The sequence below is a fragment of the Polypterus senegalus genome, chromosome 2 (genome assembly GCF_016835505.1).
Source record: "Polypterus senegalus isolate Bchr_013 chromosome 2, ASM1683550v1, whole genome shotgun sequence".
Taxonomy (NCBI): domain Eukaryota; kingdom Metazoa; phylum Chordata; class Cladistia; order Polypteriformes; family Polypteridae; genus Polypterus; species Polypterus senegalus.
In genome coordinates, this window is record NC_053155.1 from 268,266,049 (window position 1) to 268,338,137 (window position 72,089).

A 72,089-nucleotide genomic window follows, 5' to 3' on the forward strand; every position below is an offset into this window, starting at 1 on the left:
GAGAAGTTGGGGTACCGCATTCGTGACCATGTTTTAAATCAAATATTAGGCTGTATTTTTGCACAATGGTGTCATGTTTCGCAATTCTGCCTCACAGCATCAGAGTCCTGGATTGTAATTCTGTCCTGCGCACTGAGAGTGAAGGGTGCATATTCACACTTGTCTTACTGTATTTGACTGGGAACTCCATTTTTCATTCATCATTCCAAACATATACAGGTAAAGATTTGGTTTGGATAGATAGATAGATACTTACTTTATTAATCCCAAGGGGAAATTCACATACTCCAGCAGCAGCATACTGATAAAGAACATTACTAAATTAAAGAGTGATAAAAATGCAAGTAAAACAGACAATAACTTTATATAATGTTAACGTTTACTTGCATAGTGTGGGGGAGGAACGATCTCCTCAGTCTGTCAATGGAGCAGGACTGTGACAGCAGTCTGTCGCTGAACCTGCTCTTCTGTCTGGAGATGATCCTGTTCAGTGGATGCAGTGGATTCTCCATGATTGACAGGAGCCTGCTCAGTGCCCATTGCCCTGCCACGGATGTCAAACTGTCCAGCTCCATGAAGCCGGTTATAAAAAGCAGCCAACCAAACAGTGTGGAGTTTCTGCTTCTTGCCTTACACCAGTTACTGCTATGATGATGAGTGGCTCCCTGTGATGCTAGAGCCTTTTTTATATTAATTGCTGTAGTGGCTGGTAACCAAATGTGACAATGGATGGCGAGTGTAATGTTCTTGTGAGTGAGTAACCTTCTTTATTAGGACATGCTGGGTCTATGAAATAAGTAATGAAATAAAAGTCTGTCTATCAATGTTATTTGGTTTCTTACCATGAATATACCTCCATTCCTATGTAAATTGAAGAAAAGTATACTGTCCAAACACATCAGAGCTCAGTAATGTGCTTTGTAATGCAGAGTTTGCTGTTCTCTTTTAACAGGTGTGTGGCTCTTCCAAGGAGGGTGTGAAAAGCACTTTTGGACTGATTGCACAAACAGTGGACATCAAAATGAAGATCCTTTTCTTGCTGTTTATAGTTAATTTTGTGTCAGGTATGACTAAATACACATAAATGAATATACATGTTGGATTTAAGTGAAGCATGTAATTTAGAAAAGAAAAAAAACTGTTTAGATAGATAGGTTAAATTCACAGGAAGCACAATTGAAACAATTAAATGTATATTAACATGCAATCATGGACACATAAAGATGTATGAAAATCTTTTCAACATGCAAACTGCTGATGTTAGTCAATTAACAGGATGGAGACCACTGCCTTGAAACCCTGAGAGCAAAATGTGAAAAACATCTCGTCTGTCATTGTTGCTGTACTGTGAAGCAAAAACAGTTAGACTGTACTTCCCATACTGTATGTAATTCTAAAATTGTGTTTTACCAGTATTAACTACAAACACATATATTTTTCCATTCTTTTTATTGCTATTTCTTGCCCAGCATTTCTTAATACTTTCCAGTGGGGAAAGCAAAATCTGTCAACCATGTTTAGCACATTTTACTTTTATTACTTTCCTTCCCCTTCTGCAGTACTAGGGTGTTGTACCGTGTTAGTCATTATGGATGAAGTGAGAAGTCAAGCAAAATAACACCTTTTATTGGCTAACTAAAAAGATTACAATATATAAGCTTTCAAGGCAACAGCCCCCTTCTTCAGGCAAGATGTAACAAGTTGTCTTGAAAACTTGACTATTGTCTTTTTAGTTAGCCAATGTAAGGCTTCATTTTGCTTGACTTCTCACTACTTGCCCTACTGTAGTAAAATGTGATAGGGCAACACAAAATAACAGAACATCAGTGCACCATTAACAATAAGCACTTTTTGTTCCCAGGATTATGCCTAATCTCTGAACAAGACTAACGACCAATTTATACATGCTTTGAACTGGCTTCAGTGCTTCAGTGATAGTCTCCTAAATGATACTACAAAAAGATGTAAAGAAACTGAGCTGTTTACTAGAAAATTGATGCACTCTTTGCTGATCTTTTCAAGTATAATTTTAGAGTAATGTATTAACTGAAATTAAACTTGACCTATTCATTTTTTGACTGTCTTTTTACCTATTCAGAGACACAGGGCCAGAGTCTACCCAGTATCAAAAAGCATGAACCAGTTAGAAAATATTGATCCACTTTGACTTTCTCTAACATAAATCAAAGTACAGTGCATTGTGATGCCTGATGTAATCAGGTCAATAAGGTAGAATTGCTAGGGTCTGGGATTTCTGGGATTTTTTAAATAAGTATTTAATCCCGACCTTCACTAGTGCTATTCAGTTGTCATTTGTAATGGTGTCTCGATTTGTGCATTGCTGTAACCAGTTTCTCTTTAAGATATTCTGCTTTTATTTTAATGCAGTCCACTTTGGCAGTGCTTGTATAGCTATCCTCTTTAATAAAAGCCCTGTGTGCGTCCAGGTGTCCGTGTGTGTGTGTCTTCTGGTGAAGTGCGCATGAGCGGGGCCGGCACATCGCACCGTGCCCCGCCCATGTGTACGGCACCTTGGTCGCACACACACTCGAATCTGGGAACACAGTGAATGGCCTATCCGCGGCAGCGCATAATAAGCAAATAAAGCACACACACTGGAAGCTGGGCACACAGTGAATGGCCTTGCCACGGCAGCGCATGATAAGCAAATAAAAGACATAATTGCTGGGAGAGTGCTAATTAGGTAGTCGCCGCCACGCACATAAAATCCGTTGCTGGGGAGACGCTACACATACAATAATCTGCTACACGCCAGCACAGATTAAAATACTTGCTGGGGAGACGACACAGTCACGATTATCAACTGCACTCCACACATTACATCAGTTGCTGGGGACACTGTTGTGACAGAAAATTAAAGTCATTTTACGGACATCAAAGCCAGTATTACTGTCAGAGAAAATTACAGGCATTTTACGGAAATACAAACCAGTATTACTGCAAGAGAAAATTAAAGACATATTAAAGGATGCATATTACAGCCACATACAAGCCAGTATTACTGTAGGAGAAAATATTACGGACGTATCTACTAACAACATGCCACTAAAAAAAAAAAGGACACGTCAAATAGGACAAAAGACACAGATAATCAAATCCTATATAAGTAACATCTCCTGGAAGAACGGTCAGCTCAACAAATAAACATCAACAAAAGACAAAAAAAAAAATACGAACAAAAACTGATTGATTGAAGAAAAAGAAAATGAGCATCAGAAAAATGCTAAAAGAGAGAGACTCAGAAGAGCAAACCTTACAAAAAGTTGCCATTTACTTGCCAGAACCAGTATTCAGCCATGGTCAGTTATATGTCAGTTATATGTTGCATTATCAAGAGTTAGAAGTTTTCCAGATGTTGTTGTCAACGTTGTAGATGGTCCTGAACAAGGCAAACTCTTGCCAAACTCAGACAGAATATTTACAAGAAATGTTGTCTATAATTAAATTTTATAGAAAAATTTCATGAGGTAAAAAAATATCTTTTTCAGATATCGTGTATTACAGATTGTTACAAAGGTTTACACTAAGGCAATATTAATTATGCTTACTGTATTGTCATACGTTTCTATTTTATTTTTATTATTATTTTACTTTAGGCTTCTTGCAAAAATATTTTTGACAAAAAAAAATTAAGACAAGCAACAGAATGAGGCCAAGGTCCTTGCCATTTAATATAGACTGTTCCTACTAATGTTTATGCACTACTGTTCTAGCGCCCGTTATTGTAACAGGCTTAATGTCTAGTACAAATATAAATATCCAAAAGAGCTGTGCAAGGTGAATGTGCTGTTTTACCATGTAACAGTCCTAATGTGACCCTATTCTCACCTGTAGACTCTTTTACCGAATGTTCCAAACCTTTATCTCTTGTTCGAATATGTTTACACTCAACCATCCTGTTGCAGAGATGCAGCTACAGTCTACAGTTACTCTTATAGTCACCACCAGGGTTGACCACTGCTGCAGCTAAATACTTCTCTTATCTCCAGACCCCAGGCAACAAAACAGAGCACCAAGACAAACAGAAAAGAAGGTTTACACTATTACTCATGCTTTATAGATTAACATTCTTTAATTTAAGATTATTAATGTGCCTAAAGCTGAATCAACACCATTACAGCCCGGATGAATAGCAACTTGTTAAGCCTTACAGTAAAGGCTATTAAGGATTAAAGAGATGACTGAGAGAGGAAATGTAACATCAGCAGAAAATCAAACCCAGAAAAGTCTTATCACCCAGCTAAGCTATATCATTGATCATGAAATTGTAGCAAAGAAAATTAAAGCAAAAGTCGACAACTGGCTTGTCAAAACAACAAATGTAATGTGCACAAGGAAGAGGAGGAGGAGGAGGTTTGGAGCATACACTGATACAGCACATTACCCACCAGACCACAAACCATCTCAGGATGACAGATTAGGACCTTAGTGCAGGCGTGCAATGGGTGACACCCCAGCACCACACTAGTTGAGATGGGATGGAACTGTGTGAAGTTTTTTAACAGTGGCTAGAGTGCCAATCCTGCCATCAACATGTGGACCTACTTGCAGGGCTGGATGCAAGCTAACTTCATACCCAGGACATGCGTAAAATGGATTTTATTTTATTGAAGATTCAACAAACCTGGTTATATTTCACTATGTCTAAAGCATTAATTAAGGTATTTTAAAAGATATTCTGTAGCAACTGATACTGAGTCATAACAACAACAACAACTCAACCTGGCAGTGGCTATAAAAAAAAGAAAAAGAAAAAAACTTTGACAGAAGTGGCAGAATCATTTTTTTTATTATCCATCCATCCATCCTCTTCCGCTTATCCGAGATCGGGTTGCGGGGGCAGCAGCTTGAGCAGAGATGCCCAGACTTCCCTCTCCCTGACCACTTCTACTAGCTCTTCTGGGGGAATCTCGAGGCGTTCCCAGGCCAGCCGAGAGACATAGTCCCTCCAGCATGTCCTGGGTCTTCCACGGGGCTTCCTCCCGGTTAGACGCGCCCAGAACACATCACCAGGGAGGCGTTCAGGAGGCATCCTGATCAGATGCCCAAGCCACCTCATCTGACTCCTCTCAATGCCGAGGAGCAGCGGCTCTACTCTGAGCTCCTCCCAGATGACTGAGCTTCTCACCCTATCTTTAAGGGAAAGCCCAGACACCCTACGTTATTTTATTTAATTAACCAACAGACGGCTGGAGAAAAAAAAAATAAAATCTGTAGGGATTCTAGACCATTAGACTGCCCAGTCCCCTCTGGGCATTCTACCTAACATAAATGAAACAGTCCTCTTTGGATTTAGGGTTCTCACGGAAGGGCTTGATGAAGATGGTCACGTAGAATTCTGCCTTTTAATCTATCCATCATTGTTGGAGCATCATGAAGCTTTGAGTAGGTGGAGGTGGCGCAGGCCACCACCACAAAGAAACCGGAAAAAGAAACAGAAAAGAGAGTAGGGGTTAGTACAGATTTTAGAGCCACCATGAATAGTTGTTATGATGAATTGAACATACAGAGTATCAGGATTAAGTTAAATTAAGTTAAATTGAAGTTATAGAAAGGCCATGTTAAAGTAATGTGTTTTCAGCAGTGTTTTAAAGTGCTCTACTGTATCAGCCTGGCGAATTCCTATTGGCAGGCTATTCCAGATTTTAGGTGCATAGCAGCAGAAGGCCACCTCACCACTTCTTTTAAGTTTTGTTCTTGGAATTCTAAGGAGACACTCATTTGAGGATCTGAGGTTACGATTTGGAATATAAGGTGTCAGACATTCCGATATATAAGATGGGGCGAGATTATTTAAGGCTTTATAAACCATAAGCAGAATTTTAAAGTCAATCCTGAATGACACAGGTAACCAGTGTAGTGACATTAAAACTGGAGAAATGTGTTCGGATTTTCTTTTCCTAGTTAGGATTCCAGCAGCTGCATTCTGCACTAGTTGCAAACGATTTATGTCTTTTTTGGGTAGTCCTGAGAGGAGTGCTTTACAGTAATCTAGTCGACTGAAAACAAACGCGTGAACTAACTTCTCAGTATCTTTCAGTGATATAAGAGGTCTAACTTTACTTATGTTTCTTAAGTGAAAAAATGCTGTCCTAATGATCTGATTAATATGCGATTTAAAATTCAGATTACAGTCAAAAATCACCCCTAAGCTTTTTACCTCCGTCTTGACTTTTAATCCTAATGTATCCAGTTTATTTCTAATAGCCTCATTGTATCCATTATTGCTAATCACTAATATTTCAGTTTTCTCTTTATTTAACTTGAGAAAGTTACTATTCATCCATTCTGAGATACAAGTCAGACATTGTGTTAGTGAATCAAGAGAATCAGGGTCATCAGGAGCTATTGATAAGTACAGCTGTGTGTCATCAGCATAGCTGTGGTAGCTCACGTTGTTCCCTGAGATAATCTGACCTAACGGAAGCTAGTAGATAACACAATATATCATTGTGACCATGTTGTTATATTACAGCTAGGGTTTATTCCCTGGCTTGAATTTATTTTTTGTTTTCCTGTTGTTTTTGTTAACTTTGAATCATTATTTTTCACTTTTCTTTGATTTTTTTCGGTTTTATTAATTATTCATTAATTATATACTGTCCTTTAACTGTAATATATAATAATAGTTTATTATTTACTATTTATATATAACTCATTATTTGACTATGTTTTTTGTACTTTATGGGTGGATTCCCAAGAGACAGGGCCACCCTGATGTCATCACTGAAGGAATGGCCTCAGCCTTTATGTGCTGAAACTGAGAGAAGATCTTTCAGTGAGTAAGTTATTCAGTAATTTGGAAGACAAGTATGGATATTTTGTACAAATTTATAATAATGGATCAAAAGATCCTTTAATGTAATAGACTATCCCCTGCATTTTATGTTAAAAATATGGGTATAAAAAGGCCATTAGAATATCAGATGATTTATCAGTTTTTTCAGCAGAAATAATGGCTATTATTGTTGATTTAACATGGAAAAACAGATACAAAAAAATATTGTTTTTGAAGGCCATCGATTTGAAAAAAACTTCATATACTAATGAACTTTTATTAGAAGTAAGACATGCCATAATTAGCTTGATTTTGAATAATATATTTGTGAAATTTGTGTGGATTCCTGCTAATAAAGGAGTGTGTGGAAATTAAAGAGGTCATAAGTTAGCTAAGCAAAATTTGCACAAAATTGACTTTATGGCTCCTTTAGGCAAATGCGAACTTAAATTTATAATTAAAAAGGCAGTTTCTAAGGAAAAGCAAAACATTTGGAAGAGCAGTGATAAAAGAAGGCATTTGTTGTTAAAATTTCTAGTAAGGCATATGAATAAATGGTGTCTTCGAGTTAAAAAGGAAGTAATTATTTTTAATCGATTAAGGCTTGGGCATGTTGTTCTAAATCAAAAATATAATTACAATATATATTAGCAACCATAAAACAGAAATATGTGGGCAATGTTGTATTAAAGAAAAATTAGAATACTGCATGGTCTGGTATTTGAAATATAGTAGATTAAGTTAAAAGCATTATAGAACATTATAGATCTTTGGATATTGCAAGAGCTTGTATGAGTCACTTCCTTATTATGGCCGTAAGCCGGCCGAGTCCCCCTTTGCAGTCAGGAGGTCAGACAGTCACACCCTGATTGCTATAGCTTTGTGTTAAAATCACCATTCTTACACCTCTTTGGATGTTGCAGAAATAGTTTCTAACTGGAAGCCCTCTGGTTCCTAGAAATTGTATTTAAGCAGATTCAAAAGAATAAAGGATGGATAATGAGAATATCTAATCTGGTGACACAGAGGTGCAATGGATGGCTTTGATACCTTACAACTCCATGGACACAGGTTTGATTCTCAGGTTGGGAAATGTTCACACTCACTCTTACACATACATTGAATTAATTTGTGAATTTGTGTGATTGTAGTCTATGACCAGGTGTTCTTTGTCTATACAGTATTTAGTTCCTGCCTTTCACCGAATGTTCCAGACTTAGTTGGCTATGGAAACCCAATCTCTTACCCTGAACCTGAATTAGAATAGTGGGTAAAACAAATGGATGGAGTACTAAGTTTTATTCCAGTGTCGGTTAAGAAAGGAAAGATTTCCCTTAGTTGTAAGTACTATAGTATTAATTACTAACGTTTACAGTAACAATGCAAATTTAGTAACATTTTGTAATTGATGGTTGACCTGCTTTGATTGATAATAGCTGTTAATCATTGAAATGAAACAAACAGAACATTTTATGCATTTTTATTTATCAATAAATATATATTAAGTGTTCTGGACTCAGGAGCATGTAAAACTTGTTAATCGTCAGGTGTGAAGTCAAAAACGGTGATTTTCTTAGAGCAATATTCTAGGTAGACACATGGCTGTGAGCTGCAATGTAAAAGAAAAAGATAATACTGAGACTGTTCCAGGGTGGTGGGTACGTTCCAGACTATGAATAGAGATAACCACATTCTGTGTGAGTTCCCAAGTCTGCACGGAAGTAGGCTGTTAGCTGTATGCCTGACTTGAAACTTTTGTGTCTCTAAAAGTGGTATTTCACCTTTAAGGGCCAGAGTGGTGCAGCTTCACAAAATGTGTAAAATAAGTACATTATAGTATGCATTCCCCAGTAATTTACTTTATGGATCAATTGGTCCCACAGTGTGTTTTAGTCATGTGTTTGTACTTTCAGTTTGAACTTTTACTAGCTCAAGCAATGCAGTATACATACGTGTAGAGGTATGAAACATTTAGCACCATTTGCTCCTTTAAAGGTAGCCACAGTATTTAAAAAATAAAGAGATCAATGATAGGAATGCAACATTCACAGAACATTATTCTGCCTCCTGATCTTCAACCATCACTGAAGAGGACTGAAATAAATTTGAAAAAGCCACCACAGAAGCCTAAGCGTTCTCCTTTCAGCAGTATGCCGCTGCTACTGTTTCAGAGAAGCACAGATTCTTGGTGCATAAAAAAGAGGTATTATGCAGAAAAGCATTTTTAGAGAACCAGAATGTCAGAACAACAAAAATAATAGTTAGATATGTGCAGTGTGTATAATCTGTGTATTCTGTCAATATTATCGTGGCTTATCCTTTCTTATATTGGAGCCATTCAGTTCTAAAGTCTTAGTTCAGACAGTTTACAGTCTTATTCTCTACGATAGATCGTCAGCTAAACCCAGGTAACTCAAAGGAATGCCTCCTGAGTACTTCCAGTAAAACCTGTCAGGCTATCGCTGTATTTTTCAATCAAAAAATTAATGATATTAGAAATAATATAGTATATCCCTCCAACACTAAGGATCCTCCTAAACCCCAGCTTTCTGTTATAAACAAATTAAACTCTTTCACTAGGATAGATTTACCCGATTTACAAAAAATAATATCTTAATTAAAACCCTCCACCTGTGTCCTTGATCCAATACCAACAAATTATTTCAAAGAAGTATCTGGCATGCTAATTGATAATGTTCTTGACATAGTAAATTCGTCATTAGATGCGGGGGTCTTCCCAGACTGTCTTAAGACTGCTGTAGTTAAACCCCTTCTTAAGAAACATAATCTTGACCCCTCGGCTCTTGAAAATTTTAGACCAATTTCTAACCTGCCTTTCTTAAGTAAAGTTCTAGAGAAGGCAGTCATTATGCAGTTAAATGACCACCTCAATAAACATGCTATTCTTGATAAATTTCAGTTGAGTTTTAGAACAAATCACAGCACAGAAACTGCGCTCGTTAAAGTAGTAAATGATTTGCGAGTGAATGCAGACAGAGGCCATTTATCTGTTCTCATCCTCTTAGATCTGAGCGCTGCATTTGACACCATTGATCACAATATTCTTAGAAATCGCCTTAGTCAATGGGTGGGCTTCTCTGGCAGTGTCTTAAATTGGTTTGAATCCTACCTGACAGGTAGAAAATTCTTTGTTAGTTGTGGTAATCACAACTCAAAGACACATGATATCCAATATGGTGTTCCACAAGGCTCTATCCTGGGTCCGCTGTTATTCTCAATCTATATGCTTCTGTTAGGTCAGATTATCTCAGGGCACAACGTGAGCTACCACAGCTATGCTGATGACACACAGCTGTACTTATCAATAGCACCTGATGACCCCGATTCTCTTGATTCACTAACACAATGTCTGACTTGGATGAATAGTAACTTTCTCAAGTTAAATTAAAGAGAAAACTGAAATCTTAGTGATTGGCAATAATGGATACAATGAGGCTATTAGAAATAAACTGGATACATTAGGATTAAAAGTCAAGACGGAGGTAAAAAGCTTAGGGGTAATTGTTGACTGCAATCTGAATTTTAAATCGCATATTAATCAGATCACTAGGACAGCATTTTTTCACTTAAGAAACATAGCTAAAGTTAGACCTCTTATATCACAGAAAGATGCTGAGAAATTAGTTCACGCATTTGTTTTCAGTCAACTAGATTACTGTAACGCACTCCTCTCAGGACTACCCAAAAAAGACATAAATCGTTTGCAATGAGTGCAGAATGCAGCTGCTAGAATCCTAACTAGGAAAAGAAAATCCGAACACATCACACCAGTTTTGATATCACTACACTGGTTACCTGTGTCATTCAGGATTGACTTTAAAATTCTGCTTATGGTTTATAAAGCCTTAAATAATCTCGCCCCATCTTATATATAGGAATGTCTGACACCTTATATTCCAAATCATAACCTCAGATCCTCAAATGAGTGTCTCCTTAGAATTCCAAAAGCTAAACTTAAAAGAAGTGGTGAGGCGGCCTTCTGCTGCTATGCACCTAAAATCTGGAATAGCCTGCCAATAGGAATTCGCTAGGCTAATACAGTAGAGCACTTTAAAACACTGCTGAATACACATTACTTTAACATGGCCTTTTTATAACTTCAATTTAACTTAATCCCGATACTCTGTATGTTCAATTCATCATAATAACTATTCATGGTGGCTCTAAAATCCGTACTGACCCTACTCTCTCTTCTGTTTCTTTTTCCGGTTTCTTTGTGGTGTTGGCTGTCGTGGCGAAAAACTCATCATCAGAAGGCTTTTTACCTAAAAATAAAGGCTATTAGGACTCGAGAAAGACAGACAGAGTTTTAAGGCTTTATTGCAATAAATCAACAACAAGGACTCAACCAAATTCGGCCGAATGAGATCGAGCCCTGATCATTACAACAATTGAAGTTTTTATAACAATTTCTTATCATTTTGGCTCATTCAATTAGCTCATTCTGCACCTGGTTTACTGTTCATTATTCCTCTTGGTGTCAGCTCGGCTTGTTTTGATTGGTCTAAGACTGGGTGGATGGTTTCCTCCCAACCTCTTCTTTGACTCCCTTTTTTACTCCTGTCTGACCAGACCTTGAGTTTCCATGGGAACCCTTATTATCTCCTTACTTTTCCTATTACCGGCCCCCTTATGGAATTTGTAATCTTTCTATGCTGTTTCATTTTCACTAACTGGCCAAGGCTCCAATTCCATATATGGGTTTTTCTCTCTTAAGCCTTCCAAACTTTTTACAATAGTGACCTGAAGCTTAAGCTTTAATTAAAAAGAAGTATAGTATGTGCTTTCAATTGATCATTGCTTGGCATGCTTGATTTGTCTTAATTTCTACACTAAAGTTAATTGCTAATATATTCTTATAATATTTTTGCTAATGCCTGCATTTACTAAGATTTTCTCTTCATGCATTAGGTCAGCGTGACCCTGCTTATAGTAAAAGCTTTTTGTTGCCTTTCTGCTGATTCATCAATCCAGCTGCTTTTAGAGGCCTCTTCTCTATGTTATCTCTTCCTAGCCTTGAATCACAGGTGTTCTCAAACTCTTATCCTGTCCAAAACTGGTCTTGGTGTATCAATTAGCTGTTCTTTTCTTTACTTTAGAAATTTTAATGTAAGCCTATAAAATAATGCAATATGACTGATTTTTAGTTAAATATTTGCTAGACCTATCGTATTTGCTTCAATATTCTAATTTATGCATAATCTAATGTTTTAGAAGCTTTTAATTACTATTTATGGCTCTATATGCTAATTTTCTATTTTCTTATGCTAATAAAAAATTTTCCTTCGACACGGCCTGCGCCACCACCACCTACTCAAAGCATCATGATGCTCCAACAATGATTAATGGATTAAAAGGCAGAAGTCTACGTGACCATCATTTTCAAGTCCTTCTGTGAGAACCCTAAATCCAAAGAGGACTGTTTCATTTATGTTAGGTAGAATGCCCAGAGTGGACTGGACGGTCTCATGGTCTGGAATCCCTACAGATTTTATTTTTTTCTCCATCCGTCTGGAGTTTTTTTTTTTTGTTTTTTCTGTCCACCCTGACCATTGGAACTTACTCAATTTCTATGTTAATTAATGTTGACTTATTTTATTTTTCTTACTGTGTCTTTTATTTTTCTATTCTTTATTATGTAAAGCACTTTGAGCTACTGTTTTTATGAAAATGTGCTATATAAATAAATGTTGTTGTTGTTGTAAACATAAGGTGCTTTCAATTCACTTCAGGGAGTTCACAGCCAATAGATTTTCTTTAACAACATGTGGGGCTCACACTTTACTTAACATTTAAGATACAACATATGGCTATATTTTGTCACATGATGATGGTGTCAGAAGATATCACAATGATCTGAAGTCAATCGAGGCAGACAAGACATCAACATTTCATTGTGTGATTGATTTATTGTGACTTTAATGGTGTATGAACTTACATGTTTTATTAGTTATCAATTACAGAGGAATACAATTTATTATTTAGGTAAATTAATTTTATGTTGGAGAAGTCTGAATGCACATTGCAACATTCTGGTCTGATCCCACCAGAATTTTCATGCCACAAACATCACTCTTCACTAGAACTACTGATTTTTTAGCTCTTGCACCTTCAGTATAAAGTATTTATTTGTACGGCTTATGGCGGAGCCACTAGGTGGAATGTACTACTCTTGTTGAAGAAAACTGATCAGCTGTTGAGAACCTTTGCTTTGATCCATATTGACTGTTAACACGCCATGTTTTATTGTTGTACCTGCCTTCTGTGTGACCTCTGTGACCTCTTTATCAGTTTTTAATTTCTAATGTTGCTAGTATGGCAAGTGCTACATTCCGACTTCATAAGCTGCATACTTGCTATGTATATCATACAATAAAGACGTATTGCTTTTGCACAGGATTATGTAGTCTACAGCAAAAATCAGTTCCCATTCACTCAGATGTCTCCCTATCACGATAACGGTAGAGCATGTCGACATTTGTTTATTTTAAACTTTGCATTTTTATTGGTATTTTTTGTTGTTATTTTTTAGGATCTCATATAACAACTTTTTAGTTCAACTGTCTCATTTTTGGATTATTATTTTTATTGTTACACGTTTTCATTGAAATTTTTATGGATAGCTGACAGTAACGAAAAGCATAATGCCTGCTTTACAGTGCATTGGTATGAACATACTTGTATCCAAATATCAAGTCAGTTCTAACAGGATGTGATATTAACACTTGCAGAGTGAATAATACCATAATACCTACTGTATCTGGAGCATGTTATCTCAACCTTTTTGTTTATTATTTAGAGTATAACTCTGTGTTTCCTTTCTGTCTTTAGAATCAGTCTTTGGACAATTGAAGATTGTAACAGGTTCATCCTTAGAAGACTATTCTGATGAAGAAATCAATCTGCCTTGTGATGCCAGTCTTAACAGGAATGACATTAATCTGATGTGGATAACATGGATTCAGAATGCTGAGAAGGTTTACGAATATGATGGATCCAGTGCAAAACGTATTGTAGAAATACCAGGATATGATGTTGATCTTAAGCAAGTACAGCAAGGGGACATAGCCTTGACAATAGCAAGGAATACTTTAACACCTGGAGTATTTAGATTTAAATGTGAAGTAACAGAAGGCTCAGCTGAAGGCAGAGGAGAAACTACACTAACAGTAAGAGGTAAGTTAATTGTAAATCAGTCTGAATCAAAGTCTGAGGTTTATACATCCCTGTTGTAAGGATACCAATAAGACACAAGAAAGTATTTCTCAATAAAAACAAATTTTACTTAAAACAATAGGCTACAAAATATTTCTTTATAAAACACAATAGTAGTTTCCATTTTTTATATTCTTCAATACTCATTGCCACTTTTGTCTTTAAATAATGAATCTAAAAATCATCTTGCAGTCTTTGTTCACTATTAGAATTCCATTAAACTCCATGGAGATGGTTGTTTAAATCTTGAATATCGACCAGCGGCTTTTACCAGTTCATTCCCTTCCATTATCTATCCCCACACCTAAATATAATATAATTGTGGAGCTTTTGCATTAAAGAAGAAAAAGAAACTGATAACCATGAAATCTGTTCTCTGGAGTCCCACGTCGCCTAATACAAGTCTCACATAAACATACTCTACAATCCTTGTGGATCAATAGGATAAGGCTCATTGGGATAACCTAAGAAGTTCGGGAGTCAAGGATGGAGTGGAGTGTGATAATATGAGTTCTGTTCTTGTTTTTTTTTTTGTCATTTAACAAAGGCCTGTGTTACGGCCAAGAAAGGGTAAAGTTTGTTCTCATGTTATAAACAAAAGAAGGTAAGAGACCTATGCCAGTATTTACCAAGCATCTCAGAATTATTGTTAGAAATTGCAATGTCTGACTAGGGTAAGAACTTGATAAGGACATGAGAAGTAGTTATGTAGTGTCCTACACTCACTCCCAGAAAGACGTAGGAGTTCACATTCGAGAAAGATGTCTCCCCAAGCCACAAAATAGCACTCATGATAACATTTTGTAGGTTACTTAGAAATCATCATGATGCTTTGTAGTTTGCATCCATGATCGTCTGTGTGTTGATACTGTGTTATCATTTGTGATTCACATATGGGTGCTTATCCACAGTTAAACAAATGATCTTTATATACATGCATGGTGTTAATCACACCAGCTCCAGAAAACCAGTGAATTTCATAAATGCAGCTTGATTTAACATTACTCAAGTGAATTGTTAGGGAATGTATAAATCTGTGTATTACCTCATGCATTGTCAGAGTGTTCAAAGTTTGGTTGATAATTTGAGAAATTGTTGGTTGTGACATACGCAAATCATCATTCTGGCAAAGCTGCATTTTCCCTGTGGTCAAAATAAGTAATGTTACCATCACCGTCATTTTAGCTAATGATGCATGGTTTCTCCATGTAGATGGAGTGATCACAAGATGTAGGAGATTTGGTGCAAATATTATTCCATCTCTATTAAATCTATATCTTTTTATGAGTTCTTTGTTGCTCAACATTTCCAAAATCTTTAGCCTTTCTCAGGAAGAGCTTGCTGATATCTGCTTGAACACCATCTTTTGGCAGCTTCTAGAGAGTTGGTACATCTCATAAGCTCTCTCAGTTCTGGTGACATTAAGAGTAGTTTCCTAAATTAGAAAAAATGATAAAATGCTTTTATTCCTACTCTTAAGAGTAGCAACAAAGTTGTGTCACTCTGAGATTATTGAGCTAGTTAAAACCATTTTCCTACTCTGAGACATTTGATAAATAAGGGCACTGATGAATGCTGTACAGCCAAAATATTTAATATCTAACTTTTTTTTCCAGCGTAGGCATAACCTTTTTATCCTCTATATCACTATTTCATTTTCCTTACTCATTATTCTCACTATGACCACTCTCAGTATTACTTCAAGGAAAATCAAGCCTATGATATACTTTTTTTATCATTGCATAGATGTAATTATCAAACAGCCTTCAACCTTACTGGCTGTTAATGTCAGTTAATATGAATGCAAGTGCTATTTCTGCTCCCCATGGTTCGATTTGATATATACACAGTGATAAACTTGTTAGCACACTCACCTTTTCACAGATTTTTTTTTTTTAATTTTATTAATTTTATTGTAATCGTTCCATACAAATCAATCAATTTTTACAAAAAATAGGATTGAAAAACAAGTCGACCCCCACCCCTGAGAGAGAAAGCATGGCCACCTGGGTAAAACTTAAAGCTTGTGAACATACCTAAATTGATGAGTTTAATAGGCCAATAGAGATAATGGAGAAGAAAAAGAAGGGTGGAGATGATTGCTTCTTTGGTGCTTTAAGAGCTTATTCTGAAATATTATTGATTAGATCCTGCCAGGTTTTGAAAAAATTCTGTACAGATCCTCTAACTGAATATTTGATTTTTTCCAGTTTCAAATACTGTAGTATGAAACATCGGTTTCCCACTGACTTAAAAGAGGAGAGTTAGGATTCTTCCAGTTGAGCAAAATAAGTCTGCATGCCAAAATTTTAGTAAATAAAATTACAGTTTGTTTGTCCTTCTCCACTTTAAGCCCATCTGGGAGTAAACCAAACACAGCTGTTAATGGGTTAGGAGGGATTGTGACACCAAGGCTGTCTGAAAGGTAATTAAAAATTTTGGTCCAGAATGAAGTTTATTTGGTGCAGGCCCAAAACATGTAACCCAGTGAGGCTGGATCTTGCCCTGGAAATATTTTGGACAATTTAAAGCGAGACAGATGTGCTCGATATATAATTTTGAGTTTAATAATTGTATTCTCTGCGCCTATGGAGCTCGGGTGAAGTCTCTACATTGCTAACTTCCACTCCTTTTCTGATATAATGATTAAGAGATCTTTATTCTCATTGTGCTCTTGGATCTTTAAAAGGGAGGGACTGTAAAATAATTTTATAACAGATTGTTATTTTAAAAAAATTGATACAATCAATTTGTATTTTCCCTTAATTTTTTCAAACAAAAACACTCATTACTTTTTAAATAAAATTATGGTGTCATTATTGCCATGTGCATAGAGTGCAGTGAAATTCCTGCTTGCATATACTAAACAATGTGCAACATGCCACTCTCTAGCACCATAGTTAGCAACCATAACTGCCTTCCTCAAAACTTCTGTCTTCCTTACCTGAGAAATCTTAGAATGTATTAAAATATTATGCTTTTTGACTCCATTTAAATATGCAGCAAATATACATTTTTATTGATATCAACATAGAAAAACAATTTCTAAGTTTAAGTCATATAAAATTTGACTTCTATTATTATTATCATTATTATTGTTATTGTCTTGTTTCTGTTATGCTTGTCCCCTGCTTCTCTGATTACAAGTGCTTTCTTTTTCAGTAAGCCGTACTCACTGTCTTCCCTGAACCCCACCCTTCATTTTAAAGAGCATTATATTCTATGAGTAGCTTTCTAAAAATTTACACAAATTATTATTTTTAATTAAGACATATTGTGACTCTAGTGCAGTCTGTGAGGTAGTCATATCATGTCATTTTCTAACCTGATTAATCCAAACAAGGGTCGCGGAACGGGGTGCTGGAACCTGTCCTAGCTAGCGTAGGGCACAAGGCAGGATCAAACCCATCACAGGGCGAACACACACAGCAAACACACACTACAGCCAATTAACATCACCAATTTTCATATCCTGCATGTCTTTGGGCAGTGGAAGGAAACTGGAGCACCCAAAAGAAACCCACATTGACATGGGGACATTCAAACTCCATATGGGGAGGACCCGAGACCCGAGCACTGGTCTCCTTACTGTGAGGCAGCAGCCCTACCACTGCACTGCCCTTATAAAGTAGATAAAAGGGCTTATTTGCTCTTTCACTCTCACATTCTCTTCACATCAAGAATGTACATATACATACCTTTTGCGGAAATTCTCTGATGACATGGCGTACTTTGGCGTGCCATCTCCAGATGGGGTGCTGTCCTAAAAGAGTTCAGAAACCTCACATCCCCCCTTTAGATTTACGACTTGGCCAGGCGGAAAAGAACCTCAGCATTGGTGTGTGCAGCCACAGGATGGTGGCGAACATCAAAAGCAAAAGCTGAGTGAGCTGGGCATTTGAAATCCTTCTGTTTATATAGTAATTGAAGCGGGGTGTGGTCATTCACCAGCGTACACCACTGTCCCCAGAGATATTAACCGAGTGGCCTCCACCGCCCACTTAATTGTCAAGCACTCCTTTTCAATAGTCGAATAATTATGCTCCCTGGGCAGCAGCTTTCTGCTGAGAAATGTGATGAGGTGTTCTTCCCCTTCAAAAAATTGTGAGAACACCTTTCCTAAACCGTAAGCGCTCGCATCCGTTTGCAGAATAAGTTTCTTTGAAAAGTCTGGATTGAGCAGAATCAGGAAGGATGATAAAGCAGCTTTTAGGTCTGAAAAGCCCTCTCGCAGACGTTGTTCCAGACAACACTACAATTCTTTCTGCCCTTTGTCAAGCCTAGGAAATATTCCAGATAATGGGTTTACGACATACCAAGCCTGCACTTCTTAGGGTTAGCAATCAACCCCACCAGCCATAAACTGTAACGCTCTGTTCAAAGACAAACAAGATGAGATTCCTGGTCATTGCTGAAAATGACAACATTGCCAAAATAGGCACACGCGTACATGGAATGGGGACACAGGATCTGGTCCATCATCTGATGAAAGGTGAATGGTGCATCATGGAGACCAAAAAGGAGTTCCCTAAATTCAAATAGCCCTTCAGGAGTGGCGAATGTGGTCTTCTCGCAGCTGAACTCCTCCAAGGATACTTGTCAATATCCCTCTGTGATGTCTAGGGTGGAAATATTTGAGGCCTGCCTGAGCTTCTCCAATAGCTCGTCCACATGCAGCATCAGATATGCATCAAACTTTGAAATCTTATTCAAACACCTAAAATTAATACAATACAAGAAAATTAATTTGGCTTTGAGAAATGTACGATTGGGCTTCGCCACTCACCTTTGCTCGGACAAATAACACCTAACTGAAGCATTTGCTAAACTTCTTTGCTTATCGCCTTACTTGTTGCCTCGGGCAGGCGATATAGGGGCACCTGTATGGTGTGTTATGATGTTGTGTTCCACAATTGTTGTCTGGTCATGCACGGCCAAAAAAAAGTCAGAGTTCCTCTCAATCACAGATAGCAATTCTGCTTTCTGAGAGTCAGTTAAAACCTCACCTTCAGCGACTTCTGTTTGAGGGACCGCTGCGGACTTGACCATGACCTCACATGGTTCAGGCAACTCTTTCAGCAGGTTAATATGCAAAACCTGTATGGACTTCCGCTGCCATGGAATTCTCACTTTATAATTCACGGGGGATATGTGTTCTTCGATGCTGCTAGACCCAACCACTCAGCCTGCAATTTATGCGGATCCGATGGATTCAACACCAGTACCTGATCCCCCTTCTTAAATTTGCATTTACTTGTCTTGTCATAATCACGTTTCTGCACCTCCTGCTCACACTGAAGATGTTACACTGTAATAGCAGACAGTCTGGAAATATGTTCCTGCAGTGACACAACTTGGTCGACAAACCTGCCTGCTCGAGGTGTCAGACAAGTCCCTGTCCACTGTTCTCGAAAAATGTCTAACACACCGCGTGGTTGGTGGCCAAAGAGTTGCTTGAAAGGACTCAGCCTCATAGACGCCGGCAGAGACTCCCTAACAGCAAACAGGAGGAAGGGCACTACTGTATCCCACGAGGTTGGGTCGTCATGGGCGTCTTGTCGAATCATCTGTTTTAGGGTTTTATTAAATCGTTCACTCAGGCCATTCATCTGCGAATGATAAACCGTGGAGTGTAGCTGCTTAATTGCAAAGCTTTCGCATAGCTGCTTCATGATATGAGACATAAAGGGCATTCCCTGATCAGTCACAATCTCATAAGGGATACCAATATGCGTGAACATTTCTGAGAGTGCTTTTGCAACAGAGTGAACGTAAGCTCACCACAGCATGGCCACTTCTGGGTATCTTGTGGCATAATCAACTAACACAAGCATATACTGAAAGCCACTTTTACTCTTGGGAATCCCACCCTCTCAAATTGGACATCTAAAGTAGGCATTACAAGGGGTGCCCTGGCAGGTCTGTTAGGTGGAAACTATTTGACAGTCAAGAAAAGCAATATTCACCCAATAAAAGCATTTCAAAATGCGTTCCCTCGTCTTTTCCATGCCGAGATGACCCCCCAAAATGTGACTGTGAGCAATTTTTAAAACCTTCTCCCTATGCTTACTTGGCACCACCAACTGCTCGATACACCCATCACCCATGCAATCAGAAATCACCTGAAACAGAAAACCATCCTTAAGTAAAAAATGTGGTGTTTTAAAAATCCGGGTCCTCTCTCTCTAGACAGTGACATGAGCTTGTCTGAATGCGAAATCCAAGTTGCTATCAGCTTGTTGCAGGCGAGCAAACTCCATCTGGATGGCAGTCTCTGCTTCCTCTGTGTTCAATGCAGCATCGCACTCGCCTCCCACTGCTACTGTGTTTGATGCAGCATTGCACTCACCTCCCACTGCTACTGTGTTTGATGCAAATTTTCATCTGGGTCCATATTGAGTGTCCGGTCTGGGGAGCTGTTGGTGCACACGACAGCATGGAAAAGTCTGCCAGCTGTCCTGGGTCTTCACTTGAGGATTTGTCCCCCACCTCACTGGACAACTCCAGTTCAATTTCAAATGTGGTTCCTTGACTGACATCATCTGTGGCAAGCCCCTCTCTATCCACTATGGGGGAAGGCACTCTACAGGTTGCCAAGGCCTGTGGGAAGAGGGCCTTCCTTTTTCCTATTAGGAGTGGCCAGGGTGAGGTGTCTAATATGGCAGTCCAAACCTTATAGTTCTTCCCTTCAAATTTCAGAGAGAGTAATATAGTCTCATTTGTTTTGATGTCCCCATGGGCGCAGCAGATGTTCACTTTGTCTGTAGTCTTATAAGTGGTCTGCCAGAGCAGATCACAGCAGACTACGCAGAGGTCACAACCAGAGTCCAACAGTGCCAAGAACGTCCATCCAGCCAAAGTAACAGAGACCTTAAAATTGTCCTTAAGTTGCCTCAAAAGCTTGCATATTGTAATCTGTTTAGTTAGCCAATAAAAGGTGTCATTTTGCTTGACTTCTCACCACATCCATAATGGCTAACATGGAATAGCTTCCCTAGTAAATAGAAGGGCAAAGACTGAAGAGTTGTGCATAGTCTTCACATCTTTTAAGCTAAGTGATAGATATGTGGCACTGTTTATCTCTGGTAAGTAAAGATTTTTTTCTTTTTTGCAGCACCTCCAGATTTGCATGTTAATGCAGCAAGAAATGTCAATGTCACAAAACTCCCATATGACCTGACTTGCAATATATCTAACCTGAGATGGAACAAGGTGGAAACAATGACACTTACTTGGAAAGAAAATGGAAAGGATCTGTGTTTCTTTGATGGATCCAAAAGAAATAGTCAGTCAGAGAGATGTCACTGTGACAAGGCTAATCCATCATATTGCTTACTTAGATTGAATGAGAAGAAATCAAATGGTGATTATATCTGCATTGTAACTGAAGGAAAAACTGAAGGAAACGCAACTATGAAAGTGAAATTCGAAGGTATTTTTGAAGGTGTGTTTTGTTATAATTTATTATGTATTACTAATGTCAGATATGTTATGATACGTGCACCCTCACCACTACCTGTGCCTCTTTATGGTTTCACCTACAGTATTCCAGGAATGATGATGATTTCCAGCCTGACTGCCCCTCATATATCATCAATAAGTGTCAATCACTAACCAACATGCCTCAAAATCATAAATCAAACATACAGTATAAGTCGATCAAATGTACTGCATGAATTGGGAGTTCTGATATCGGAGTAATGCGTTGCCTTTATTTTTACAAAGTAATAGAATTAATTTGAAAATGTGAGTTTGCCATGGGGTTTATATTTTCATGTTTAATAAAATGTTTTTGAAGGGAGGGAGTTTTCATTTAAAATGAACAGGAAAAAAATTTTAAATTGATCACCATCAAGCCTGTGTAAATTTACTCAGAAAAAAGTGACTCATAGGTTTCTGAAAAGCAAATATATTCATTGTATTTGTATAGAACAAAAAGAGCCACTGTACTCAGTTTAAAAAAATCAAATGTGCTTTGCATTTGAGAAGCATATTGATGAGGTCATTTATTCTAAATGAAAGCAATAAGACCAAAGTGAATTGTATCGCATGGTTTTGGGCAAGAGAATAGTGTAATCAATACCAAGTAGGGAGAACACAGAAACACAATGCAAGATAAGCAAGTCATACCCTTAGACAAATGGACTTACTTGTTATTTTAACTTGAAAGAACAAATCATTGAACATTTGCACTCCTTTGTAAACTTCTTCACCACACCAGACACCCAGGACAAGATTGACTCACTTTGCTTTGCCGCTCTCCATGTGCACTTGTGCTGATCTCAGATTACATTGCATCACACACCTGCAGACCTGTGGCCAGTGTTGCACATGGTAAAAGTGAGAATAGCCATTTATTCGGTGCAAAGTGAGTCATACTAAGTGGCAATAGCTGAACAAATGTGCAGGTCAGCCGATGTTCTCCAATGACATCATACACTGCCAGCACACCAACTAACATCTCCAAAATTTTTCCTTTCTGAACTAAATTTAGCAATTGCTATCAAATGTTTTGTTGAAATCAGTACTGCCAGCAACTTAAATCTGATTTTGCTCTTTATACTGGACCAAAAGGCTGCACAAAGCAGACTATGTTGTTAGAAAATGCTCTGGTGATTAATTCTTAAATACATGTACTTATGTATATTTTTTTCAACATTCATATGTAATATGGATAATAACATAGAAATAAATAGAAAAATATAATAGTTAAGAAGCAACTGTGATAAGGCACTTTGTCGCAGATTGAGTAAGTTTTGGGGTTCTACAATACTGTCCCTAACTACCCTAACCCTGACACGGACAGGAAGGACACAAGTGTAAGCACACGCACTTTTGTTTTTCTTTCTTTCCCATGGGAAACGCCTTCGCCTGTTTCCCACCAGTACAGCACAGTCCCAAGCACAAAGCACAGGTCAGCACACACCCTTCTCTTCTTCCTCTTTTCTCTCGACTCCACTCCTCCTGGTAAGCTTTGTTTTTTCCAACCCATCTCTGGCTCCTCCTCACGACCTTTGTCCACTTCATCCCGACTCAGGCCATTGGATGCTGGCGACTGGCCCCTGTTTATATGGCACCTGGAAGGACACCAGGTGCCCAACGAGCTACTTCCAGAAGCACTTCCAGGTGTGGCGAAAGTGCTGCAGAACAGGGACCTGCAAATGTCCAGGTGCACTCTGGCATTGGCCACGGCTCCCAGCAGGGTTGAACTTCCATGCTCATAACCTGAGGCCCCACTGGAAGCCAAGGGGGATGCCCTCTGTCGGTCTGGGGGAAGATCTTGAAAATACTCTCTCACCCAGACCTTCCATGGTCAGGGCATCCGAGCCGGTTAAGGGCCCTCGCGGTCCGCCACAATACATGGCCAGAAAGTGAAATGACTGTTGTCAGTACAAACTCCCATGGATGTCATGTTACTGCTGCAGGAGATGACTGCTCCTCCCTCTGTACTTCTGGCTCGATGCTGCCTTCCATCTGGCTATGCTCTTGCTGAGCTTTCTAGCTTTAAATCTGAGTTTTGTAGAGAGGGTAACTCAGCTATTCTCAGAGCTACTTGATTCTGACAATAAAGGAAGCCATCCATCTTTATCAAATAGGATTCTGAAGCCACCTTCTGCACGCAGGATCCAAGTGTTCAGATCACTGTTTGATCTGTTTGACTGCAGTGGTATTGTAAAAACACATTCTCCCACTGAAAGCTCTGGTAGATCTTTTAAACTGTGATCATAAAAGAGTTTTGATTAGGTTCTGACAGTGCATTGGCAAAGAGCAGAGCATTCTTCAAGCACCTGGACATTAAGGCTATTATGCCAGCTGCTTCAGCCATTCTATCAGTCATCGGGAGCAATGAGGAGGATGTGTGTGCAATGCTCAAATGCACACTGTTGCAAAATATTCAGAGGGGCAAAATGTCAAAATGTTTTTGACATGCAAATTAGGGTCCATCAAAGATGATCACTGTATTGGGCTGACCATACTTGGCAAACTGTGCTTTACAACACTTGATTCTTGTTTCTACTTTTTCTTCTTCTGCTTCATTTTTTCCAACTTCTATATATAGTAGGGGCAATCTGCCTGAACAACCCTCTCCAAACAGTTTGGTCCTGCACCTTCTCCCTGGTCAGACCCTTTTCCTTCACATCTTCTTTTATTTTATCCATCTACCTCCACTTCAGCCTCCCCTGCTCTTCCATTTCAATCACTCTTTTGCCCACATATTCATTACATCTATATTCATTGTCATCACATTTCCATACCACTTCCACCTGTTCTTTTTTAGATAATTGTTTCTTTGTTATACCTTTGATTGTCTCATTTCTTGTTCTGTATTTTTTTTTTTTGTAACTCCACACTTCCATTTCAACATTCTCATTTTTGCCACATCTAACCTTTTCTCCTGCGCTGCTCTCTTTACTGCCCATGTCTCATGTCATTACATCATTGCTGGTCCTACCACTGTCTTAAAAACCTCACCTTTATACTTTAGCCTTAACCACACAATATTCCTGATACCTTCTTCCAGTTCTTCCATCCAAACTGCACTTGGTGGGGTTGTCTGCATCTTATTCTCCATTTTGTGTTACCACTGATCCAAGAGATTTAAACTTATCCATTCGTTTTAATAGCCCCCCATGCAGTCTATCTTCTGTATCCTGATCACTGTTAAACCTAAAATATTCTGTCATTTTCCAATTTATCTTTAATCCTCTATCTTACTTATTTTTTTCAAATATATGAAATTAAATATTAACAAGTAAGTGTTACATGTCTTTAGTCATTAGGTCATAAGGTATTTACCCTTATTGTAAATGGAACAATATATGATGTTGTTTTCTACAGCAGCAGCACTTTCTGCAGAGACTTAATGGCAGACTGAGCAGGTGACAGAGGATAAAACAAAGTTGGTCAGCTCAGACCTTAGGTACTTAAGCACTGACTTAATCTGGTCCAGTGGCTTTTCCTGTGGGTAGCTTCCTCATATGGTCAACAGTTACAGTATGTCACTATTTATGAGGGTACAGTAGCATCAACAGAGAAGTTAATATAATCTCTGATGCAGTGAGTAATTTCCTTAAGTGTCATCACTACACACATGATTTCCCAGTCTCTCATGCAGAAGCAGTCATTCAAGACCATTTTGACCTCTAAGGTCTACTTCCTCACCATTCTGGTGGTTTTGGTCGGATCTACCCAGTAGGTTTACATTTAAAGACATCTTTAACATTTCAATAAAACGGATCTAGTTTGATCTGTCTGTGAGTAGAATGTGACACAACTAATGGAAGTCTATCACTATTCCTTCCTTGAAGTTGCCACATATTATATGTAACTGTGTACTTAGAGTAATTCAACAGTAGGACATTGGTAAATTAATCAGATCCGTGAGTGTGCATTCACAGAAGTTGAAACAAAAATATTATGGTGAAAAACAAATTCAAATATCTTGATAATATAGTTACCAAAGGATAAAATGGTAGCGGACTTGGAGTTTCTCAGCAGAGCAAAGCTGCTTACGCTCTTAAAAAATTTGTCAGTATCTGGAGGGTGCTCAGGAGCCAAGGAGGAGGGCATGTTGTATCAAAACAGATGAGTTCTTGATGTCCTTTTTTGTTTTGAAAGATAAATACAGGTACAGCCTATTAAAATTGTTTTGATGACTAGGACATGGATGGACGGCCTAAATGCTCTCAACCTCACCACACCTAAAATATTTTCCAAGAATCCCTCTGCCTTGTGAAACTTTTTACTCTTTAATTTGAAATCTTTAATCTTTGAAAATGACAATAATTTGTTCCCATACAGTATACACTCTTTCTGAATTGATATACAGTGTGACAGAGGGGGTGCTGTCATCCCCTTGAACCCTCAGACTAGACGCCAGACACCAGATAAAAGTCCAAATATAATTTTTATTTAGAAAAATAAGTGCACAAAGCACCCTCCACTACACAATACTTATAAATAATCACCAATACTAATTAATACACAATCCTCCTCTCCCAGACGCATTGCCACCCTTCCTCCCAGCTCAGCTCCCTCGTCTGGGATCTCTCACAGTCTTTTATAGTCCATGACCCGAAAGTGCTTCCGAACCCTCAGTCCATGTGACTTCCGGGTCAGATCAAAAGTTCTCTTCTTCATCGTACGTCATTTCCCCTGTCGCTGTGACTAAGACGTATATCCAGGTTATAGGGCATGTAACAATCCCTAGGCCTTCCTGCAGCATCCTCTAGGGGCCCATGTGGTATCCAGCTGGTCTGTGAATGAAAACTCCAATGTCTATAATTCCCTGCTGGCATTCAGGGCACCTCCATGCTGCAGGGAGGGCTCCACCTGGTGGTCTGGGGGTATTGGCCGAGATGACTGGCCAGCCATATTCCACAACAGTCATTTCTCAGTCACTCCTAAAGATTATGCAACTATATTTGGTACAATCCCAGTGGTGTGAGAGTTTTATTATCTTTACCTTTTGAAAACATTTCCATTAATTTAGAATGCTCTTTATTAAATAATTTTGCATAAATGTATAAGGGATGATCTTTTGAAAGAATCTGTTAGTTTTTTTTTTGGATGAAATGTATTTATGTATTCATGCATAATCGTTGCATGTGTTACAGTATGGGTAAGTGTTTTGTAAATAAAATGTGTATTGCATGACAGTAATTATTATTTTATAATTTTTTTTATATTTTCAGATCCCCATGTTCCTCTATGTGTCATTATTTCCGTCGTTTGCTTGGCTGCCTATGCTGTTGCTGCTGGGACTACTGTGTTTTATTATAAAAGATGTAAGTATACTGGTTTTCATTGCTAAAATTCCAATGCTAACAAAATGTAATTTTAATCAAGAACTGCTGATTAGTGGCTAAGAAGGTAAATTAGTGCCAGGATCAGTTCTCACCATAAACTCACTTAGTGACTCAGTACAAGATTAAATAACTTTGCACTAGTCGAAGAAATATCTAAAAACAAACCCAATGTATTGTACTTGTATGTTAAATGGTTTTTGTGTGCTCTTTGTACTATGAAAGGGTGCAATATCAAATAAGATGTGCTAGTTGTAACAGTGAGTAATATTATTAAATGACTTACAAAGCAAAGAAGAATAAGATCAATAATATACATTGGCCATCATTTCCCATCCAAACATGGAAATAAGTGACATGAGACTGTTAAACCATCCATCAATATATTTTCTGATACAGCTCCATTATAGGAGTGCTGATACAATAAAATCTGACATGTCAGTTAACTGAAAATGGCTAACATTGTGCATCTATATAGATATAAGGCGAGTTCTGTTGGTCTGGCAGTAACACTCTGTTGGGCATATTCAGCGTTAACATTAGTGATGGTAGACTTTGTTATCCCAGAGGATTTTTTTTTTCTTTTAAAGAACGCACCATTAGAATGTATTTTATATTGCTTGTGTAGTAATAAAATGCATTGCATTTGTATTCCAGTAGATGGCGCATCAGATACAGCACTAATGTTGAGAATCCTATAGCAGATGCTGTATAATTGAGGCAACAGATACACTGACACTGTAACTTAATAAAAGAAAATTTAAATTAAAAAAAATATTAACCTATATAAGTCGATTTCTGTCCTGGCAACATTTACTATTAAAGGAATTTCTTGTAAATAATCTTTCAAATTAGCACTTCAACCAAGTGGTCAAGTATGTTTAATCAATCAATGATGTAAAACATGACTAAAAATACATGAAAAATGCACTGAATCAAGATCGACAAAATGAATTGTCAAAACAGTGTAGGACAGAGAGTGATTTAAATTATAACAATCAATGAAACGCCACTCAAAGGATATCAAGTTAAATGAAGTTTGATTAAGGGGTCTCTGTTTCACTCTCTGGTCAGGATGCCAGATACGTGAGGAGATCTGTACAATTTATGAACAAAGCTCGTAAATCAGCGAAAATTTACATTAATCACTTTCTCTGTTGGTGTGCTGACGTAGTAAAAGACTTACTTACTTTCACAAATAACCCAGACCAGCTTGTTAAAATAAACAAAATAAATCAATTTATAGTACAAGGATAATAGAAGATGGACATATGCAAATATATCAATCAATCAATCAATCAACATTTATTTATATAGCACATATTCATACAAAAAAATGTAGCTCAAAGTGCTTTACAAAATGAATAGAAAAATAGAAGACACAATAAAAAATAAACATAAGTCAACATTAATTAACATAGAATAAGAGTAAGGTCCGATGGCCAGGGTGGACAGAAAAACAAAAAACTCCAAAGGCTGGAGAAAAAATAAAATCTGTGGGGTTCCAGACCAAGAGACCGCCCAGTCCCCTCTGGGCAATCTACCCAACATAAGTCAAACAGTCCTCTTTGTATTTAGGGTTTTCATGGAAGGACCTGATGATGATGGTCACGTAGACTTCTGGCTTTCAGTCCATCAATGTTGGTGCATCATGATGCTTTGAGTAGGTGGTGGTGGCGCAGGCCACCGGAAAAAGAAACAGAAGAGAGAGTTGGGGTCAGTACGGATTTTGAAGCCACTGTGAATAGTTATTATGAAGAATTGAACATACAGAGTATCAGTATTAAGTTAAAGTGAAGTTATAAAAAGGCCATGTTAAAGTAATGTGTTTTCAGCAGTTTTTTAAAGTGCTCCACTGTATTTGCCTGGCGAATTCCTATTGGCAGGCTATTCCAGATTTTAGGTGCATAACAGCAGAAGGCCGCCTCACCACTTCTTTTAAGTTTAGCTTTTGGAATTATAAGGAGACACTCATTTGAAGATCTAAGGTTATGATTTGGAATATAATGTGTCAGGCATTCCGATATATAAGATGGAGCGAGATTATTTAAGGCTTTATAAACCATAACCAGTATTTTAAAGTCAATCCTGAATGACACAGGCAACCAGTGTAGTGACATCAAAACTGGAGAAATGTGTTCGGATTTTCTTTTCCCAGTTAGGATTCTAGCAGCTGCATTCTGCACTCGTTAAAAATGATTTATGTCTTTTTTGGGTAGTCCTGAGAGGAGTGCGTTACAGTAATCTAGTCTACTGAAAACAAAAGCGTGAATTAATTTCTCAGCATCTTTCAATGATATAAGAGGTCTAACTTTAGCTATATATATGTATATGTATATATATATATATGTATATGAATGGAAGACAATAATCAACAACAAAAAACATAAAATTATGATGGCTTAATTTAACATTTTCTCTCCTATAGAAAACATCCATCCATCCATTATCCAACCTGCTATATCCTAAGCACAGGGTTACGGGGTTCTGCTGGAGCCAATCCCAGCCAAAACATAGGGTGCATGGCAGGAAACAAACCCCGGGCAGGACACCAGCCCACCGCAGCCTATAGTAAACAATATATATTAATTCTGTCACTTGGATTAGATAGATCTTATCTCTCTTATAGTAAAAGGCACATACATAACTTATTAATTCAAATCTGTCAATTCTTGTTTTCAAGATAGATAAGTTCCTTAACTGGTTATTAAACTTCTCTCATACTGTAGAGTTTGTTTGCTTACAGCTGCCTCTGCACTGGAATACCACCAACTCCCCACACAGAACGAGCTCTCTGTCTGTGAGTGCGTAAGATAAAGAGACTATGTGTGTGCGCGCATGTGAAATTCTCCTCTGAACTTTCTGACTGGGTTTAAGAAAAAATCTTGTAATAACCAGCACTTAACTTTCGCAAGGTTATTGTCATATTTGGAAAAAGAATATACAAAAATCTGACACTGTGATTCAAGCAGTTAACCTTCTTTATTCAGCTTACAAACTCTTTCCGGTAGCCTTCTCCACCTCCCACATACATTACCCATGAACCCATGCTCATATACAGTGCTCTTCACTGTTATTGGCACCCCTTGTTAAAATTAATAAGAAAGGTTAGAAAAAGCTCACTGTTTGCTGAAGAACCGTCATCTACCACTGAAAAAATGAGAAACATCTGACTTTGAATGGAAGCAGGTTCATTCAAAGAAAAATAAAGCCCTCATCAAGAAATAAATATTTTTAACAAAAACACATGTTCTTTATTTTACCTTTTACAATTTCTCGTATTAGGAATTTGTTAGTTTTCACATACCCCTTGGGGTTAGAGTGCAGGGTCAGCCATTGTACAGCACCCCTTGAACAATTGAAGGCCTTGCTCAAGGGCCAAGCAGAGTAGGATCTCTTTTGGCAGTGACGGGGATTCGAACCGGCAACCTTCGGGATGCCAGTGCAGATTCTTAGCTTCACTCCGCTTTATTTTACCACAACAATTGTTGGCACCACTGCATTTAATACTTTGTGCAACTTCCCATTGCTAATACAGCATAACAGCATGAAGTCTTCTCTTGTAACCTTTTATAAGGGTTATTATTAGCTAAGCCAGGACTTGCATTCCAGCGTGTTAAAATAAAGTATACTGCCAGTCTGTCATACAACAATGAAAGGCAAGGTTAGAAAGATGATAAACCATGGACTATATTGGTCTATCATTTAAATGTAAATGCAGAAGCATTAGTGGTGTTAAGGCAGCTTTCACAACAGAGATTCATGGCACCCCAGTAATACTTAAAAACCATTTAATTTACTAATGCTAATTAACTTTAGATTTTTGGAGAATGATAAAATGTTTGCAAGTGTTAATAAGGTGGACTGGTGGCTCTGAGGCAGGGATCTGCACTGGAAGGTTGCCAGTTCAAATCCCACAAATGCCAATAGGGACTCTGCTCTGTTGGGCCCTTGAGCAAGGCCCTTAACCTGCAATTGCTGAGCACTTTGAGTAGTGAGAAAAGTGCTATATAAATGCAAAGAATTATATTATAACTGACATGCTGTTGTCATTTGCAGTGCTGATAAAGTTTCTCTGGTTTTTAGTTTTGTTTTCTTGAGTCATCCGCCACAAGTCTGGGAATTTTTGTCTCTTCAGATTTATTTGCACAGTATAATTACATTTCACTTTATATTAAGAATTTTTTACCATATTGCTTTGCAGGAGTATGTATTTCTTAAGCAGTAAATTACAGCTTGGTGTTATAGAGAGTCAGGTCAAAATCTAGGAGTGAACACTTTTGTGCTGGCACCAGTAAACATGCTGAATCATTATAAGCTAACTACTGTTTTTATTTCCTTTGTTATTTTTTTATGTGAAAGTACAATATTATTTTCATACTGTCAAGTGGCAAGAAAATACTTTTTACTTCTGCAGGGTAAACTGTTGACTTTAAAGAACACAGTCACATTCTCTTTCCCTATTTGTAGATCGAAATACAAGGGCATGAAGTAAGCGCCATGATGTATGCATGCTCACAAAGGCAAGACATAGAAAGCCAAACACAATTTCACACCAGTCCACAAGGCTGAAGTGCTGCATCAATTTGTTCCCATTAAAGCTATCAGACGCTATCAGACGTGCAGACTATTTAATGGTAAAAGGAAAGATCACAGTCCTGTTGAAAGCCTTCATCTAGTACTGCATGAGGTCAGGCTCCTCAGAAGATGTGACTGATAGATACATTTTAGGAATTCTCTGACTAAAATCTGCAACAGGCATTATAAAGAAACTGTTTAGATGTTTAAGCAGTTTAGATGGCATTATATTAAAAACTAGCAAAATACCCGCGCTTCGCAGCGGCAAAGTACTGCCTTAAAATTTTTATTAAGAAGAAAATTAAACCTTTTTAAACTGAGGGAAAATATACCAAAAATCATTTGTTAAGGATCTCTTTGTATACCACATTGTCAATTCGGCCCTCCGGTTGTAATATGACCGAGCTGTGCGCTGAGCTTACTCTGACAGCTTGGATTGATGCTGTCATAATTGGTTTGAGTTTCATGGTTTGTTTCAATTACAACAGTATTTGCAGGACTTGTGTTGAAGTGACATTTGGCATCTGTCAAGCGTTGTAAGTACACAACCGGTTTCATCGATAACTTCGCATCTAGCTTCTGAGAGTTTAAACATCAAAGTGTCCACTACTGAAATCATCACCTGTTAATCTAAGATGTTTAAGAGGCATTGGCGGTTGTCGAAAGGTGTAAAATATTTGGCCATTTCGGTACACTTGAAAGCGACAACCGAACAATTCAGCGGCAGCCATCAACTCACATGCAGAACCATAGGTGAAGGGCTTAAGCATTTCACTCTTATAGTGCTCCTGTGTAGTATAATTATCTCCTGTACCGTCATCAGTCCACACCTTGAACATTCAATACATAAGACAGTGTTCCTCCGGATATCAAGAGTGAGCCTGATATGGCCATGCAATATGTAACAAAGAGAATGGAAAAGGCAGGTGCCATCTCCAGGCATGGAAATCACTCGATAAGTGACAGTTCTTTGATCGATGGTGATTACGTCGATAGACATGTTAATGGGGGTACTGTTGTAATGATAAAGGAAATGGGTACCTGTACAATGTAAAGTAAGTCTAAAATACCTACACAATAACTATAATCATAATAAACGAACAATAAAACAGCGGAGAAGCCGTGGATTAAATAAAAAGGCTGTAGTTATCAGCAGGGAGACGTGAGTCCCGTGCCGAAGCAAGGAAGGGAATGTAGAGACCGGAGCGACAGGAGGCCTTATATAGGCAGGCACCCAACAATGTTGGAGGCGTTGGGATGGGGGACCCAACGCTGCCCCACACGGTGACCGAGCTGCAAGCTATGGATGTATATATGTACGTAAGTAGGATTCAGTTAGCGTTGGGAACCCGCGTACCAGATTACTTGAAGATGGGCCCATAAGTAACAAAGATCGTTGGAAAGTTCAATATGGCGGCCGACAGTGGCATCATACCACCGAAATAAGTAAGTACATCGGTTTCGGTTAGTGCAGGGAAGCCGCCTACCAAATTTCGTGAAGATGGGGCCATAAATAAGAAAGTTCAACATGGTGAATGTTGTCGACCATTATGACCGTTATGTGTAGAATTTCGAAATGAAACCTGTTTAACTTTTTTAAGTAAGCTGTAAGGAATAAGCCTGCCAAATTTCAGCCTTCTACCTACACGGGAAGTTGGAGAATTAGTGATGAGTCAGTGAGTCCGTCAGTCAGTCAGTCAGTGAGGGCTTTGCCTTTTATTAGTATAGATCTAGGGTTGTCCACACATATGTATGTAACATTTGAAGCAATTAGGGTGTTGCCTGCGTGAACAGTAACAGATTATGTAAAGACTGTTGGGCATATTGGTGTTTATACATTATATTTCTACAAATTGTGTTGAGGTAGAATATTACTTGGCAGGACAAACTATGTATTTTTGAAGGAAAAACGTCCCCACAAGAGTAAACTTAGTTACTCATTCACAGGGCCTGCAGCAGTGCACTTTAAACATGATGGTTCTGCTCATTCTTTTATTCTTAATGACGTACACATTTACAAAGGGCTATTCTGACACTCAGTCACTTACTGCTGTTCCTGAACAGTGAAAGTGTGTGGGTGCTTCTCAGGTCACATTTTTTAAATCAGCAAGTAGGCAGAATTAATTAACATTTATGTGTGGCCAGCGGGTTGGACGAGTTTTTTTGGCAGTAGTATCCACATAGACATTTACTTTGAGCTACTTGTTTTACAATTAACAATGCAAAGTTACCATGCTAAGATCTGTTCAGACTAATTTTTCTGTGTCTTAATGAACTGACATAGCTGTATTATGGAGTTTCCTCCCATAGTCCAAAGACATGCAGATTAGGTGCATTGGCGATCCCAAATTGTCCTTAGTGTGTGTTTGGTGTGTGTGTGTGTGTGTGTCCTGCAGCGGGCTGTCGCCCTGCCTGGGGATTGTTTCCTGCCTTGCGCCCTATGTTGGCTGGGATTGGCTCCAGCAGACCCCCGTGACCCTGTAGTTAGGATATAGCGGGTTGGATGATGGATAGATGGATACTATTAACTACTTACACACATATTTGTGCTTAAATTATGTGCATAGGCATTGCGAAAGCAAAATTGCAAATAAAATGCATCACCTTCCATAGAATCACAACAGTGGGGTTACAAAACATTTCATGTCCAGCAAGTCAGAATTAGGCCACAGTTTCTGAAACAACTCACAACTGGATGAGCACTGAGTCAACATGGCTTATTATTTGATTGAGTGAGAAACACAATACCCGTCTGTCATATTTGTTAAGCAGGATTTGACCTCTTTGACTACTATGAAGTTGCTAATATGCTTTTCTGCCACTGCTGTAACGTATCATAGTGGTTAATTAATTTCAAAGAAGAGGGCAAAATAATTAAAAAATGCTGCAGTTGTGAAATGTGAGCATTTCACACTTAAAGATGACTTCAATTTAGGGATATTACACAATCTGATGTTGTACTTCAAGTTTATACTTCATTTTTGGGGGATTTCCTGAGGCCTTACAGTTGCATTATATATCTTTTATGGGGTTTTCTGACCTAAAGAATCTGTTTCATTTGGAAGTAGTATTTTTGAAGCCATTTTGTTTTTCCAATTAGTACCACCATTTTCAGGGTTTTGTGACAGTTATAACCATAGTAGTACATCCCACAATGCTTAGGGATGATATGATGCCATCATTAGTGCAACTATGTGAAGGTTATCACTTGCAGCGAGAAGCATCGTTGCAGTTACTCATTTTTGCAGCTCCACTTAATCTGAGATTGAATTGTGAAGTATTGGTTGTGTGTGTGTGAGAGAGTGAGCGAGTGAATGAAACTTTGGGAGAAGACTTTGCTCTGTATTTTGATTTTGGGTTAGCGTTTCTGGTTTTGTTGTTTCTCTCTTTGATCTCTGGTTTCAACCTTTGCTACTTTTTTGACCTAGTTTTTTCTCCTGGTCCTTTCTCATAAATTATCGCTTTTCATTTTGAAGTCAGAACATCGGACTTCAATAAACTTGTCAAATTTTTCAGCACCTTTCTGCCAGTTGATCAGTGCATAAAACAATGATTTTCCTGACTATTGGCCATCATATTGACACATTTATGGTACCTTCATGATTGTGCACTCAATTAAATCAAAACTTTCATCAGCTGTTGCATGGAGTGTTCTACTGTGTCCCCAGAATAGCGCAGAGCAATTTGGCAAAAACCCATATATATACCTCAGTGTTTATTTTTAAATTATAAACAATGTGTCTTTATTTTGTTCTGTTGCGTGTCTAGTAATTGTATGAGAAGAACTATAATTATTATCAGTTATTTATATTTTAGTAAGCAGCATGGCCTTCAGTGAAAGTTGCATGCAGTTCTCTAGGTTTTTTTTCTAACATTAAAGCTGGCTTGTAATGAATACAGTTATTAAATAGAATCCTAACTGATAGGTTCTATTACATTAAAATGTTCAGACTTGAAGCTGCCAGGGATTTTGAAAAAAGCATTTCCAGTTAGGTCACAACTGGAAGTGTGTAATCCAGGGATGGCAAATGCCAGGCCTCGAGTGCCACAGTGGCTGCAGGTTTTCATTCTTACCATCTTCTTAACTAGTGACCAGTTTTTGCTGCTGATTACTTCTTTTAATTAACTTGATTCAGGCCCCATAGTTGTTTGTTTTTTTAATTAGCAGCCAAACAATAATGAGACACAAAGCAAGCCACCACATGACCAGCTCCCCTGTGCCCATTACACAATATCTGAAATTAAAGAGAGGTGATGGTCTTGGTAAAGTCGATCTTTCAGGCCACCAAAACATTTTGACGGCGCTCTTAGAAAGACAACAGTTTTCGAAATGTGTGCTGTGGCAGAATTAAAGCAGCAACAAGCCATGGAATTAAATAACAGGTTTAATTAACAGCAAGAATTGGCTTCTCATTAAGAAGCTGATGCAAGTGAAATTGGTTGGAGTTTGAAGTCCCAGTTTAGCTGGTCCATCTTTTAGCTCGTTTCACATCTCATTTCTGCTTGGCTGTCATTTAATGAAGAAAGGAATCAATTAAGAGGGCTGAACTCTTCTAGCAGGGCTATTAAAGTGATGGGGAAAAAGTTAATTAGCAGTGAAAACTGATTAGGAAAAGGGTTAGAATGAAAACCTGCATCCACTGCGGCACTCCAGGCCTGAAGTTTGCCACCCCTGGTGTAATCAATGTAATAAGGTCCATTGTGGCTTGATGTTCGTGTTCTGGTCAAAAACGTCATGAAAAGATTAATAATATATTTATAGAATTTATATAGCTTTAACATTAGTACTGAATACTCCTCACCAGTTTTTAACCCAAATACTCAGCAGTCGCTCAACATTATTTGTTTACTTTGCAGTTCTTTATTTTTCCATTTCAGTAGTTACAATTTTTTTTCTACAGTAGAATCCAGTTTTTACCAATTTTGTAAAGTTTTAAGGAAATTTAAGTCATTTTATATTTTCAACTAAAGCAAAAAGATAGTTTATTTAACATTATTGTCTAAAGTTAACTGAGAATGTATTTGCCATATTTATTATTATTTTAAATTAAGATTGTTCATTAATATATTTCTTTATTTTCCTCATTGTCAAGGTTATGCTGAAGCTACAAAGGTATGTGAATTCTCATCAAAAATCATTACTTTAGAACACAGTGTAAACAAATATGCTGTACTTCAGTATGTTTATCAAGGCTAAGCATTCATGTGTACTTTTCTCAGCACTGTGTTCATAGAATAGAAAGTCCCATTTTTTCAGGGATTTGAATCAATTGCTGTTTTTCCTTTAAAATTTTTTTCTTTCTATTAATTAATGTTACCTGCGGTGGTCTGCCGCCCTGCCCGGAGGCTCCAGCAGACCCCCGTGACCCAGTAGTAAGGATAATTAATGTTACTCATGACTCTGTGATAGAACTCTGATTTTATTCCATCTTCACACTTTCTGATAAGATAATGATTGTAGACCTCATCATGAACAAAAAGACGGTTTAGAGAAGTGAAAGAGTATCTGGAAGTGTTTTGCCATGACAATAACTTCTCTCTTAGCTTCAGCAAAAACTAAAAAACTAGTCATTGCCTTCAGTAAGCAAAGACAAGATAAGATTCTTATTGACATTAATCGGAACACTATATATATATATATATATATATAGAGAGAGAGACAGCAAGATGAGAACATAAGAAGATAAAATGTATGTGTCTATTAATTTAATGTTTTCTATATTTGTGAATATACTTGTGGCAATGCTTAGCAATTGCTATATTTTACTTTACTATTAAAGTATTTAAGTTTATATTCTCTCCTTGCTATATTTATATATTCTTGAGAGATGATTTTTTTTTTAATTGCCGCCTATTATGACCACTGTGGCTTTAGGTTTTGGGGCTGTCATCAATAACTAGCATTATAAATGCAATCAGAAAACTATGCTGATTCCCTAGGTACACTAGTGACACTATGTGTTCACAAAACTCAAGCTGACCTTTCTTCACAAATGATTATTTTCATGTGATTTGCTGTAAATATTTCCTTACCGGTTACATCATGTTCTGGCAGTTATTCTAATTGCAGTGTCAAACCATTACAAGGGGCTGGTGGTGAAGAAGCCACAGGCAGTTATTAGAATCGAACGTCCTTCTCGTAAGCACAATTTCACAGTAAGCTGCCCTAGAAAGCCATGCAACAAAATCAAGAGCCATAATCACCCAGGATGCACATTTTGTGTTCTGTCCTGCATGCTTGATGTTATGGATGAGCAGCAGTTGGCACAAGGCAGAGAGAAAAGACTATGAAATGGATAAAAATATTTGGTTAATCATAGTGTAACAACAGGCAGGCAGTCTGATACTGCAAGACATAGAATCAGTCAATTTCAGAAAGGTTTCATCAACAAATCTAGTCTGAAAAAACAGGCATCTGTCCTAACAGTATGAATTTCATAGTAGTTATTTTTATCTACCTCTAAAACTAGCAAAAGTGTTAGCAAAAAAAGGACTTTTTGAAATGTTTTTTCATTGCATGAATGTTGAAAATGGCATCCCACTATCTAAACCCACAGACAGCTACCTCACTGACTGCCAATTGTGTAAATGAATATTCACCCACTTATCGTGACATATTCTGCATCCAAGACAGTCCACTTGGCTTACAGTACACTATCCAGAGATATGACTCCTACAGAATAAAAATATCTCAGGGGCTGGCACGCTGACAGATAATGGCCTGCTTGCTGATCAGATGAAAATAAATATGGCATTGGAAGGACTGGACATGCAAGAAAAAATTGCAGAGCATTTAGTTATGGCCAAATGCAATAACGTTTTGATTGAGTTAATAGTACAAGTAGATCTCAGGGACAAGCTAACGTGGAGTAAAGAAGATTAAAGAGTATGAGGAAGCATATTAGGTGAGCAGGACATTTCCCATCAGTATTGCTAGGTATATACAGAGTACATACTTACTTATATTTTTGTTGGGTATGATCTGTTACCTTCACAATTGTATTTGAAAAAATAAGTCAAATACTCAAAATTCAGTAGCAGAGAAGTGAGTCTCTTTCCCATTAGCATTCCATTTCAGTTAGTTTCATAAATTTGATAAGGCCATAAGTATTTTGACAAAAGAGGAGATAATTCAGTTCAGTAACATTGCTGGGTTAGTTACGTAGTTCCATATCTCATTCAGATAATTATTACAGGTTGTTGAGATGATCAAGCAGTAACAGAGGATTAAAATAACAATGTTAAGTGATGGATTTGTAGTGCTGCTGATGAGTACAATTTGGGTTTAGTTATGATTTTTTCATAAATTAATGAATTGGTTATTCTCGCTATAATAGTGAACTACTAGCCTGGAAATGGTGCCCTTTTTTACCATTAACCTTCCCTCTTTATATTACTTAAATGATCACCTAGACATGAGCATTATATAAACAGAGGGCTTCTTTCATTCTTATTAAAAAAAAGAATATCATTCAGATATAAACCATTAAATGTCTTTACTGTCTCTTTATGGACCGCAGATGGAGTGATACTCTTGGAACTGAATAAAACATGGCTGCCATATGCTGGTTGATATTAACAGGCAGTGTTTTTTTATAGCAGTTAGAGGCCTTGATAATCCGCTCCTCACAGCTGACTCACTATATGTCACCTGCTGGTGCTCTAGCTACATAAATATATAGTAAATATAAACATTTTTAATATATCCTAATCCATGATTAGTGCCTGCCAAATACACAGTGCCAATATAAAGTATTCACCCTTTTCACATTTTATTGTTCTACAACTTTAAATAACAGTGGATGTACTGTAATTCAGCATTTGTTACTCAGATCAACCGAAAAATAAAAAATGTATTTAATATGAAAGTGAAAACAGATCCCTGCAAAGTGGTCTAAATTAATTACAAATATAAAACACAAAATGACTAATCACATGAGTACACACCCTTTTTAATATGACACACCTAAATTATCCCTGATGAGGCCAAATGGTTTTAGAAGTCCTGTAATTAGTTCAATGGAGGTCACCTGACTGTAGTCCACAGGTTTCACTTGATTGTAGCCTAAATTCACCTGATCAGGAAGATCCAGAACACAATCAGTCAGTATGGTGACTTAACCTAAACAATGAAGACACTTCAAGCAGCTCTGAAATGGCAATTAAAAAGCACTAGTCACAGGATGGAGACGAGAAAATATTCAAGTCACTGAGTATCCCTTGGGGTCCTGTTAAATCAGGGGTTTCTCAAGCTTGGTCCTGGGGGACCCTCTGTGGCTGCAGGTTTTTGTTCCAACCAGCCTCTGTTTTTAATTGGACTCCTGTGCTAATTAAGTTGAACTGTTGTTTCCCAGATTCCCTGTCTTGGAAACAATATACAAATTAGAAAATTAAGTTTGGTAAAAAAAAAAAAGTATCAAAATGTACTAAGCAGTTATATGTATTTTTTTCTTTAACAGTATTTTCATCTTGATTGTCATTCTACTTTTCTAGGTGTTCTAATTTTTAATTAATCCATTGTTTACTACTTTGTGGGGCTGACGCTAAAGTAGTTGCAGCCTTTCACGATTGAGTGTTGTTTGCTTGGGTTTCTGCTCTGCTTGTTTTTAATTGTCATTATTAAGATTCAATAAAGGGAGCAAACTGCACAGAGAAAGGGCGAATTATAATAAAAAGAAAGTTGAGCATTTAAATCCATAGCAAAACAGAAATATTTCTAAGTTTCTTATAAATGTAAAAATCATGCTGCTGTCTTTTCTGAATGTAGAATAAAAGATAAATAATACCAGCTAATTAAATGAGATCAGTGCTATTAGGTGTTGTCACTGATTAGGAATCTGTTTGGAACAAAAACCTGCAGCCACACTGTGCCCCCAGTAGTGATGGGCGGAGTGAAGCCTCATGAAGCATCAAAACGTTTGAAGCAATTGTGTCGGAAATCGTATCGAAGCTTCGAAGCATTTGACACTCACCTCTCTAGGGACCCCTCCTGGCCATTTTCATTAACGTTACACAAACTCATGATCCACTTCAATGACGTCTGTTATAACTCTGATTGCTTTTATTTTTTCGCTGCTACAGACTGACAACGAAGAGAAGGGTTCGTCAGCAACTTCTAGTGTCTGATGTCTAATATATAATATATATATATATATATATATATATATATATATATATATATATATATAACTAACGCCGACAAGCAGAATGCACTGTACGATAGCAAGAGTTAAACAAAATAAGAGGCCTCACTCATGGATTCCCGGCTCTTTCAATTAGTATTTACTTTTGCACTGTATCATTATAATCGGTCCTGTTATTAGTATTAGAATTAACCTTCATCTTTTCTTGAGATCACATTTAATAGCCTTAAATGTTTTCTTTGGTTTGACTTAATTAAAATGGAGTAGACGGAAAAAAAGGTTTATCCCTGTACTTTGTCACGATATAGGTAAGCACATTTGAGAAAGAAAGGGTGAAATCCTTAAATCAGTTGTTATTATTCGATCAAGTATTAAAATATTTCATTTACTATTACTTTACAATATTTTGTGGAGCACCAAAGTAACGAATTAGCTATAAAGCCATGACGCCGTCAATAGCTCAACTGACTAAGGTGGTTGCTTTTCAAATTCTGAGCGTAGTGCTAGCCCGAGTTCGATCCGCCTTAAAGACTCATCAAAATTAACAAAAATAAAAAAAATGATCAGAATTGAAATCTTTATAACCAATTTGAACTAAATAATTTTGAGAGATACTGTGGAAGGATCGCATAAGAGATCTGTTCGGGAATCACCAAAATCGCCATCAAAATGCGATGTCTAATTGCGGATGGCAGCTCACGTATTTACATTAATCCATTTCTATTCATTGCCATTTGACGTCCATGAACCCCTCTATTGAATAAGGCAGTGGTTCTCAACCTGTGGGGCGCGAAGTAACAAAAAGGGGGGCGCGAAGATGTGAAAAAAAGAAAACATCTGTTGGAACCAAAACAAATTAACTTAAACTACATTCTGATAATAGAACAATAAATACTGTATAGAGTTAGATAAATGTCGATAAAAGTTAAGTAGGTATAATCAAATATGCATCTACATTTCAAAAAAATGTTGGGGGGGCGCGATTAAAACTGTTATGAAAACTCGGGTCGCAAAATACTTAAAGGTTGAGAAAAGCTGGAATAAGGTGATAACAAACCCACTGTGGTAGATCAGGTTGAATTTGCTCTGCTGCACCAAACATTCAAAGGCGTCAATCCGGAGCACATCAGAGAGACTGAGAGACACGGCGCAGATCAGTCACCTACACACGCAGGACACTCCAATGTGAGCAGTGCACATATCAAGGTCGGCATTAAAGATTGAGTGCTGAGGCAACAAAAAGCAGCGGGATAAACACAATTGGACCTGCTGTTGAAAAAGCATTGCTTTTAACAACAGCATCCCTCCCTCGTGAACACATCTTCAAGGTCCGGACAGGTGATCAGTAAAAAGTTTTTTAGTCACAGCACAGTGCAATAATAAAACATTTCCTAAAACATATAGTTGTCCAGTCTGTATCATTCCTAAGCAATCTTCCAGTAATAGAGGCGCAATCCCAGTTACTAACACATTAACACTCAAAGTAAGAACACATTCCACCTTATCAATTTAATATTTAAAAATTTAAACCGCTAAACCCGCCATCAACAACTACAAAAACAGTTGAAATCGTTACTCAAATATTTTTTTTGTTATAGACATAAAACAAGATGCACATTTCCATTTGATATATCTTTACTAGTGTTCTCGCCTTGCTCGCTCCCGGTCCACGTTGGAATTTGCTGTTTAATAAAAAAAAAAGAAAGAAAATCAGACTCATAATTCACAGTGAGTGGACGTGGGACCCAAACCCACATATACTTTATTATGAAGCGGTAATGCTACCGCTGCACCACTACTATTTTCAGGAGGGTGGTATATAATGTGTGTTTTTTAATGTATGCATGTATGTATGTACTGAAGAGGAAAACAATTATATATAGATGTATACTATATGACATACCTTCAGTGTTGCATGAAAACGTTGCATGAGGCGAAGAATGGATATTTATGAAAGTATTATAGTGAGAGATGTGTCGTCACCCGTATTGCTAAAGCTCTTCTTTGCAGCATTATGCATTCAACAAGTCAGCGTTTGTATGATGTATAATTTATAATTTTATTTTTTGCCACAACGTATTATCAGGCACAATCATTTAACATGTATTGATAATCTACAAACTTTCATTTCAATGGGAATTCTGTTGAGTTTTTTAACTCTGTTGATGCCATATGTACTTCAAACGGGAGCTAGATGAATAAATAATGAGTCGAAGCTTTGCACAGAGTACTGAGATTGTGTCATGACGGGCTTTGAACGGGCTCCGAAGCCTCAGACATGCGTACTACTGAGATCATGACGGGGCTACTGAAGCCTCAGACATGCTTAGCACTGAGATCATGACAAGGCTCCTAAGCCTCAGACATGCGTAGTACTGAGATAGCGTCATGACGGGCTTCGAACGGGCTCCGAAGCCTCAGACAACTGTAGTACTGAGATCATGACGGGGCTACTGAAGCCTCAGACATGTGTAGTACCGAGATTGGATCATGACAGGGCTTGGAGCAGACATGGTCACTGGTTACTGAATCTTTGTGAAGCCTCGGCACACTGAAAGGCATTGACCTCTATATTCTGAGAGTCTATCTGACACTTAACTCTCTAGTTATATTTTGTAATTCGTATTGACATTATACATTTCAGTTGATATGGTTAAGCTACAATTCAGGTAGTTGCTGAGAATTAATGATTGTTCTTGTGGATTGCTGTGATTTCCTTTGTCTGATACATAATGTCAAAGATATATTGTCATATATTAACTTTATATATATATATGAAAAGATTAGGTAAATCGTTCAACCTTTTTATGGAAAACTTAATTTTGTTCAAAACCGTACGTCATATAGTATACATCTATAAATATAATTTTTTCGTCTTCATTAGGAGAATACAACGATACTCTCGTATCAATTAAACCATTTTAACGTGCATATGTCAAACAACATATTTCATCCGCCGCAGTAAGAACAGTAGTAGTAGTAGTTCAGTTGTGCAGAGCTCGTTAATTATCTGAATTAGGTGGCTCAGTGGTGTTGTCGCTCAGGTTTGCATCGCTGATCCTCCTCTTGTGAATTTTTTTTTCTATTCCTCCATTTAACAAGCTTGGACGGATAGCGAGCGAATCGAGCTATCGAGGGAAGGTTGGGCCACCGTAGTCCGGCAGGTGGCGCACGCCCCTAATTATATTGTGTATGCAAAGAGTTTCACTGTAAAACGTAATAAACTTCATATTAGTGTGTTTGGAGACCCTGGTGTCGTACTGAATTTGTATTGTAGAAAAACAAACTACTGTCCAGGATGCCTAAATGTGTCTTTTCGTTTCCGATCGCTATACGGCACTTCCAACTTGGGGCAATTCGCTATAAACAGTTTCAGCCAACCAGCGCCTTCTAAACATGCAGAACGGCAGTGTGAACCTTAATTGTAGCGACGCGGCATCTTCGTTTCAGTCAGTCATTGTCCTGTTAAGACTATTTACTGTTAAGTGCTGCTTGAGCTACCGTTTATAGTACAACAGGTGGCATACGTAGTTCTTAAATCGATATTGAAATGCACACTCAAGTCTCCTAAATTATTTATTGAAATGCCTGCATTTACAGTGTCCGTTTTAGGAAGTCGTAGTTTTTACTTGTTCCCGTTATTAGGAATTATAATTTCTCAGTGTCACATATTATTCGTTACTACTCGCGAGTCCCGCATCATTAAGATTCTGTTTTATATTCTGTATAAGGAAACTTTTTAAAAGGAGCGTTGATTAAACTGACTATAGCAGACATCATGTTCTTAAAATGACTTTATTGATTTGATATTGACAATTAATCATAAGGTCAAACATCAAGGAGGATTTGAGTTTTCATGGACTGCGCTGTTTCTTTTTTTTCGTGACATCGTGTCAGTAGAGAGTGCGTCATGTTAACAATGCATTCTGTCCTAAATGACAGCGCACACGCTTTTTTATATTTCCTAAAGGCCAATGTGTCTCAATTTGCTCATTAATATATTTTGACACTGTATTTTAGTGAGAATGATTATAAATATATTACCCATGTTCATTTCATAGATATGTAACGTTTGGTGAGTATAAATAAAAAGTAACAACACATATAATAGTTATGTTGCATTGTTTATGATTAACAAAATTCATCGGTTATCGGAAATGTTCTACTATACAGTTGATTTATTTCACTTCTGAAGGTGTACATTGTCGGTATTCTCCATTGCGTTTGCCCCCGAGTGTAACGTGTGCCAGTGTAACCGAGGGATGGCAAATGAGCTCACGTAATGGGTGACAAGGAACATTCTCATCCTGATGCCCAGGCTCTTGTCATAAATATTCCCATCTTGTGCTTTTTCTCGTTCCTGCAAGTTTACTATTATTATTGGACATGTAGAGGAAATGTGTTTTATTTTATGTTTATGAAAGGAAGGATGGTAAAGCCTTGAGTGTTGATGCTTTGGGTAACAAGACAGGTTAAGGAGCAGGGAACATTGAATGTGACATTGACTGCGGGGGATTGTGTAACTGGAAGATGGTTTAAGAATACAGAAACGACAAAAACTTAGTGTTTCAGTAATTCTATTTACGTCAATTATTTACTCTGTTGTGCTGCACTTCGGAAGATTACTTATACTCGGGTTAGCGTATTTTATCAATATAGCACAGACAACCGCTTTTACACTTTGAGCCAAAGCACTTCAGCAGACTAGTTACTGACCAAATCGACTGCTGACTGCGCAGATATCAATGACGTCATTACGCTAGCGTGTTCGAAATCACGTGACGGGCGCATTTGAAGCAAGTCTCAAAGCGGTGCTTCGATCTCCAGTGCTTCGGAAGCTCGACACAGTGTCGAAACCTGAGTATCGAGCGGCCCATCACTAGGTCCCCTAGGACTGAGTTTGAGAAGCCCTGTGTTAAATCAACCATAAAAAAAGCAAAAACACAAAACAGAGTATGACAAAGCTGTAAGTGTTCCTTAGGAAAGCAATCCACAAAAACTAAGGGAATGTGCAAGAAACATGGGGTGTGGGGAAAGATTTGTTTTCTAAAAAGACATCAACCCCAAGCATATAGTCAAAGCTACACAGAGATTTCTTAAAAACAACAATGGTGATGTCATGGAGCGGACGAGTCTGAGTCCAGATCTTAATCCAATTGAGAAATTATGTCTTGATTTGAAAAAGCTTGTTGACTCACGATCTCCATGTCTGACAGAGCTTGAGTAGTTTTACAAAAAAGAATGGGGAAAAATGTCCAGATGTGCAAAACTAAGGGAGACCTGTGCACAGACTCAAAACTGTCATGGCTGCCAAAGGTGCATTTAGTAAATACTGACTTGAAAGGGTCATGTTTATACAATCAACTATTCTGTGCTTTATATTTGTAAGTAATGTACTTCACTGTGCAGAGATCAGTTTTCACTTTGACATTAGTGAGTCTTCTTTTGTTGACCAGTACCAAAAAAAGCCACATTAAATTATCTGATTCAATGTTTAATAAAAACTATTTGTGAAAACATCTAAGGGGTGAATATTTTTAAAGGCACTGTATAATATCAACACATGCATGATTACAATGTGTCTCCTTAATTTAAAATAACATAATGAATTTAGAAATGAATTTCACAGGCAGATTCTCAGATCTTTCAGCCCCCATTTATTTCACCTCCAGCTGCATGGTGTTTGAATGTACTGTATAGCCCTATTTGTGTCGGCCATAACAGGAGTTAAAGCTGTCAGTGAGGTCTATGGTTGGATTAAGGTCAACATTAAACTAAGATGAATATTAATACTACAGGTTGGAACAATTGTTTATAAATTTTACTTTAGAAGTTAAAATTTAAAAAATGAAGACAGTAAATAGCTACACATGTATGGTGAGTGAGAATGCAATGCAACAAAATTATAAAATGATCAGTCACAATACAAATACATTTAAAGGGGTCTTTTTATAGATTTCTGACGTTGCCTTACAGGGGTGTCATTCACTCACTATGGTAATGTACAGCTTTTCTTTTATCATAGTGGGACCCATCCGAGAGACTGGTTCATGAACACACCTACCTAGTGATGCTTTTCGTATTTTGTAAGATGTGATGATGGGGTGATTTCAGAGGAGCTATTTGGAAATACACTGCAACATAAGCTGTCATCAAAGCAGAGGCCTTGAGCCAGGATTAAAATAAAAAAAAGATTACAGTAATGACCAGATGGCACACTGATTAGAGCTGCTGACTCACCCCTCCAGGAGACGGAGTTTCATTTCTGGATTCAGTGACTTTCTTTACAGTGTTAGTGCATCCCGCTTTGTCAACATGAGATTCTTCTCCAGGTCCAATTGTTTCCCTTTCTCATCCCAGAGACCTGCAACTTAAGAATAACTGGTGACCCCCAACTGTCCTGGGGTGAATGTGTGTGAAAATGTGCCGAAAGATGGGCTGTGGCCCCTTAAAGGGTTCTTGTATGCCTTGTGTTCAGTTATAACAGAACAAACCGTGGACCCTATTGTGCTGAATTAGATAAACTGGGGGAAAATAAAAGAGGACTCTAATGTTTGTTATATGAAGGTAGAATCAAAAACATGCATAAATCAAAAAACACCCCCAGGCAGGTATTTCCACAAGCTCTCTATTTTATTACTGGAGCAGGTTTAGTTTTACTTAACAGGAGAACATGAAGAGCAGTGTCAGAGGGAAGTAATATGGGAAAGATGAGCTGCAGCCTAGAGCAGTTACCATAGTCGGATTATGCAGAGTGACACCAGCACTGTTGTTCTTGCATTATCTAAGTAACACTACAGATGTTTACCTCTGATATCTCAAAAGTGCTGCTATAGGGATTGATTCATGACGTTTGTTGTTAGTACCTCATTTCAGGGCATCTTCGGCTTAGAACCACAGTATCCTATTGAGATTCAGTATTCATAACTTTAGTGCCCAAAAGACATTTCATTGTTGTCTTTGAAGCATTTTTCTTTAACATCACAAATAAGTTATCAGTTTTATAAATTAACATCTGGCTCAATGAAGAATTTAAATCAGAAACTGCAAATGGTTTCAAAATGCTGTAGAAATATCTACTGTTGAAGCAGGCCCAAAAAGTGGTGGCCACTGATTTACAGTGATTAACCCTCACTTTAAATCGAGAGTAGATTAGAGGAAGACAATCACTCACCAAAAGAAGCCTTTCTAATGTCTCTGTAGATTTTTCAATAATGTCACCATTTTCTCATTAAGCATATTGAGATTGAGTGGACTTCATACTGTTTGTTATTTGAATCCACCCTAAAATAACTCTCATCATCTTACTTTCTATTAATTTGTATATCAGACCTTCAATCGTTTTCTATTGTGTTGAGTTTTTTTTATTTTGCAAATAATGTAACATTGTGTATTGAATTTTAAGAAAGTATATTGGGCCCTTTAGGCCATGGGCATTTTTTTCCTTCCTCCTCTTCTTGTTTCTCCACAACATTGTGTAAGAAAAGTAAGTTATTACATTTAGGCAAAGTATGTCTTAAATTGTATTTCTTTCTTTCAGCCTTCAATGTAATTCTTCAAAAATACAAGGCACTGGAAACCAAAAAAAACTGTTGAATGTTGTACTTTGACAAATGGCATTGGAAATAAACACGAACACACAAATAAAAAAAATTCTTCCATCCTGAACTGGATTAAGTGGGCTTGAAGATGAATATATGAATTTTTCAGCTCTACAGTAGAAAATATGAAACATTGTTTTGCTTTTTTTGTAAGAACACGTTTATTATTGTAGCTTATATTCATGTCAATAGAAGATATTGAGAGCTACTGAAGGTAAATTATACTTTAATCCTGCTGTATACAGTATATACTGTATCTGAACAATTAGTGCAGACTGGCTACATGGCATAATAAGCTAATAAATGAAACTAACGTTTAATATTAACCAGGCCACAGTAGCTATTAATCAGTAACCAGTGGGCAAATCCAGCTGGGAAATTCCTGCTGACTATAAGCTATACAAATGATTTTAAAAAGCGCATATCTATCTGCTTACTTAACACCTCACTCTGCATAGCACTACTGGACTCTGATTATTGTTATTGGCCGTCTGAGCATTTGTTAATTACAATGAACATTTATTCTCTCCTTTTATAGTTTTGAAAACCTTAGTTTCTATTTAGTTTTTCATTTTCTTTTTTGTAAACTCTTCTGACTTTGCCACTATTATAGTAAAGCACATTGAGCCACTTTCACAAATGACAATGCGCTATATGCTGTATAAATAATTATTGTTGTTGTTACTAAATGAGACCAGTATAAAGTATCCCTGCCGTCCTCCTTCATTGTAAGGTTTGATCTATAAATTGTATGTTGAGTGCATGTGTATATACATACAGTAAGCGTAGTCTTATATCATTCACATGCTGGGGTACGGTCTGGAAGAATAAGAGAGCAAAAAAGATATTCTCACTGAGGGAATGCATCTCACATTTCCTCAGTCTTTCTTTTTAAATTAGGATTATTGCGAATTGGGAAATCTAAGCTGACTGGGGGCGAGTGAATGTACCCTGAGGTGATTTAGTGTCACATCGACTTCTGAGTCTTGCCTTATGCCTCATGCTGCCTGCATTCTTTTTCAGGGGTTGTTTTCTGCATTGTACCTAACACTGCCAGGAGAGGCTTTGGCCCAGTATGGATTAGATGCCTAATTGTTTTACTTTTGTTATCTGAAACTTTCTAACTATTTTTAATAGACAAAGAATAAAAACATGATGACAAAAAACAACAATTCAGTTTTGATTATTTGCACAAGTATGTCTGTCTAAGTGATCTTGGCTCTCTGATTACATCTCGGTCTTCTTTGCCAATCTAAACATTGAATAACTTGTCTCATACAAATTGCATGATTTTAATTATACACAAAATGTCATAACTACAGACCATCACAGTGGGTGACCAATATGTTTAAAGTTTAAGGTGAAGGTTTTTCTGTAGTGCACTGTAAAATGAGTAATGTAGTGATACATGTTTCTGAGTTGACTACAGTTCAGTACTGGTGGAGGCCTGCAACACAGTGTTAATAACAGAGCTGCTGTGACTCCTGTCCTCATTGTTATGATTTGGTATTTTGGTTAATTTTTGTGGCACTTTTGATTCCTTTCTCACTATAAAATGCAGCTGTTTGTGTGTTTTTCTACCCTAGAAATTATTTTTGCATTCATTTGTTTTCCTGAATAAAGAAGTCGTCTGAAGAAAAATTTTGTTTTTTTGCCATTAGTGAGTGACAGTATTTTGTTTTGTTATAGGGCACTACCATTTTGGAGCAATTGTGTTGGCTGTTGCCATGGCAGTCTATCTCAGCACCACCCTGGAATGTGCTATTGTGATATGGAGACAGGAACATAGTGAAAGTGGGGGGAGGCCTTCATAAAGACCATAAAGCATTCCAAGACCTTTACTGTCCGGCCCAAATTATCCAGCCCTTCTACTACTACCTCCAGGCTTCAGCCTGAGCAGGCCCCAAAAAATCAAAACTGTCTTTGAAAGTACAAAAAGATGAATTCCCAAAAAATGCAAAAAATGCCTTACATGGGAGAGGGAAACCATGAACCATGATTTACCTAAAAAGCAGTCCAAAGCAAACAAGTCCCAAAACATAGTACAATATTCAAGATCTATAAAACACTGCAAAAATGTCACAATTAATCAGTAAATGCAAAGAAAAATGAATATTTACCAAAAAAGTTTCCAAACACAAACATAATCTACTGCTGGGAGTTAGTATAGCAAAAGGGAGACAAGGCAGCGGTGACATCAGGGTGGCCCCACCTCCTGAGGCTCTACCCACAAAGTTCATGAAAATTCAGAACATTAAAAGACACACTAAATAAATGTTAAATCATAAATAAGCAAAATAGAAATTACACAGGAATAGAAAAGTTGTAATTAAAAAACAACAAAAGCAACAATAAATTAGACAACAAACATAAGCTAGGGAATGAACTCTGGCTAAAAGATAACTTGTGTGACATGTGACATCATCAGAACGACAATACAAACATCAGTGCATGCATTCCTGAAGTACTGGAGATTTGGATAAAAATTATGCTGGAGTGAAATTCTTGCATTAAGAATTTCTTCTGGTTAACAAACTTGTTTCTGGTATTAAGGTCTTTGATTTGACAGCAGTTCAGTTAGAATTTTGATGACGACATCAGCTTGATTTTTCAACTCTGTTTTATTTCCTTAACCTTTTCAATAAAAAAAATAATTAAGTGAATACAGAAGGAGATTGAATGGTAGTTCATAGTTTTATGGTGAGAACTGTGAACATCTAGATACTTACTGTATTATCAAAGTAAACCATCAAATCTGCTAAAAGTCTGCCTATACTGAAGTCAATTAATAATTATGGGAATAAGCAGGATTTAACATAAACAGTAATGAATTAAAGTTATATATTTAATATGTATAACAAAACTGCAAAACATAGAAAAACAATATGTTGAAGGAAGAGTACTTAAATCAAGTAAAATAATCATAATTCAATAAAGTAAACATAGTAGAAAGAAAAAAATAAAAAGGCAGGAAAATAGTGCAAAAATACAGAAAACACAAAAGATATAATCAAACAGTACAAGTATATACACATACTGAGTATATAACATAAAAGTAATATGAAAACATACAAATACCCTTAATTATTGACAGAAATACCAAAATATAGGTAAAGGAACAGTGGGAAATATATATGAAAAACTGTTTAAAAATTAAAAATGTATGTACTGTATGTCCTTTCTGGATTAATCATATCGCGTCTTGTGAGATGGAAATATCACTTGACATTGACGTTTTAACATTTAAACTTTTAAGATTTTTCAAGGGGGTGCAGAGAAAGTACATCTCTTGAGAAGGCAAAGGATTTGTACAGAAAGCCTGAGGTGCAGTCCCTTCTGTCTCTATCAAAATGTTATCAGTTCTTGACGATTAAAATATAAACTAGCTATAACTCGTACTGACCCGTTGATGATGATCCCATTGGAAAGGAGCCATTCATATTGTGACCATACCTCTTTCAATGACAAAGTGAATATTACAAAAGGAATATATTTTATTATTAGCTATTGATTTCCCAAAATAGCATAATAATACCCTGGGTCAACACAAGTTCTCAATAACTGGTTCTCAAAGGAATGAACATCCTGGGGACAGACTTGTTATGTAACTCTTCCTGGAGCACACTGGAATGCCAAGCGATAGAAAATTATGTTTGAAAGAGCCTCTCCAGTGGCTTTATCAGACCACCTAATAGTCTTATTGGCTCATTAAGGCTACAATGACTAAAATGAATTAAAGAAATAACAATGAACAATGATCATTTTTTTGCTCATCTCCAATTTATTCAATCAAATTAGTAAATCAACAATTACTACGTAAGTGAAAAAGAAAATATCCTGTATTTTATTACAATAAAGAAGGGTGACAAACAGAAAGTTGTATGTAATGCTTCTATGATGATATGCTGGGGCATCAAACACTAACTAGTCATATAAAAGGCAAATGCAGAATCTTTGTAAATGAAAAGATTTCATTTTTAGAAACATGTTCTGTGTCACAGGCAGGATTAAGGAGCACAAAAGGCAAAGAGCATTTTTGTAAAAAAATATGTTTTTTAAGCTTAATTTTAACGCTCTCAATTTTTATGACTCAACACCCTTAATTGACTATTTTAGTTTTAAGCAGCTGCATTTTGGTTTTAATTGTTTTGTATGTTCTTAACTAGCAACAGTTAACAATAAGGTGTATATGATAAAGGGGACGCTAGTTCTTCAGCTTAATTGGTTCCATTTACTATGGTGAATGTGTATCATGAAGTATCTGTGTCAATAAAATGTTTAAGAAATACATGAAGGAAATGTAAATCTTTTTTGGTCCAAAAAATATATGGATAATATATCCATATATTTTCTTGAAAAAAACGAAATTCTGCAATGTAATTAAATTTTATCTCAATGAATGAAAGCTCTAACAAGCAGTACAGTTAAGTTCTAAGTCTCATTATCAGCAAGGACTGTCATCTAATCAGTAATCGGGTTGGAACGAAAACCTGCAACCACTGCGGCCCACCAGTACCATGAGTGGCTTGAAATCTCTAAACTTGCGCTGACTGCACTTTGTTGATTATATAAGACATGACACAATATGGCATGATGTAACAAGTTGCACAATCACATGTTGCAATGGTCCTGGCAGTGTGATTGGACACATGACATCATGGATGCCATCTATTACCCTTGTAAAAAGGCTTAGGAGCATCATGGATATTAGCATTCATGATCTTTATGAAATTACTTGCCTTTCTCTTTATCAGCTCTAAATGTTTTTTGGAGATATTGTTTTTCAGGTAGGCACTCATCTCTCACTTCTAGGATCAATCAAACAAAGTAAATGTTGATACAGCATGCATGTCAACCAAGAATTTGGGATTTATTTAGTGGTTCATTTAATCTCCCTGTTTGTGTGTCACTTTTACCTTTTGTTTTGTGTCCTTATCACTGTATTTCACTATGCAGTACGATATAATATTAACACACATAATATATATAGTTTAAATTTAAAGAGAAATGAACAGATTAGTAAAGCATAGTTTAAAAAGAAACAAGATACAGCATTTCACACAGACATTTCACAGGTATTCGATTACTTGTATGAGTTGCTTTTCATACAGGATCTGAATATCTGTGAGAATCTGATATGTAAGAGAATGCATGAAGAGAGTTCTGTCTATCTGAGGGTTATAAAAAAATTTACCTTGGCAGTAGATGGATTGGGAGAGCATGGGGGGTCATGAGGTCACTGGATAGGGGTGTATGGCACTCCCGATATGTATGCAAAAGGACGAAGGTCCAAGACTTTAGAGTCCTGGTGCTTCCTGTCTTGCTATATAGTTGTGAGACATGTACGTTATCCAGTGACCTGAGACGAAGACTGGACTCCTTTGGTATTGTGACTCTCCAGAAAATCCTTGGGTACTGTTGGTTTGACTTTGTATCGAATGAGCGGTTGCACATGGAGTCCCGAATGAGGCACATTACTTGCATTGTGAGGGAGCATCAGTTACAGCACTACAGCCATGTGGCTCGTTTCCCCAAGGGTGATCTGGCTCGTAAGATCCTCATTGTTGGGGATCTGAGTGGCTGGACCAGGCCAAGAGGTCACTCATATAACACCCGGCTGCGGCAGATAGAGGGTCATTTTCAGAGGGTGGGCCTGGACCATTTGTCTGCCTGGGAGGTTGCAAACCAGGATCCTGAGTTGTTTCATCGTGTAGTGGGTGCGGCAACACACTGTACCAGTGCATGCTCCCCAACTTGACTTAACTTGGAAGATCTCATTCTTTGAATCACTTCAGACCTTTGAACAAGAGCATGAAATCTGTTGGCCGGGTCCACTCTATTGTGTGTTGGACCATTTTTTTGAAGAAGGTGAATATGAATACAGTTAAATTTTTTACTCCTTTCACTCCTGCATAACACCTCGATTATGCTAGAAGCCCTAGCAAGATTATTTTTAAATGTAACTCGAAGAAAGGATGTAATCAGAATTACAAAAAGAGACAAAAACCAGATCTACCACACTGTCACCAAGGGCAAAAATCAAGGTCAAAATGTCAAGTACAAGACAAAAACAGAAAAAAAGCTATAAGGAAAAAGGTTAAAGAGCAGAGAAACAATTGACTAAAAGGTGTTTTCAATCCCCAAACTCAGACAGGAAGTGTTTCTTTTGATGACCTTTTTAAACGCATGTATCGTAAACCAAGTGTTATTACCGCTGAGGGCACAACTCTAGACATACCCCTAATAACAAGAAAACAAAAATGGTCACAATATAAATAAACAAAGTGACAGAGAAAATGGCACAAATAAATTCATAACGCTAAAAATAAGTCTCTGGTCACAAAACTGATCACAAGGTTAAAAAAAAGTGCTCAGAGTGGCAAAAATGTGAAGGGAATGACAGAACAAATATTCAAAAAAAGGCCCCATTCATAACAACCTTTACTATGCAAGGTCCATCATCTGGGATTGTTTTCCTGATTGTGTTTCGTTTGCCAGTTAGCGTTTAGGGTGGACTGGTTTGACCATAAAGATGTCAGCCTGTTGTTCCACACTCTTTGTTCAAGTGTGGTGATTGCATTTTATTAAAGAAGCAACTGAAATTTGTATATAAACCTTTCCCAACAAAAACTGAATATTTCATTCACTTTTTAAAGTACAGTATGTGACTACAGTACTGATTGAATAAAAATTTTTCCTTGCCCCATGGCAGATGTCAGGGGTGAGTAGTGCATAAAGACGTGGTTGTTAAAGCCTGAAACAAACTTAAAGACTTTCTTTTGCTCACCTTTATTACAAACAGTTCTTATCTGTTGGCAGTTTGGATAGACCATGGAACTTCATGACTACCCTAATATAACTGGCCGTTCTATAGTGGCTTCATTTCACATTTATTTATATGTCTGGCACCTTTTATTCAAGGCATCTTACAACATTTGAGATACAGTTGGCTACACCTAACCCTGAGCCTACCCCTAACCCTACCTCACAAAAAAACAATACTCAGTATTATTAAAACAAGGAGAGGTCTTGGTGTCAGCCCATAACAAATTGGTACTGATGACCCGTGCATTCTGAGCACCTATAAGACTGAACACACCCAGCTCACTGTTACAGCGGTGTAAACGGAGCTTATGGGAACTTTGTTTTTCCCTGCCCTAACCCTAACCCCAGTAGGAGCACAGACAGGTGAAGCGACTTGATCACACAGTGGCAATAGCAGGATCTGAACCCAGAATTTTCGGATTTGAAGTCCAAAGCCTTAACCACTACTCAATATTTCCTTTAGAATTATATTTATATATCTGCCATTGCTATGTCCCAGACATTATGGTGCCCTGAAATACAGAGACCATGTATAAAAAGGGTCATTTCTTCATGGGTGACCAAAATGTATGCAGTTACCCTTAAATGAAAGTCTGTAATGTGCACTTTAATCACGTCATAATTGTTTAATTTGTAATTTTAAACTGTAGAGAAGATGTAAATCAAGGAAAAATGTGTCTCTGCCCCAAACATTACAATGGGCGCTATAAATTATGAGTGTGCACTGAAATAGAATAGTTTGAGGTTTCCTGTTCAGGGTGGTTTCCTACTTTGTGGGCACTCATGCCAGGATGGGCTCCAGCACTGCATGGTTCTCAACTGGATGGGCAACTTGTGCTGGGAAATAACTAACAGCTCAATCTGAAGAAGAGAAATGATTGAATGAATTTCAAAGAGCAGTAGTAACACAAGGAGCTGGAGTCTACATTACATGGCAGTTGCCAGTATAGCGCCTACCTTCAATAAATGTTATTCTTTCAGATGGGGTTTGCTATAAAAAAAAACACTATATAAATAAAAGTGTGCTTGAGGAATGCCTCCTGTCTGTGAGTGACAATAATAATTTGATTTAGCAGTAGATGGCAGTATATTTCTAGTTCTCAATAAATTTATTGTTTTGTTAGTTTTACTGTAAGGATTTGAGCACAACCCTCATTTGTTACTGTGACCTTAGACATACTCTTGGTATGCGATATAAGAATGTCAAAATATGAGGCAGAAAATTCTGTTTATCAATTCACACAAGGTCAGTGCTTATACGGACTGTACTGTACACCACCAGAACAATTCACTCTGAATCTTTTCTTTAGGCCTGTCTTGTCATTTATTATTATTACTTATTTGGCTGACTCCTTTTTCCAAGGTGACTTACAGTTCTTCTTCCACCAACAGGAGCACAGGCAAGCATGTGTCAGTAGTAGGGTCAGGGTTTAAGGCCCAGAGTCTTACCCACCCTACTTCCTTTGCTGTATGATCTTTGAAGAGAATGAGAATGTTTAGGCATGCGTTGTATCGTTGCGCTCCAGTATTTTCTTATTTACATAGACGTTTCCTTGGACATGTCACATGTTTTTCTTTAAAAACTGTACGCTGCATATTTTTCCTGTAAGAGACATCTGCAGTTTCTCTATTTTTCTGATTGTTTTTGGCAGTTAATACTGCCGCAAATCTGCTTGTGGTCTCTTGACAATTGTTCTTACCCTTAAGCATTGGCACACCCAGGTTTATTATCTGGAGTTGTCATCAGCAAAGATTAACGTTATCACACAGTTTTTAGATCAAAAAATGAGCAATATTTTCTGAGTTGTTTTTTCTCATGCTTTTCTGTACTTCCAAGTGTGAGTATTGTAGGTATGGGCGATATTCTGCATCTTTTGCGGTATGATTTCATTTTTCTACCTTTTGTTCAAGGAAAATTTTCTATATTATTGTTTATTATAAATATTGCAAAAAATAACCAGAAAGACGTTTAAAATTTAAGACTCCTACACTATTGTACTGTAATGGGTTTTATTTAGCATGCTGTTAGGCAGCAGATAGCATTGTCACTTACAGCACTTTGATTTTGCTTATTGTTTGAAAGTTCTACTCACTTTTGAGCTGGTCCTGTTTTTATTTTGTATAGTTGCTAGACATGCTGCCAGGATGCTCAGCAAACCAAGACACAAGGCCATTAAATACATTTTTAAACCCAAATAAGTCTGCAGTATTTTTTATTGCTTTAATTCTGTCGTATATCAGAGTTGGCCCTTTTTTGTTTTTACCAGTTAGCAGAGCTCTTAAAAATGTGAAAGTTTAGCAGATGCAGTTATGTTTTTTAAAAAAATGCAATTTCCCAGTTAACAGAGTGGAGTCCTAGCGTTCCAATATTACACTGTCTGGAGCAGGCCCTATGATGGAGTTCTGGCCCTCCTGGTGGTCTTATCCAATCTGCCCTCATTCTTTGTTTCACTTTTGTACTTCGCAGCTGCTACATGATCGCAAGGGCATATCCTCCAGCCCTTTTTCGGTCAGGCTATTTGCCAGAAACCTCCATGTTCTTTCCGAGATGCGTTCTGCCTGACTCATTTCCAGTTACTTCCTGAAAATAAAGCAGAACAGGCTCTGAGGTAACTGAAGTTCCTTTGTGCTCTCAGCTTCTTTTGCTGCATGATATATTTTTTATTTGCAATAAATACACACAAACTAGCATAGGACGTTAATTAGGGCTGCACTGGAGGCAAACATTTTAATGAGACCCAGGACAGGATGGATCACTGACAGGAAGTCGGCACTATGTTTATTTTTTCGCATTTAAGAGATGAGCCACAAAAGAACATAAGACAACGAGAGGAGATCATTCAGTCCATCAAGTTTGTTTGTTTAACAAACACTTGTAGATAAGCTGTCCCAATATCTTATCCAGATACTTCTTAAATCATGTTCAACCCACAAAGGTTGTCCCCAGACCTACAACTGATGGTGTGAACTATTCTGGATGTTAATTAAGGAAGAGGGGAGAGAGACTGAATGAAGAATGAAGAGAAATATACAGCTTGTTTATCTAGCGTTGCTTTGTATCAAACAGAACTCTTCATAAGAATAGCATGTTTACTGATGAATCTCTAAACATGATGCTCTATTTTCAAGCCTCTCTGCAGTACAAGAGGAGACCACCGTTCTCCCACAACTTCAGCTTTTCATCTATCTCTCTATATTTCTGTCATTCAAATCTGGTGACAAAGAGGCTTGAAATGGTGTACAACAAGTGCTGGAGAATAAACCAAGTGAAGGAAAAGAGGTTTGCAGAGCTAAAGTGAAAAACAAACTTACTCAGAATGTAAGAAAGACAGAGCCATTCAAATTTGCATGTAGCGGATGTGGATGCAGCAGGTGTATGATTGTTTAAACAAACTAGCTGGTGTGCAACGGGCAGTGCGGTGCAGCACATTAAAGAAGAGTTACTTGCAATTCCATTATGGCAGAGTTAAGTTCAGTTTTTGCAATTCAATGTTATATTTAACGAAGAAATATAAATGTTATGTTTGTTCATGACTAAGTTACAACTGTTTTCGGGTTTATATGTATATCTGAAATGATTTTCACAAAAAAAGACACAAAGTCATTAAAAAGGTTTGGGGCAGCCACCCCGTATATTGTGCCTTGGCTGCAAAATGGTGTTTTGATTGAGAGATGATGTTCACAGGTTTGAGTCCAAAACAGAACTGAACTAGGTAGTTAAGATGGCGTTATATGCCGAGAACCATAAGTGACATCATCAGTGGTGCCAGAATCGGAAGTGATGTCATCAGTGGCATCAGAACTGGAAGTGATGCCATCAGTGGCACCAGAACCGGAACTGACATCATCAGTGGCGTTGGAACCCTGCAAGACTTCAACATGAATGGTCTGCAAGGGATTGAGGGAGACAGTCAGTGCACCTCGCCGGCATGGAATTACTATCATTCAGGCCCTTTAACTGTCTCCCAATCACATGTGTGTGACAGGATAAAACAGCCAGATGCAGATTCCTACACTGTTGAACTTGTTATTTGAATGCAGTATGATCTTTTAATAAACAATACTGAGGATTACGTGTCTGTTGGTCTTCATTCCCTTTGTGAAGCTGCAAAGTAAGCTTTCCTGATACATCTGTGTTTTTAATCAACGCTGTCATGAAAGGAGCAGCCTGAGTCAGCATCCAAAGTGTGGGTCCTCAGTCGAGTGAGTATCTTTACCTCACACAGAATAACATAAATGTGTTCTGGAATGGACTCAGCACAATTATTGGACTCTAGCAATCCAGGACTCAGGTTCTGAAAGGGAATGTACCCAAAGCTAATGCCCTGAACAAAGTTTGAATAGATCTTCCCTCCTTCCAAAACCACCCTCATCCAATAACCAGTACCCATACACCGTTCTTACTGCATCCACAACTCCTACCACTTTAGCTGGTATGGACAGTGATGAGTCCACCTCTCACAATCAGTATGTGTTGCTCATAACTGATGACCAAATGAGGAGACAACTGAGGAGGTTAAACACTGAAAAACTCACAGGACTTGATGGAGTCACTTGAATTATCCTCTGCTAACTGGTCAATCTACCAATAAGGCTCCAGAACACTGTGGAAAATAGATTGTATTGTTCCAAATCCAAAGAATGCAGGCACCTCTTCATCATTTGGTGGCCCTTACATCCCACATCATATATACCTTTAAGAGGCTGGCCCTAGACTGTTCAAGTCCTCTTGTGAAAGTTCACTTGTGCCCACTGCAGTTTGCCTATTTTCCAAAGATTGGAGAGGACTATGACATTTTCTATCTGCTCTAAAAGACTTATTCCCATTTGGACAAATTTGGCACCACTGTGAGGGTTAGGTTTTTTTTTTAACTTTTCCAGTGATTTAATATTCTACACAGCCACACCTATTAAGGGGGGAAGCTCAGACATAAGCAGGTGGATAAGCCTTTGTCACCTTGGATAACAGACTATCTGTTGGAAAGACAGCAGTTTGTGAGCCTCATGGACTGTTTCAGCAACACTAGAACACCAGACAGAACAGTCCTGTCTCCTTTTCTCTTGACTCTGTACACCTTAGACTATAAATACAACACCAGGTCATTTCACTTGCAGAAAATCTCAGATGATCCAGCACTAATGGGGTGTATGTACAAGAGAGATGAGACCATGTGTAAGAGTCAGGTGGAGAACTTAATTTCTGGGTGCAAATAGAATTGTCTTCCACTTAACATCAGCAAAACCAAGGCATGTGTTACTGACATTCCATACACCAAAGACCCTCTGTGCCCACTCATGATTTAGGGAGTGGATGTGAAGGTGGTGAACTGCTACAAGTACTTGGAGGCACATGTCAGTGACAGGCTGGACTGGTCTAGAAACACAGAGAAACCACATGAGAAAGGGCAGAGTAGACTCTTGTTTCCTTGGGAAATGCCATACCTTCAATGTGGATTGGGCTATTCTTTACATCTTCTATAGCTCTGTGATGGTCAGTGCAATTTTCTACACTGTAGTGTGTTGGACTGGCAACAACATTTCAAGGGAGGCCCACCAAAGCAATAATCTTATTAAAAAGGCAGGCTCAATTATGAGACATTCTCTTAAACCCCTGGACGTAGTAGCGGAGGAGAGAATGAAGACAAAACTAAGTGCCATTATGAATAATGCTGCACATTCTCTCTTTGACACACTAACACTGAGTAGTTTTAGCCAAAAATTATAAATCAGAAGTGTCTCAGAAAACACTGCTGGGGCTCCTTTAAAGCAACGGTAAGTAGAGAAAGCCTGTAAATGCCTCACTGTGACTGTAAACGCCCTTGTTGTCTTTAGTCAAATCAGAGGTTTTATTTCATGTTATTAATTCTGCTTGGAGAGAGGAGAGTTGTTGTAGTTTGTAATAAGCCTCTGTAAAAATCTATCTATCTCATAAACAAAGCACAATGAAGGTAGATGAACATTTGGGGTCCTGAAGGATGCCTCATTTCATATACAGAATGACGAAATGGCAAAAGTAAAAACGTTCAGCACAACAGGTGTTCTCCACCTGTGCAGAATATTCTCTGTTGCAAGAGGTTAGCTTCTTCTTCATTGAGGTCTGACCTCCTTGGAAGCTGGTCTGAAAATGTTGCTGACTTCCACTTTATACACAGTTGAGATCAAAAGGGATGAGGCTTGTGGTGGTAAGACAGAGGTGATGCCAGACAACTGGGTCTTCTTCTCGATTCTAAAGTTGAAAAAGAAAATGAAGTTAGTGACTATGCAACAGCCTCAAGTTCGCCCAAAAAATGAGGGGGTTACATAATGGTTAACACAGCTGCCTCTCAGATCCAGCATTCTGAATTCAGATCCGACTCCCGGTCAGTGTCTGTGAGGAGTTTTCATTTTGTTCTGGTGTTTTTTGCTTTTTGTTAGCCGAGTCTCAATATAAAAAGGTCCACGGCTAGCTCTTCTTTTAAGGAATGTTGTCTTTGAAGATTTTAGATTTTCAATTCATTTGTTTTTGGTTTGCTCTTGCATAGTGTACTTGTGGTTTACCTTAGATGTCTGCTTCACTGGTTTCTTGATTATTGTTTTGGATTTCTTGGCCACTGACCTCGGTAATTGCTAGTTAGTGTCATCTTTAGACTTTCGTTTTTTAAACAATCAGCTTTTGTTTCTACTACTTGTTTCTTTGTGGTATCATTTGCTTATTTGTTAGTCTTGTTTCTGATTTTATTGTAATTTTTAATAATAAAATTGATCAATTTAATTAGTAGTTTTTGTTATTGCTTGAAGAATTCCTTTTTTTTTTTTTTTTGGTAAAATTTTCAGTAGGTCTGTCCACTTGTCATTTCTTAACGTGTGGAAGATAGCTGATTTACCCGACTCTGTTGTGGGCTGGCATCCTATCCAGGGATGGTTCCTGCCTTGTGCATACCTTTTCCAGAAGAGGTTGTGGTCCATTGTGACCCTGTGATAGACTAATCTGGGTTTGAGAATATCAAGTATTTATTGTACTTATCATGTTTGAAGTGCAAATGCCTCTCTGTTACTTCTAAAATATTAATTTAAGTGTTTTCACACTTTTCATACCATCTCTTTGCTTGCAGTTTTTAAATTAGCAGGTCAAATTCATGGAGGAAATAATAGAAGAATTCAACCTTTAAGTGTCACATTCATTCACAGTTTGGTGGATTTTGATAATGGCAGATCCTCAGAAGTTCAGATTAGTCAATTGAATATGTAGGATAGACTGATTGCTCACAGTATAAAACTGATCATCTTTACAGTATATAGCAGAATACTGTGGGCATCTGCATATGGAAATAACCTTTTATGGATTGAAAAAATAGAAGAATGTGGTAATATTGCACCTTAGCTCTTCTTCTTCCACCAATTCCAGATATCCCTTAGTAAACCTTCTTTCCGTCCATTAATGTATGTAGGCAGAAAATTAATAAGCACATGAAAGTCTGAATCAGAGCAAGGGAGTCATCTGGAATGCTGAACAAAGAAGCAGTTTGTTATGAATGACTCCCAGCTCTTGAAATTGATGCAGCAAATGTAAGTCACTGAATTCGAGCGAGCCTCCTATAAGTCAGGGACTTAAGATGTCAGACAAATGAATTGAGTGGGCTGAGCTAGTCAGCAAATTCCAGTAAGAAAGCACATAAACATTCATAAAGAATCAAAACCACACAAAACACTACACAATTATACTTGAAAGAAAAACATGAAAAATAAATGTTACATAAATCTTAGAAGTTTTTTGTTTTCAACAATCCTTTGGGTTTGTTTTCCACATAAATGTCATTATCTCATGACTTATTTTTTCCAACATGAAACACTTTACATGACATTTTTTGAGTTCCCAATGAAAGAATGGCATCCTGTTATTCAAAGAAAGATGTGTTGATATAAACAGTACGCGAATGCACTGAAAAAGATATTCAAATTTTGGCACTCAGCTATTATGATCAGTTATGTATAAAAAGGTAAAGATTGAGCAACACATAGCAAGAACAGTTTTATTGAACAGTCAGCATGGGTTCAGACAGGGAGGTTGTGTTTTACTAACAAAAAGAATATGATCAAAGTGGAGCAAATGATAATATTTATTTGGACTTTCAGAAAGCACTTGATAAGGTGCCACATGAGAGGTTGGGTATCAAACTTAAAAAAGAGGAAATTCAGGGCATAGTATTTAGATGGGCACAGAATTGACTGAAACACAAGAAAGGAGAGTGATGGTGCAAGGAATCTTATCAGAATTGGCTGAAGTTAATCGTGATATCCGACAGGCATCAGTGCAGGGACCACTGCTACTTTAATATATAAATGATCTGAATAGGTATAAAAATAACAAGCTGGATGAGTCTGCAGATACCAAGCACTGGATCATTACAGAGGGACTTGGACAGAATATAAGCTTTAGCATGTTTCTAGCAGATGAAATTGAATGTAAGTAAATATTAAGTATTACATGTAGGAAGTCAAAATTTTGGTTTGAATACACAATGTGAGGTCTGAAAATTGAAAGTACACCTTATGAAAGGGATTTAGGAGTCATAGTGGACTCATCAGTATCAACATCCAGACAGTGTTCAGAAGCCAGTAAGAAAGCAAACAGAATCTTACGTCGTATAGAACGATGTGTAGAGTACAAGTAGAAGTCCAATGAACAGTGATACTCCAGTTCTGATAATAACTGTAGCTTTAATTTTTATTCAATTGTATAACATTATTTTTATTTCATTCTAGTTTCAGTGGAGTCAACCATTTTTTATGTTTTTTAGTTCTGTGTTTAAAATGTTAGTTTTTATTTTATTTAGTTCTGGCCTTTTTACATAATATTAGTATGATTTTAGATTTTGTTCTGTTGCAAGACCACACATACTTCAATGCAAGTTATGTTTTAGTCAACAAAATACACTCACAGTTCATAATGCCGTTAAACACAACTTGGCTATCAATGATCAAACAGATTAAGTGGCCTAATGAATGTAGTCAGCAAAATCAAATGTTTCAATCCTAGAAATCAGTCTGTGGAAGCATTTTGCTGTTAAGCTTTAAACAAGCATGCATTTCGAGAGATTTGTTCATTTTGCAACAATGTCCATTGCACACAGTAAAAGTATTTGTTTGAAGAACACCTGTGATGCAGGTACACAGACAAAGTCCTCAGCCACTGGTGCCAGCAGACGGTATGTTGACGATTTCTGCTGCCAGTACTGAAGTACAGTCCTGGTGCCAGAGAAGTGCTGGACTTGCACTAAGTACTGATTCAGCTGGTCCTGCATTGAAACTCCAAGACCTGTGCTTACCTTCTCCATTTCTTTTCTCAGCTTTAGTCTTGTTTTCCTCATCTAATGCACTTAAAGTCATAGGATGATGTCGAGCTAAATGAGCCCTCCGATTCGTAGTATTCTTCCCACTGACTAAAAACCCACACTCTTTTTCTTCTTCTCACACACTACATTTGCTTTTATTATCATCTGTGCTGTAATTAAAGTACAGTATTTCTACACATTACTTCCTCACTTTCTGCCCACAAACATCTGTGCAAAACTCGCCATCATTGACCACATGTGCTTACTGCTTCAACCCGACAAAGCAAATGTGCTCAACAAACAAACAACGGTCCTTTACGGAAGTTGTGCCATGTGACTATAGTAGGCCCAAGGTACAAGGTCACCACATAGTGAACAGTGCAACGTAACTGAACGCTCAGGGCAACCTACAAACAACCCCTCTGCACGACTGAACCGGATTGAATGAAAATGCTATTGCTGTTTTTATTCATTTTAACCCAATTTAGTTTCTAAAGTTTTAGTTTCTCTGTTTGCCTTAATTTTAGTTCTCGTGCTTGTAAAATGAAAAACAATATTTTTAGTTCTAGTTCTCATTTTCGTTATGAAAATATCACTGCCAATGAGGTTCTGCTGAAGCTTTATAATACGCTGGTGAGGCCTCATCTGGAGTACTGTGTGTAGTTTTGATCTCCATATTACAAAAAAGAAGTACTAGCAAAAGACCAGAGAAGAGCGACTAGGCTGATTTCAGGACTATGGTGCATGAGTTGTGAGAGATGATAAAAGGAGCTAAACCTTTTCAGTTTAAGCAAAAAGAGTTTAAGAGGTGGCAGGACTGAAGTGTTTAAAATTATGAAAGGAATTAGTACATTGGATTGAGACTGTTACTTTAAAATGAGTTCATCAAGAACACAGGGACACAGTTGGAAATTTCTTAAGGGTACATTTTGCACAATTGTCAGAAAGTCTTTCTTCACATAGAGACCCACAGACATTTGGAATACTGTTGATAGACAGTAGCACTTTAGGAACCTTCAAAACCTGACTTGATTTTATTTTGGAGGAATTAAGTGGATAGGACTGGTAAGCTTTGTTTGGCTGAATGGCCTCTTCTCGTCTATTATGTTCTATTGTTCTAATGATTACAAAGGCAGGAATTATTGGAAAACATCTTCTGTTCAGCACATATAAACACCAAATAAAACAGTAATATGAAGAAAGTGAAATGACTCCAAAAATATTTTACAGAGTTGTGGTTATGTGTAATGTTATTAAGGACAGATGGACAGACAAACAGAGCTGAACTTTTAAATATGTAGCAACATACATTGATTTTTCAAAACAAGAAAATATTTTACAATTTTAAGCAATCAAATAGAAAATGAACATATTGATCTGATTTTGTAAAACACCTTGCGATGCAACTTGAACTCATAGTCAGTGAAGTTGAAGTCTTAATGTGTTTTGGGTCTTTGGTCTTCAAATACCCACACCTGGGCAACCCAACAGTGAATGATGAAGCCCCTGGTTCTGGCCACGTAGCATGCTATATCAAGGTTCAAACCTCCTGACCTAAAGCCACCTAGAAGCCTTTGCAGCAACTTCAAGAATGTTCTCGTTGACTCTTCTGTTATGCAGTCCAGATATACCATGGGGTTTCAGACTTCTATGAAGAGACTGGCCTGTGAAGCATCTGCAATCTATTTTCATTAGTTGACAGTTGGCCTTCCATCGCTTTCTCTGAAACTCTGCCACCAGCACTGCACACCTCCACATGCTGCCTGTTTTCTGTCATGTGCTTCTTAATGAGCTCCACCAAAACCACATGCTTGGTTGATTGAGATGTAAGGACCAATTCTGGCCTAAATGTGGTTGTCATGATGTTGTCTGGGAATTTCTGCTGTCTACCTTGGTTGACCTGGTGATGCCAACCTTGTGCTGTTTTTCAGTAGGCCACCTGAAGCCTTAGGATGGCACTATGGCTTTTTCCCAGCTTTAACAAAAGTAATGGAATGTTGAGCTGGATGTTGTTTGCTTGCTCTGATGAATTCCTCTACAAATGACATCTGCCACTGACCTTTGCTCTTGGTCATGTCACCAGAGATACCTCCCTTCTGAAAGTGCCTTTGGGCAACAGCTTAGGATATGCTCTAGGGACTCTTTCTTCTGGTGTAATGGGTGTGCTGGTGAATCTACCAGACTCCAGAAGAAGAGGTTTTCATGGCTAGGAAAGATGTCATAAACTGGCTGAATGTGGAACTTGATTAGTAATGCCTCTGCCTTCCAGAATTCTGTCCAGGTTATTTTCTACCCAATTGCATGATCCTAGTTGGTTCAACCACTGTTTGCACACGCCCGTTATCCTGCTAAAACACGCTTCCTCAACATACAGTATGCTCAGACCCCCTCCTGAATGTACAGACACTTCACTTTTCCCTTAGCTTTATCATAACAAGGTCTTAGAATACTCTCAAGTCCAGCCGTCACCATAAACACTAAAGTGCTGTGACATATTTGTTCTTCTGCTTGCTCTGCTGCATTCTGCACTTGCCACTTCCTTCCTGTTCTTACAGTAATGCCTGCTAACAATTTTTTTTTGTCACCTGAATTTCTGTACATCATCAACGCTCTCACTTGGGTCAACTTAAAGTTCTTGATTGGCTATTGAAAGATAGGTGCAGCTTGTTATTGTGGCCATATACGACAATGCTTCACAAGCTCAGTGGCATTCATCTATCCATTGTCAAAATGGTTTAATTCAATTCAAAACTGGAACCTATTCTGGCAGCAAATAGGCAGAATACATTCTTTCATCAGGGCATGAGTTCATTGCAGGGCACATTAATGAACCACACTCACAACTATCCATAGAGTGTTGTGACAGCATACAGTAGACTTGTCCATTGACAGGCTGTAAATGGTTTTAATATGACATATATATATATATATATATATATATATATATATATATATATATATATATATATATATATATATATATATATATATTCGTGTGTGTTGTAGTTTGTGTATTCTACCATTTAATCACTAAGAAATTAATGTTTTCTGTAATTTAATGTTTGTGATTATGATTAGTCTAGTGTTTTGGTGCATTTTTTGCAAATTACATAATAAAAGTTATCAAGTAATCTAATGATTTATTGACAGATTAATCTGGGCACGTTATCTATGAAACAGATCAATCTAATATTTTTTATTGTGAGTTGAGTTTAAATTTGAAATGCTAGGCTAAGTCAAAGTGTGAGGGACAGGCAAGTGTCAGTAAACTAAAAAGAGAAACAGTCTATGAACATTTAAAGGGCAAAAGAAAAGCCACAGTTATTAAATGATTTTTAAGTTCATAAGTTTTTTTTAATTTTTTTAAATGTCTAATTTAAACTAGAAAGTTCCCTTTTTGAGTTTTTTCCTTCCTCTTTCTCTTCCCTTGATATACCCGTCATGATGACATCTTTCAATAAATACTCACAACATCTGCATGTACAGTTTATGAATAATGGTGATGCTACTAATGCTAATACTTAAGGAATAAAATGTCAACAGAATTAATTTATAATTTGCTAATAAGTCCACTCATTTAGTGTGTTTAAATGTGCTTCAATCACCTGATTATTCAGAGAAATCTGATTTCTAAAATGCCATGTAAATCATATTATGTGATATCATCTACTGTTAAATTCTGCTCCATACTTGTAATTTTTATTTGTATACTGTATTGAGGATTTGTTCTGTTCTGTGCATTGTGTTGTATTGACCCCCTTCTTTTTGACACCCACTGCATGCCCAACCTACCTGGAAAGGGGTCTTTCTTTGAACTGCCTTTCCCAAGGTTTCTTCCATTTTTCCCCTACAAGGGTTTTTTGGGAGTTTTTCCTTGTCTTCTTAGAGAGTCAAGGCTGGGGGGCTGTCAAGAGGCAGGGCCTGTTAAAGCCCATTGTGGCACTTCTTGTGTGATTTTGGGCTATACAAAAAATAAATTGTATTGTATTGTATTGTATGTAAACCCTTATTCCTGTTACAGAAATCATGTTATTGGCCTTTGAAAAACCTGATCAATTCCGGTAGATTTCTCCACAAATAATCTGATTATGTGCTCATGTAAACCCATAGCTGAGTTACTATTAAGGATTTTGTAGTCTGCGCATGTCCGTTGCAGTCTGTCAGCCTGCTCAGGTATTTGTTTTGCACACGCTTTCAGCAGCCACAGATGGGAATGTCCACAAAATACATTTCCAATTTTTCAGATGATCTCATTATTCCTTCTCCTGGCTGAAATGATCTGTCTCAATGTTTCAGAAATAGGTAAATTTGCATTGATGAGCTGAATATACAGCGGTAACCTGAGCAACACATTGTCAAGAGTAGTAGGGTAACTCGTTTAAAGTAGCATTTATTAAGTGGTTTGATTATTTTTTATATGTAACGAGTAACCTAACACATTACTTATCTTACTGAAGTAAAAATTATGGTGGGAGACTGGGTGTAAGGCAAGAAGCACACATATCGGGTTCTTTGCAGAGCTCAATCGCATAGCCAAACAGAAAATAGTTTGTTGCGTGCAATCTGGTTACAGAAACCCATAAAGAAGGAGTCAGTTTAACTAAACATATTTCTAAAACACAAGACAATTTTCACAGGTATCACACTTATCTTCTGATGATGATGTTTTAACACTTGTTTGACCAGTTTAATGATGTTGAAGTGTTTTGACAAAGAAGAACTCCAGAAGATTACCTGCACTGTAAACTTGGATGATTAAGAAACCAGGCTTCAGCCTTAGCCAGGCTGTTCACCTTAACCCAATTATGTGTGTGCATGTAAAATCAATGATTGTCAAGAAACTGATTTTCTGGGAACATGAGAGAGAGAGAGAGAGAGAGAACTAATGTTAATGGTACTCTTGAAAGAAATGTAAAATATTGACTCAGGATGCCGCAGTACAGATATTTCAGCTTTGGCTAAGGAAACAAGATGTTGGGGCCACAGGGGACTGGTGAGAGACTAATAGAATGTGTTCAAGCTGACAGAGGGTGCAAAGTTATCCAACAAATATGTAAGCCTGCTGACAAACTCAGAGCTTAGATGATTTATATCAAACTCACGTGTCCCCAACTGTTTCGATAAGACAGAAGTAAAATGGGAAAATGATCATCCCAGTAGTGAGGCCCCAAGACCATGACAGCTAGCAGTCTTTTAATTCTGGCACCTCTTTGGCTATGTCCACACTGCTATTTTTTAATTTAAAAATGGCAAAAATACATATGACATAGCCATTTGCCTACATTGGAAATGTGTGTATTGGTAGAAACAGGAAAAAGAAATGTCCTCCTTGTAGGGATGGTAGTGCCATCGCTAAACTGTATTGACTGGCAAAGCATTTGTCTTTTGCACTCATATGCAGCATTCAAACTGAACAAAACACAATTTAGATGCATACTTGTAAGCAGCACAACATGATCTATGTAAAAATCTCCTCTGTGTCCACTATGGTGAAATATAAAGCATGACCAATCAGAGAATTCAAAGTTAAGCAGGATCCAATCAGGGAAGAGCCGCATAATAAGCACAAACCAATCAAAGCACAATTAGTCCGCATTTTGAAATCTCTACATTTTCACCCATCCACACTGCAATGGTGGGCCGGCCTATTCAGAAATGTACAGATCTGAAGAGTGTTTTCAAAAGTTGCCATTTTCAGGGGTTAAAAACTTTTGGGTAGTGTGGGTGAAAGGCAAAAAATGGAGAATACTATCTGTATTTTTAAATGGACTAGGGGGCTTTGCCCCCTGCTCGCTTCGCTCGCCAATCCCCACCCCACCCCCGCCGTCAGTGCTACATGCCATTGTGAAGAGGGAGGCTGAACGCACCCCAAGGAGACGCGGTTGCTCCTCCGAAACAACGCTTAAACGATGATACAATGGGAAACAAATAGCAGTTGCTTTTTTTTACCTCCTCTTTGGCCAGTCAGCTGCTGGTTTGCTGCTTCTGCCGTGGCACGTGATCTGCATTTTGTGCGGTGCTTTGAACGTTTAAAAGCTTGTACAGCAGCTGTCCTTTTGTCTCACTGCCTTTTCTCCCTTCTCCCCTGACATCCTCAAACACTATGCAATCTCTTTTCGCTGTTCCGTTATTTCACCAAGTAATATTTTCCGTTTGTTTGCACTAATGCGATTTTTTTGAGATTTTCAAATTTTCCAACTTTCATCATCTCTAACCTGCTCTGCATGTGTATCACAGGACTTGCTTCCAAAGGTTGTAAGTATGACGTGACTTGACCGTATCATGTGAAAGTGTCTCTCTGTCTCTCTGTCTCTCTTCAAAAGATCTCATCACAGGAAAAATGTCTCATCTCGTTTATTTTTTATAACAGAAAGAAATATAGAAGTGTGGAAGTAGTCTTTGGCTGGTAGAGTGTACAGTGATATCATCTTATATTGATAAAACATGGCAACCTATTAAAGTGCATAAAGCCATCTAAGTGCTGGCCCCCATATCTGAACTGAAGGCACAATTATCTCATTCTCTTAAATCTTTTGTCTTATCTGTAATGCTGGAGAGGAGTCTGAAGAAGGTGAATACTGCACTCTTTTTGCTAAAGCAGACATTCATGTGTATTTCATATCTGTTCCTTTAATACTTCTAGAACCAGGAGAAGGAGGACTTTGCCCACTTGATCCTACAAAGTATAGTCAAAAAACGGAGGCTGACAGAAAAGCTTGTCTCTGTGGCTTAGAACATCACTAGACAGGTATGGGGGATTTGATTAGAGCAAATGATGACAGAGAGAACAAGTATCAAACAGGGAGGAAGAGTCCTACCATACAGAAGTAAAGAAGAAGGAAAGAGGAGAAATTAAACACCAGAAAGTGCTTCTAATTGTGCCTTTAGAAGATGAATGACACACGATAGAAAAATGACAACTGGAACCTGCAATTGGAATAACCATAAAAATGGAGTTTTCAATGAACACTTTATCTGACTGCACCATACAGTGTTTAGTCCTCATGCCTCATGGCTCCAGGGTTTGAATCCCTGTGTCTGTACTGAGCCATCACATTCTCTGTATGTTTGTGTAATCTTTCTTTGCACACCCCAAAGAACTGTGTGTTAGAATCTTTGGTGACTCCAAACTGACCCGATATGAGTTAATGTGGGTGTGTATGTGCTTCAGTGTGCCCAGGGACTCCTTCCATTTGATTCCACTTTTACTGCATTATACTTGATGCTGTTGCTGACAGAGACCCAGTTCCCAAATACCGTAAATGTGACGAGAGGGTTTAAAAATGTAAAATATGTAGAAATCACAAGAGTAAGAAGTGTAGATTAAAGAGAAGTGAAGAAGTGGGGCCATGAAATGACGTCAAGCTAACACGCCTGAGCTGGGAGGCGATGCAAGGCATTAGCAGTCTGCCAGAGGGGAGTGACAGCACAAAACTGGAGGAGCTTAAGGCAGAAAAACATGGAATTCATACCCAAAGAGAAAGCTGGCTTCAGATAAATCAGATAACACAGCTTGGTTTATTTTGCTTCTTTTTCAGTTTCATCTTATTTGTTATTCTTTTTTTTTTCTCTCACTCTTCCGCCTTATTCTGAACAGCAAAATCTAAAAACATTCTTATGTCTGGAAATGGGGGTGACATGGTGGTGCAGTGGTAGCGCTGCTGCCTCGCAGTTAGGAGACCTGGGTTCGCTTCTCGGGTCCTCCCTGCATGGAGTTTGCATGTTCTCCCCATGTGGGTTTCCTCTCATAGTCCAAAGACATGCAGGCTAGGTGGATTGGTGATTCTAAA

General features: G+C 37.7%; 1 protein-coding gene across 1 annotated transcript; it reads left to right on the forward strand.

Moving 5' to 3' along the window:
- Positions 1 to 1,008: 1,008 nt before the first annotated feature.
- Positions 1,009 to 49,173, forward strand: LOC120524683. Its single transcript, XM_039746495.1, has 6 exons — positions 1,009 to 1,064; positions 13,652 to 13,996; positions 21,150 to 21,479; positions 26,731 to 26,823; positions 36,513 to 36,532; positions 48,103 to 49,173. Exons 1-6 carry the CDS (start codon positions 1,022 to 1,024, stop codon positions 48,112 to 48,114), a joined length of 843 nt encoding a protein of 280 aa, XP_039602429.1. The 5' UTR covers positions 1,009 to 1,021; the 3' UTR covers positions 48,115 to 49,173.
- Positions 49,174 to 72,089: the final 22,916 nt, after the last annotated feature.

Bases quoted from the DNA above. Each gene is read 5' to 3' on its own strand.
- LOC120524683 (XM_039746495.1), top strand. From the start codon at position 1,022: ATGAAGATCCTTTTCTTGCTGTTTATAGTTAATTTTGTGTCAG. The intron at 1,065-13,651 runs GTATGACTAAAT...TTCTGTCTTTAG, and splicing joins TATAGTTAATTTTGTGTCAG to AATCAGTCTTTGGACAATTG. The intron at 13,997-21,149 runs GTAAGTTAATTG...TCTTTTTTGCAG, and splicing joins AACTACACTAACAGTAAGAG to CACCTCCAGATTTGCATGTT.